This window comes from Neomonachus schauinslandi, chromosome 1 (assembly GCF_002201575.2).
Source record: "Neomonachus schauinslandi chromosome 1, ASM220157v2, whole genome shotgun sequence".
In the NCBI taxonomy this organism is placed as follows: domain Eukaryota; kingdom Metazoa; phylum Chordata; class Mammalia; order Carnivora; family Phocidae; genus Neomonachus; species Neomonachus schauinslandi.
The window spans coordinates 142,973,241-143,045,329 of NC_058403.1; the positions used below are offsets into that span (position 1 = coordinate 142,973,241).

General features: G+C 43.7%; 1 pseudogene; it reads right to left on the reverse strand.

Annotated features, from left to right (window-relative positions):
• Window positions 1–38,087: 38,087 nt before the first annotated feature.
• Window positions 38,088–38,195, reverse strand: LOC123323274 (annotated as a pseudogene).
• Between the last annotated feature and the right edge of the window lie 33,894 nt (window positions 38,196–72,089).

Below are 72,089 nucleotides of genomic sequence, written 5' to 3' on the forward strand. Positions count from 1 at the left end.
ATGCTTCCTGTAGATGGCTCTTCATAGGGATCACTTTATACTTGACTTTGTAGACAGAGACCTAAGACGAGTGCTACATCGTAACTGACTAATAGAATGAATTGGGTGGATTTTGAAGAATATTCTGTCTCTTATTTATGCCACCTCCAGATACCTTGCTGTCTTTCTTTAAAGCATTTTTAATCTGCAAAGTACAAAACTCTTAAAACACACAAGGTGGAACTGAAAATACCATACTGGATATCACAGAAGTGTGGGCCAGCCTGTAAGGAGGAAGTTGGAATCTTGGTCTCAAAAGCTATTAAAAGCCATCCTTTTTCCAATCCCTTCACCTGCCCACCTGATTGCTTTTAAATGAAGATGCAAGATCTCAAGGAGAAGAGGGTGCAGAAAATAGAATGCCATTTTTTTTCTCCACTATCTCCCAGATAATGATGTGGGAGCATCCACAGGTATAGATAACCAGTGTAAATTAAAAGCTTAACTGGAAGCCTATAAAAGGCCATCTCCACTCCCTCTTGTCTACTCTCATTCATACACAATGCACAATACAACTTGAGAGGAGGCCAAAAAAAATTATCTCTAGAAAACTCAATTGCTATAACCAATTATTCAGTGAGATGTCCTTTGTTAAGCCTCAAGCCTTTGATTAGCAAGTTTAATTTAAAGAGATTTCTCCTCCCACTTAATGCTGAGCTATACTGAGTGCTTATCCTGGTGATATGAGCATTCATGGGCCAAAGAGGGTCTTGGATGTGTAATAGAATTGCCATTAAATCATATCTGCTTCAAAAAAAAAAAAAAAAGAATGGGAGATAATGAGAAAGGCTGTCCCATGGCTCGTCTAAGGCACCCCTGGAAGCACCCCCTTCCACCACAATCACCTTCATATCAGTGACACTGTCCCTTTCAGCTGGGACAGAGCAGTAACACATCGGAAAGTACATATTTCCCTCCTTCCGTGCCTTCAGAAAATAGTCAGCTGCAAAAAATTTCGGTCTGCAGTTTAGATGGAACAAATGACCTTGAAAATCCAAGGCAGACTTAGACATTTTAAAAATGATCTTAAGGGCAGTACTTCCATCCCAATTCTGTCTATATGGGATGACTAGCTTCAGCGGAAATCTAAACCACGAAACTCATAACACAGAGCCAAATGTTCTGAAGGATTTACTAGGTGAATTTAGAACTTGATAAAAAAAAAATAGAAAAACTCATAAAATTCCGGCTACAACATCAGCCCCCTATTCAGATTAGGAGTCATTAAAAGAAAAAATGCAAAATACCTCAATCATCATGTCACTTGACATGGCTGTCTCTCCATATCTGTGTGTATATCCATGCCCAGAGCCCAGCTGAGGAGACAGGGAACCCTGAGGTCCTTCCTGCATCTTATTCGTGGACACTTGATTAGAAGGTAAGCACTCAGAGTCTCTTTCATGGAAGGTTGAACCCAGAAGCCAACGTTCTAGTTGTTGTGCAAGACTCATAAATTCATGTAAACAAAGGTGTGACTTCATTTTGGAATGGCTGCAGTAATATGGGGTATGTGTGTGCACATTCTCTCACTAGTAATAGAGAAATAGGGAGACGAAGAGAGGGAGGGAAGGAGATGGAGGGAGAAAGAGAGAGGGAAGGAGAGAGGGATATCTCAAAGCTTTCTTGTTAAACAGCTGTACCTCCTGCAAAATATCTTTGGAGTCCCCTGAAATAAACCCCTTCTCACTTAAGTGCTCTTAAGATTTCTGTTGCTTGCCACCAAGAGATGCCTGTTGATGCCATGCATCTTCCATTTGTCTTTTATTGTGATTTGCATTTTCCTGGGTTGAGCCATACCTTTGGGCATTTATTATGTATTTCAACAAAAACCCAACTCTTACAAATGACCGAAGTTCCAAATGGTTTTGTGACTATGGAATTTTATCACACAAATTACAAGGCTAGAAATCACATCCCAGTTTTCAAGAGTTAGTAAGAAAACAGAGCTGAGGTCAAATCTTTCTATAGTAAAAAAAGCAGAAGAAGAATTCCATGAACTGGGAGAATGAAATTTATGTCAAAGGCCCCTAGTCTTTAGTACTTATCCCTCACACATTTCTCGGTCTTCTGGAGTCTCTGATGATTTTGTTTGACTTTGGCGAGCAGTTGGGGACCTAAGTAGATTTTACTGGGTGTCAGAGATAGGAAATCAGCTGGCATCTTTAATGCCAAAATAAGAAAATTGTCAAGAACACACTTCCTGTATCCTCTTTCCTCTGGAAATGAAAACAGTACACAATCAAGTATATCAATTGTAGAGGATAAGGAACACTTAAGAACAATGAATAGAATAAGCAAATATGGCAGAGATTATTATTATGTTTGGGTCAAAAAACTAATCCTTTTGCTAAGAACCTTTATTAGAACTTAGAAATTGGTGAAAGATTTATTACATAGGGTTCTTCTCTATAATGATATTTGCAGCAATCAGATATTTTCTTGTGTGATAGTTAACTGCTGCAGTATGGAGAGGCTTTTTCAAGTACTTATCATAGGCATACACTCAAACCAAAGCCGGCCATGTCCCCTGCTAAATGTCCAGCTGGTACACTCAACTTGTACTTACTTTGGCCATAAGAAGCGAGCAGTTAAAACTGTAACAGGATGTTAAATAGGACTGTTCCTAGCCTGCCAAGGCAAAATGCAGGATGCCCAGTTAAACTGAATTTCAGACAAATAACAAATGTTGCACAGGACATATTTATACTGAAAAAAATATATTTGCTAAATAATGGGAACCTTAACTTCTTCTCTTGTCTCAAAGATTCAAGTGAAACTCAAAAGTTGAAACCATCGGGTTACAAACACCCTGAAATTCTACAAAGAGCTGCTAAGCATACCTTTGCCTTTGGTCTGATTCTGCCTCAGCCTGTTTTATCAAAGGTCATTATAACCATTACTAGTATTTATAATGATATTTACTATATTATTTATAATATAATATTTATAATACCATTGTTTATAATAATAATTATTACTTTTTAAAGATTTTATTTATTTATTTGAGAGAGAGAGCATTAGCAGGGGGAGGGGCAGAGGGAAAGGGAGAATCAGACTCCCCACTGAGCAGGGAGACTGACGTGGGGCTCCATCCCAGGATGCTGAGATCACGACCTGAGCTGAAACCGAGTCAGACGCTCAACCAACTGAGCCACCCAGGCGCCCCGAGGGTCTTTAATTCTTTATCCATTCTATATACTCCTGCCCAACTAATCTAAGACTGCACATTCACCTCTATTCTCACCTATGACCTATAGATGCCTTCAGGATGGGGCCACATCCCATTCATTTCTGTTTCCTCAGAACCCTCTTGAGAATACATGGAAGGTGTTCAGTAAATGTTCACGGAGGTAAAATGTTTGTCCATGGCCTTCTATTCTTTCCAGACTTCTCTTCCTGGCTTTTAAGGATTTTCATAATCAAGCCTCAGCTGGATAACTTTATTCTTCATTTCCTCTCAAGAGCCTCCATGTTTATTATGCTTTTGTTCTTGCTGTCTCCCCATGTGCTCTACTAATCCTTCCTCTCTGCTTGTGCTAACATAGGAATCTATTCTGCAGTGCCTTCCCTCTGCTCCCTGAAATTTTACACAAACTTCCCTGAAGATCCAATTCAAGGACCCCATTTTTTAAGAAGATGTCTTTGGTTATTTCATCTAGGGCCATCTCTGTTTCATGTAACTTCCATTTTGGAAAGTAGAGCATGACACAGTGTTTCACCTTCAATGTTTCCCAATCCTTTGGTCTGTTAGTTTGGTCATCCCAGTTCTGAGGTCCTTGAAGTCAAGGACTGTGTCCTAAATGGCTCTTGCCTGCCCTCCCTTGCCCTCAGCACAATGCTTGCTCAGTGGACATACCTCACAGAAAGGTATAAGACATTATTTCCATGTCTTCTAGGACCTTCTATCAAATCACCAGAGTGTAATCATGGCTTAAAACTTTCAAAAACAGCTAAGGAATATGGGGCTTTGATTTTGGCCCTTCCACAAATTTTCATCACTTCAATAAATTTTGAAAAATCACATCTCATTTTGACGAACATTTCTCTGACAACTGGATGTTGAGCATATTCATGTTTATCAGACATTTACATTTCTTCTTCTTTCACTGACCAGATCAGATATCATATATTTAGCTGCATGTTCTGGTTTGGGTTCATTTTGAAGTCCAAGGTTGAGCTATAGTTTGGGAAGTGAATAGCCTACGGGTGGTCATTGAAGTAAAGGTTTTGGATAGGACAGATCAAGTAATGTGGTAGGTATGACATCCCAACCAGGCTGGCCAAAATATATATATATATATATGGATTTATATAGTTAATTTTTCAGAATTATCCATTTAGCAATCGTAAAGCGAATCAGAAGTGAGCCATTTAAAACCTAATCTTAAGCCCTCTGTTCACATTTGATGTTACAGGATTTTGTTGGGATAAACTAAATCATGTTTCCAAGAATCAAACATATTGGTAAGTGAGAAATTTCCAGAAGTCAGTATCAATAAAGCTGTGTCTGCCACTCCCATTTGACACCGTGAAATAGAGACATATCTGGCTGCATTGGGTTCTGGGTAGAGCTGATAATGGTCCAAAATAATGAAATTTTAGCATCTGCTCTGACTGGGTGTAAATTGCTTAGCGCAATCTCTCTGGCTCCTGAGCCAAAGTCAGCATTACCCACTACAGATTAGAGAGCCAGAAATGTTGGCATAGAGTTCACCATTAAGCAAAACAAGGCATGTTGTTGTAAGTCAAACAGCCATCATATTAGCTGTGTAAGGAAATAATTTTTAGAGACACCAAAGGGTCAGGATATACCATTAGCCACTTCACAGTGACAGAATATATGAAGGGCAAGAAGTACAAGCTAGTGTGCTTGACTGAGGGGGTCCTAACACTGTAACCAAATACTGCTGAATACAGAGACCTCTGCAAGGGGAGTGATAATGCTTTATCTGCCTCTGGTTTGAGGATCATGAAAGCTATGTTTGTTCCTCCACATATCAAGAGAGAAGGTCAGAAGATGATGATAAAACTCCACCGTTGTGAGATCTCATTCCAGCTCTGACATCGTGGAGCCAGAATTAACAGAGGGGCAGGGAGGTCCTCCGATGATGCTTTTCTCACTCCTAAACACGGATGGTCGAAGTCATAATACCTGCTATAATGATGATGATTACAACAGTTAACAAAGAATGAGCCCCTTCTCCATGCCAGGAACTGTGCCTCAATACTTAACACAACCCCATAAGGGAGGGTGGAGCATTTAAGAAGTTACTCATGACTTGGCACGATCTTCCGGGAGATCATTCTTATCTCCAGAACATCCTCAGGATGCAGTTAGAAACAGCACCCTTGTGAGTTTAGAGAAGAGGCACTCGACTCGAGCCTCTCGAATAGCTAATAATATGGTAAGATAGGCAAGAAACAGGGTGGACCCAACCTTTGGTTTTATTATTTTTTCTTCATTATATCTTCTTTTCTAACTCAGGCTGGGCATCTGTGTGGTAGATTAACGCTAGGAGTGAACTCCATGGAACGCAGAGCACTTCCAAACTCAGGACTCTTGCAAGACTTAAGGAGGAAAGACTGGCAGATAAACTGACTTGTTCCTTTGGATGCCTAGTGAGAAAATCGGGCCCACTACCTAGGAACCCCTCCAAGATCTTGGAAGGACATAAAGACTCCTTGTTTGTGTGGTTGTGCTCTTCTCAAGTAGAGCTATTTTTATAACTAACTTCTATTTGGAATGATAAATGGGAAGAGAGATCCTTGAACTTCTATGCCAAACAATTGTCAAGTTTTGTTTTACTGTAGTGACTCAGAAAATTAGTTATTTGGTCCTGACCTCAGAAGCCTTCATTCTGTTTTGGAAAGTAAATAAGCTAAAACAAAGCTTTTCTCTTCACCACTGAAGAGATACTCAGTATTCTGCCCTAGGACGTGATCAACCCATGTTATGCGGTGATTGAGCTCTTCTCTACTGCTCTTCATCAACTTTCAGTCTGGGGTCTTTGAACCATTAGTTAGAAGTTAGGAATTAAGCAGTTAATTCATTGGCAAGTTGCACTCCCTTTTTTTCCCTTTGTGATCTGGCTTTGAAGTTTAGGCATGTAAGATGTTAAAGTAATAGTGATCATAAAATAATAGCAGTGAAAAAACTTCTAACCAAGGAAAGCCAATTATGGGGCCAACTTCTCAGAAAATGGACATCAGAAAGAGATCTCACTCCTCCAGAAAGCTTTAATGGACCCTGGGTGCCAGATACTGTGATGCCAAGGTCTTAAGATGGAGGAACAGGAGGTCAGTTGGAGACAGTGTCACATGGAGAGAACTTGGGCCCTGGAAGCAGGTGAAGTTGCCACTGGCCTATGCTGGGGAATTGGGGAGAGCTGGCTTTACACCAGCTACTGACTGGGGTCCTCTCTGAATTTCCTGGTTATGCACTTGATTTTTTTAACTTTATATTTTTAGGTAATTGTGGATTCACACAGAAGAAATAATAAAAATATATCTGTGTACACTTAACCCAGTTCCCCCGATGGTAACATTTTGCTTAACTACAGTACAATCTCACAACCAGGAAACTGACATTGATTCCATCTACCAACCTTCTGCAGATTCTACCAGCTTTACACCCACACATGGCGTGCATGTATATGTGGGTGTATTTAGTTCTGTGCAATTTTTCACATATTTAGATTCGTATGGCCAAAAGCACAGTCAAGATACAGAAGTTCCATCACAAGGACTCCCCCCCCCCCCCCCCCGCCCCGCCGTGCCACGCTACCCTTCTACAGCCACACCCAACTCCCTCTCTCCCGACCTCCGGCAACTTATTTCCATCTCTATGATTTTTTTTTTTTTTTTCCGTTTCAAGAACATTGTGTAAATGGAATCATATAGCGCAAACTTTTGAGACTGGCTTCTTTCCCTCAGCATAATTCACTTGCAAGCCATGTAAGTTTTTGTGATTATCAGTAGCCCGTTCTTTATTATTGCTGAGTAGGAGTCCATGGTATGGATGAACTTCGATTTGTCTAACCGTTCACCCACTGAAGCATGTTTGGATTGTTTGCAGTTTGGGGCTAGAGCAAATAAAGCTGCTATGAACATGCACATTTAGGTTTTTATGTAAGTTTTCACTGCTCTGGGAAAGGGTGCACTTCCGGGTTGTATAATAGGTATATGCATAGTTTTGTAAGAAATTACCAAGTTCTGTTCTGGAGTGGCAGGGGCCGTCTTGCATTTCCACAGCAAAGCATGAGCAATCCAGTTTTCTACACTCTTGCTAGCATTTGCTGCCATTGCTGTGGTTTTTCTTTTACTCAACCTGATAGGTGTGTAGTTATACTTCATTGTGGATTTAATTTGCATCTCCCTAATAGCTAATAATATTTAATATACTATCACATGCTCATTTGCCATATGTACAGTCACTTTGATGAAATGTCTGTTCACGTCTGTTGTTCATTTTCTAATTGGATTGTTTGTTTAATTTTTGCTGTTGACTATTAAGAGTTCTTGTATATATTCTAGGTGCAAGTCCTTTGTCGGATTCGTGGCTTGCAAATATTGCCTCCCAGTGTGCAGTTTGCGTTTTTATCCTCTTAATGTAGTTTAACTGAGCAAAAGGTTTTAATTCGGATGACATCCAATTTATCAATTATTCCTTTTATGGATTGGGCTTTATGTACCAACTCCCTCCTGGAAGCCAAAAGAGGTCTTCACTAGCCCTACATCCTGAAAATTTTCTCCTACACTTTTTTATTGAAATTTTATAGTTTTACATTTAAGTCTATGATCACTTTGAATGAATTTTTGTACAAGACATGAGGTTTAGGTTGGGGTTCTTCTTTTTTTTTCCATAGATGTCCAATTGCACCGACATGATTTGTTGAAGAGGTTGTCTTTTCCCCATTGCATTGCTTTTGCAAGTTTGTCAAATATCAGTCAGACATACTTGTATGGGTCTATACCTAGGTATTCTGTTCCATTGATCCACGTGTCTATCCCTTCACCGAGACCACACTGTCGTGATTATGATAGCAATATAATAAGCCTTAACATCAGATAGAGTGATGACTCCCACTTTCTTCTGTTTGTTTGTGTTTTTTTTAATATTTTAGCTATTCTAAAGTCCTGAACATTTCCATGTAAATTTTTTAATAAGCTTGTCTATGTCTATTAAAAAACATGCTGGGATTTTTATAAGATTTGTATTAAACCTCTAGATCAATTCAGGGAGCATTGACATCTCTGCTATGTTGAGTCTCGCAATGCATGAACACCACCTTGATTTTAATTATTCATTGCAGGCTTCTTGGCCTCAGCTCCCGGGTTAAAAAGTCGCCAGGGCCCCCATCTGCTGCAACTGCACCTGAGCTTACTACAGATTTTGGACCCAGAGCTGCCCTCACTGGCATCCTTCTTGGGTGCAATCTTCTGTGATTACAGTTTTGGCTACTACCTGTAGCGTTATGGAAAAAGCCAGAACTCATGTTTTGACTTCTCCAGCAATCAGGTATTAGCTGAGTCACCTCAAGCCTTAATTTCCTCCTCTGTGGGACAGAGTGTCTTCCTTGGAGCATCCCAATAGCTAGGCTGTTATTATTACCTAACACACAATCCTACCTCCTACCTAAGTTGATGTGCAGTTAGATTTTAGCTTCTAAAATGCCAAGCGGCCATCATGCTGATTAGTAATATTTCACTTATTTTAATCCATCATTTCCATTTTTGGTAATCACTCTGGACCGTGATGCCATCCACATCTTTATCCCAGTCATTGAATAATAAGAGCAAATAAGGCAAAGAGACATGGACATAGTTTGACATGCTACTAGAGAAGTCTGTTCTCATTTAGGTTCCTTGGTTGCAGTTAACAGAAGCACATTCTGGAGAAATAGGCAGAGGATATGCATTAAAAGGAAGTCGAAGAATCACACTGGGGGGCAACAGAACCAGGCAATGCCAAAATCGGGAACATGTCAGTCTTGCTGAGGAGGCTGGCTCTGGAATGAATAAGCTCTGATCATCATCTGTTTGTCTATTTCACTCTATTCAAATTTGAAGCGCTGGGGGAAAGGTCCTATTGGCCGAGCTCAGATATGGTGACTGGCTCCTGGCTGTAACAGGCAGGAGGAGGAAGAATCTGGCTGACAAGTCTTTCGGCATCTGTTATAGAAGAATTCCACCTGCGTTTCCCCTCCACCCAAACTGGCCACAGTGGAAGAGAGGCAATGCCCCCAGATAGAATCACAGTACTGTCAGGAAGGAATGTGAGTACTTGGATACAACAAAGTGTCGAAAGTTTACTCTACCTTTTTTTTTTTAAAGATTTGTTTTTAAGATTTAATTTATTCATTTGTCAGAGAGAGCGTGCGAGAGAGAGAGAGCGAGCACAAGCGGGGGGGGGCAGCAGGCAGAGGGAGAAGCAGGCTCCCCGCTGAGCAGGGACCCCGGGATCATGACCTGAGCCGAAGGCAGATGCTTAACTGACTGAGCCACCCAGGCGCCCCTGCTCTCCCTTTTTTTCATTTGATAGTGATTCACTAGTTAGCACTCCCTGGCAATGGCCAGTCAGCCAGAAAGAAATCCACCCAATTAGTTGTCCAGGCACATAGATCCATGTACTTCACCAAGGATGTTAACAAATTGATAGAAGAGTCTTGCTGAAATGCAGGTGCGTGAAGCTCACAGCATTCTGTGAATCTACTGGAACCTACAAGATTGCGACTTTCACAGAGCCGCCCTGGTTGTATAGTGCCCTCAAGTCCCCAGTTTAACTCAGTATAATCACATTTTCTCATTGACAAAAGGAGGCAAAGGTTCTATTCTCACTCTTCGGTAGGTTTTTTTAAAAAGTACCTTATTTGTTATCTATGGGCTAGTTAGAACCCCAACTGTGTCCTTATAAGCACAGAGGCTAAGTGGCAGTCCCTTAGTTCTGGTTAGCTTTTTGTTTGTTTGTTTGTTTTTAACAGGATTGGAAGTACAGACTAGGGAGAAGAAATCTGAAAGGAAAGTTGAGTAGCTCTGCAAAAGAGAAGAAAGAGAAACGCAGGACCTCCTGCCATCTGGAGAAATCTGGGAGGGGGCGGGGAGGGAGAGCAGACCAGGAGAGGGCAAAGACCTCCTGTTGTACAACGAGACCCCTCACAATGGCTCCTCGGGAAACCTTCCCCAAAGAGGCAGTTTCATACTAGAGTAGACGTGCTACAGGACAAGGGCAGATTCAAGGAAGTTGAACCCGAGTGGTAGAGAAAGCCAAAAGGACACATGTGGTCATCCCACCTGTATCCCACCCTAGCAGGTAGCAGAAATCTAGGATTTAAAGCCCCACGGGCCCCGGAATTTGGGAGCTGAAGGCAAATTCATATAGATCTCAAGGGCCAACTAAGCCTCCAGCTGGCTTTTGGATTATACATATTTGCATTCATAAGCAAGAAACAACAGAATATTGAAATCTCTAGTCCTTGGGTGATTTTCCTCATGCAGAAAAAGGAAAAAAAGAAGGCTCTTTGTTCTGTTATTCCAACTTTGATCTTTTATTCCTTCTCAAAAGGCATAAATGACTGTTTATATATGTTTCTGGGAGTCATATCACTCTTGAGGTTTTTTTGTTTTAGTTGTTGTTGTCCCCTGCTGTGGATTTTAACACAGAATCCTTTCCTTTCTAACTGTAAGTACCAACAGCAAGCACCCTACAAAGTGTCATGTGCTAGGTCCCTTTGTTTGCGGGGTCTTTTGTCCTATGCTTTGCAGGGTACACAGTTAATTACAAATGTAAATGTGTGTGTCTGCTGTGTAGGAAACCCTGGGGTGACACGGGCTGCTACCTGCCATTCCCTAGAATGGGCCTAACCACCACCTCTGCAAGAAGAATCTATGCTGGGCGCCTGGGTGGCTCAGTTGGTTAAGCGACTGCCTTCGGCTCAGGTCATGATCCTGGAGTCCCGGGATCGAGTCCCACATCAGGCTCCCTGCTCAGCAGGGAGTCTGCTTCTCCTCTGACCCTCCTCCCTCTCATGCTCTCTGTCTCTCTCTCATTCTCTCTTTCTCGAATAAATAAAATCTTAAAAAAAAAAAAAAAAGAAGAATCTATGCTTCCCGCGTGGCCCTGCCATTCTGGCTACGGCCAAGGGTGCAAATCTAAGGCCAGAAGAGCCAGACCCTAGCCTCTGGGCGGCCTCGCGTGACAAGACCAGCTAGGCCAGTCGGATTCTCTTTCTTGGACATTTGAAACAGGAAATGGGTAAGAGAATGCTGAGGTGTGTATCAAGGAAGGTCATGAGATCGCTTTAGAGGCCGTGAGAAGTGAGCTGGAAGCAGGAGAAAGCACATCAATAGCGAAAGAAGGAAGCAGATTAAGACAATTGATTGCTGGGGCGCCTGGGTGGCTCAGATGGTTAAGCGTCTGCCTTCGGCTCAGGTCATGATCCCAGGGTCCTAGGATCAAGCCCCGCATCGGGGGGGGGGGGGTCCCAGCTCAGCAGGGAGTCTGCTTCTCCCTCTCCCTCTGCCTGCCGCTCTATTTGTGCTCTCTCTGTCAAATAAATAAAATCTTAAAAAAAAAAAAAAAAAAGACAACTGATTGCTTCGTAAGAACCCCCCTGGTCTTACCCCAGGTATGACCAAATACAGCCGCTCCCTTTGCTTACCTTCTCTCACTCCTCTTCTCTTCCAACCGCCTCCCTTCTGTGCCTAAACCCACCGAGGCAGAATGGTTAGAGCTTTGCCATCAGAGCTGATGGAAATGCACCTATCCAATTTCCTTGTTTCTCCCAATCTAGCTCACAGTTTACGGAAGCCACATTGACCATCCTGTCACATGTAGGCATAATGACCAAGGCCTTCCTCTGCCGTCTCAAAACGGCCAGACAGAAATAATATCTGAGAACTCGAGCTTTCCCACCATAGCGCTCTTCTCTCTTACAGAATCCAATTGTAGCCCTAGATAAAAGAGAGATTGGCTTCTGCAAACTTCCCAGGATGCCGACTCCACCGCTAGCTACATAAGAAACAAGGTCCGCATGGTGCGGGAGATGTGGCAATGTTATTTCTGCTGTCCATTCAGACTGTCGATTCGGTTGGTGGGCTTGTGAGGAAGGGAACGAGAAATGTATTTGGAAGTAATATCTTTACAGGCTACAGTATATGGGGATGCGGGGGCAGGGGGTGGGGGCGTCTACAGCTGAACGTATATTTCAGCACATGGAGAATGGATGTGGCTCAGCCAGAGGAATTTACAGCTGCAACAGGCGTCCCTAATACCATAAAGCTGTATGGGAGCTACTTTTAGGTTTCGAGGATCAAACAGCTAGATTCAAAACATAGATAATAGAATAACAACCGCTGCTTAACAGGGAGCAGGAGATAAAAATAATTTGCTACACTCTACCAGCCTCCACCACCACCTCTAACACCACAATCCTGCAAAGTTAATTTATTAAAGCATGTGCAGTTGCCACAGATGAGGGAAACCACCATCAGTGATGGGGGAAATGGCAGACAGGAGATCTTAGCCAGCAGTTAAATAAGGGTAGGATTTCAGAAGCCAAAGAAAGTACAGGAGGAGGTATACGCAGAAGGAAAACATCCCCAGGGAATGCAGGTCTCCTTAACCCAGGTTGGTCAAAAGAAATCGACATAAAGGAATCCATGTTTAATTTGTAAAATTCTTTTAAAAGGGTTATCACTTCAATGAAGAAATTGAATGAATTTCCTGAAACTGACCTGTTTTCCAGCTTTGAAATCAGTCACGAATAACACAGATCAAAAGGCACGTGTGACATATTCCCTCCCTCATCCTGTCTCTTAAACAAAGATCTCCCTCCGGCAACCCTTAAAGAGAGTTCAAGGGCTATAGAATTACAAGAATGAAATTTCAAAGCTAATAGAATGTAAGCCAGCTAACGGTATCTCCAACTATCCTTCCTTGGCAACCCAGAGGGAGTGCTGGGTGTGGGAGACGCATCTGTTGAGGTGCTCATAGACATGCTCCTGTGGCATTTGAATGAGGAAATCAGAAGGAATCGGACTTCCCATTTACATTCTGGCACCACCAGCCCCCTTCCGTGCATTTCCTCATCACCCTTAACTCACAAAGGAGCACAATAGCCAGAACAAGAGTGAAGAAGGGAGGTGATCAAAACACTTGATCTTAACAGTCCCAGAAGTTTTTGATCCAAAGTAGTGAGTGAATACTGTCTGGCCCCAGCCAAAAAGTAATTATATATATTAAATATATAAATATATATATTTAAATGATTATATATAATCATTTAAAATACTCCCTCCTTTTCTCCTGAAGTCTTCGTCCCCAAACTGGCAAATTGTAATGTGCTAAAGGAATATTTTCACTAATGTTTCCAAATATGTTATTCAGAGTGGGATTTTATGTGAGATAGCCCCAGGGAACTTTCTGGAACAAAAGGCTGCCCCCAAATTGGATGCATAAACTGCTTTAAGGTTTTAAGATTGGGCAAAGGATATTGTGCCTTCACTACCGCCACCCTCCACCCCCCACAAGCCAGAAATGGAAAAGAAAAGAATTTGGTTTTCCAGGCACTGCAAAGTGACTCAGTATTTGAATAGGCTTGCAAGAATGCAGCAAGCTGGAGAGGCAGTGTCCCCAACACAAAGCCACCCAGACCCCTGAGCTTCCAGCTGGCATGCTGCCTAGCCGAGAAAAGAGGATGTTATTGAATCTGTAGACATCTCTTCGAGGGAGGAGGCGGAGAATGTTGCAAAAGGATAATGGAAGGATGAGGGACTGAGAACGCAGAAATGGAAGGACAGGTAAACTCCAAGTGGAAGAGTATTCTTCAAGCATAGAAAAGCAACTTAAAAATATTACTGAGGAATTAATGCAAAGAAACGTCCTTAGCAGAGGGAGGGGTTCGGGAGGGTACATGTATCATAACAAATACACTCCATGGCCAAGATCCCCTGACCATTAAAACCACGGATTATTACACAGAAGAATCTAATCATGCAGAAGGATGGTAATCGCCAAGTGGTAAGCCACTTCAGTGGGTATTCACACTGTAGTCCCAGGGCCAGACTTATAACAGCAGCAAAAATGTTACATGCATGCACGCACGTGCACACACACACATGCACATACATGTACATCCAGAGGCGGAGCATCTAAAGACCCGAGCACAGGAAGCAATGGGAAAACTCATCCACGAGGACTTTTTAATTGCTTTGCATTTGTTTTCCATCTTCCTCCCCATTTCTTCTGATGGGGATTTTGACTGTGTTTTGAAATCATGATCCACTCTTGCAGCACTGTAATTACACAAATATGGCATTATAAATGAAGGTTAGTGGCAGAAATAGCAAAGCGGAGAGGCGTGCAATTTGTCTTTGTGAATGCAAGTGTGTGTGTACGTGTTTATAAATACCTCCCATTGACATGGAAATCATTTGCTGGTCCAAGTAAGAGGAAGAAGGTAGGAAATAGAACAAGGGCCTCAGTCTTCTTTTCAGCTGAAGAAGGTGAAGGCAAGAAAAAGCAGGTGCTTCTAGTTGCAGTAAATGGAAATAATGGATTCAGAGCCAGCTTAAGCTGAGCTCACATCCCTGAACTGGCCTGTAGTTGAGCGGGCACTCGGGCCTCTGCTTGTAAACAAACAACAGTCTGGGGCAGTACGGCTTGTACTTGGACCTCTGGTACCTCAGGGAGAAGCTCTTAAACACCATGCAGACTGGGAGGACTACCTCCCTCCTCATACCCTCACCCATTCTTGCCTCCAGGGTACCTCCCAGCATCTTCAACCAGTAGCAATGGGAATTGGGAGAGAAAGTGTCACACAGAGTATGTGATAGTTCTATTCTCTGTCAACAAATCCTTTGAAACCCATGCCTTCCAAAGGGGGAGCCTAATTCCCCTCCCTGCGGACATGGGCTGCACCAAGTGTCTCACTGCTGATGACCAGCATGTGATGGGAGCGTTGCTAGGTGACTCCTAAGCCCAGGTCACAGAAATGCTGTTTCCCCTTTGAATCACTGCTTCTGGGGAAAGCTAGCAGCTTGCCAGGAGAACAGGCAAGCAGCCTGTGGAGACAGCCACCCAGTGAGGACCTGAGGTCTCCTGCCAATAACCATCACCAACTCACCCAGCCACATGGTCAAGCCACCTTGGAAATGGATCCTGCAGCCCCACTCAAGCCTTCAGATGAATGCAGCTCCAACCAAGATCTTGACTATCACCTTACGAGAGATCCTGAGCCAGAACCACCCAGATAAGCCACTAATCTAGAGGAAATGTAAGGAGAAGTACTTATTCTCTTAAGCTATTTTATCTTGGAGTAATGAGTTACACAGTAGTAAATGAATCCAGAGTCCTGGTGGCATTGACCCCTGCTTGCCCACAGCTGTAGCCTGCTCTTCACCAGCAACTCTGCCACGCTTCCTTAGATCACCTCCAAAGCAGACTACCGGTGCTCAAAATTCATGTCTCAGGGTTTGCTTTTGGGGCCTAAGACATCCCGTATGAGGTAAATATGATTACCATCCTCATATTAGGGATGAGAAAGAGCACGTAGGTGGGAGTTACGCAGGACGCAGTAACAGAATGAGGCTTTCGGAAGCCTAATGCATCGCCTCCTGCCTCATCACCGCTGCATCCCTCCCTACCCTGATCCTTTGTGAATTTAAGCCATCTCTCTTCTCTCGCCAAGAACAATAATTAATTTGCTCATTCCCCGTGGACCTAGACACTCATCATAATCACAAAATTTAAAAACCAGTCTGAGCAAATTCAATAACAAAAGCAGGAACTTTGAGTCACTGAAGTAGCAGTGTATTTGTTTTTCCTAATGACACCTGCACGCTGTGGGGAAGAATAACTATCAAATTAATGGATTGTTCCTCTGTTGACGTAAAGGCAAAGGCTGGATGTACGTGCCTCTGCCAATGCGTGGTATGTCTGGGTTCCAGGTTCTGGACTGAAACTGCTGACCAACCCCACTCAGAATTTATTGAAGTTATAAACGAATGACCGTGCTGCATGGCCAAGAAATGATGGAGACGGAGCCTGGATGTGCTGTGCTTTCTGTGCTGATCAAATAAAATGTGCAGCCAACTTCATCTGTCAGATATTTAATCATAATCATTGTTGTGCTATGTGCTAATTAGGCATAAAGGGGACATAAATGACTCTTGATCGCACCATTTTATATATCAAACAACAATGTTTGCGTTGTTCTTCTCCCTTTGATGGTTTTCCAGTATCCATCTGTACTTGGTGTCATTGCGGTTGGTTTCCCCGGAGTCAGAGATGTAGAGGAGAATACACGTGGGCTTTGGAACCGGACAAATCACTCAGGATGTAGGATCTTGATCAAGTTACTTTACATCTCTTGGCCTCTGTAAAAATGGAAATGAACCCCTGCAGTGGGATCACCATGAGAATTGAATGAGAAACTGAGATGCAATCACTAGCACAGGGTTAGTATGCAGTAGGTGCTTAATAAAGGTCTCCTACTATCTCTTTTATCACACAGTCTCCTACATCAACATTACTTTCATGATTACATACATGATTACATACATGACTGCAGGAGGTTCTCGTGCATCTCCCCACAAATTACCACTTCCTGCCCTGCACCCCGCTCCCAAGGGCACCTGCCCTCAGCCTCTGAGGCACATGGTCCCATGCTAAGATCCCAAACTTATCCATATTTTAACAAATAATCCCCACCCACTGTAAGAAAATCACTCCAGTAATCAGGATGAATGGCTTTGAGCTCACAACTGGAAATAAGCAGGTTTACATTTGACTTAGGAGTAGGACTGTCAACACTCCAGCAAGCATGAGTTCTAGTTATGGGCAAATGGTGATAGCAATTTCTCTTTCCATTTGATTTGGATATGGTTAGTAAGAGACTGGAAGACACTAAAGGAAATACAATGCTGTAGCCTCCATTTGGTTCATCCAGTGGGAGGCTGGTGGCGTTTGGGAATCAATTCGCGAACATATATAGATAGAATATTTGTACGACACACTTCACATCCTCCTGGCTACATGCTCCTCTGGGCTTGGCAGGCACTGTGGAGGCAAAGGGTTTGCCTCTCTGATGTAGAAGATGAGATTTGTGAAAGTGATGCCCACTGATCAACACAACAGCTCCAAACAGCACGAGCAACAGTACTAACCACCACTTATTAAGGGCCTAACATTTGTTTGCATCCAAGTTAACAAATACCTTTTATGCCTCACCTCATCTGATCATCTGGGAGACTGGGTGGGTATTATTAACTCCATTTTATGGATAAGCACACTGAGACCCAGAGAGGTTAGATGTCATGCCCAAGAGGCCCAGGAAGAATAGGCAAAAGAATCAGATCTGGAATCTTAACCTCACATTCTTGTGTCTTATCAGACTCCCTCTACAAATAAACAATTAGCTTTTTTGTTTAAGGGATCAAGGGAAGCTAATTTATTAATTCTCCAGTTAGCTTTTCTTGCCCTATCTTGGTGTTTAGACCCACAAAGCCACACACCCACATCCATACATACAGAGTAGAAATAGTTTAAAAACAGTTGTTTAATGATCTTCGAGAAGAATTTTTTGTCATGAATAGACTGCTTCCCAGGGCCCAGGGTAACTGCAAGGAGCTGTATTAAGACTACTGTCCAGTGGTCCAGGGATAAAAGGCTCATTTTTTTTGTGCAGTTGTGGCAACAAACTGTTTCAGTCGATGGTGCCTGTAACTTCTGCAGAGGAAGCATTCAGATCTTACCACAAAAGAGCAGACCTTCACTGGGTCAGCTATGAAGTAAACTTACAGTCAGTCTGTTTTCTTTTTCAACTTCCCCACCACAACATAGAGTCTTTTGGCCACAAATGTCAGTTTTACCTATAAAGCTCTTGACCTCATCAGAGAAGAACCATTTTCAAGTACGAGAAATATAAGAATCGCTTTCAAAATAAGCAAGCGAGGCTTGGAGTATAGCAAATCCAAACTGAGCCAGGCCCTAGGCCAGGAGCAGGGCCCCTGGCCAGAGGGGCCAACAGAGCAGAGTGGTAGTTCTCAACCTAGGCTGGTCATTAGTGTCCCCTGGAGGCATTTTAAAATTCCAGTCCCAAGGTCTTTATTTATTGAGAATTAATTATTCTCAATTAATTCAGAAACTCCGGGAGTAGAAGCAGGCAGTAATATTTTTTAAAGCTCTGCTAGTGATTCCATTGTTCAGCTACAGCTGAGCAACTATTCTAGTAGAACCCAGAGTGTTTCAAACTTCTTTGAGAATCACTTGAGGTTCTTATTAAAAATAGAGATTCATGGGTCCTGACCTCTATCCCCCTGAATCAGAACTTCCAGGAGAAGGATTTGGGGATATGTATTTTGAACAAGATCCCAAAGATGCTTAGGATAAGGGAAGTTACACTAAACCTGTTACTACACTCAAAGAACCAACAGGGTGAAAAGGCAAGCTACAAAATGAGAGAAAATATTTGCAAATCATAGATCTGACAAGAGGTTCACATCCAGGGGCACCTGGGTGGCTCAGTCGTTAAGCGTCTGCCTTCGGCTCAGGTCATGATCCCAGGGTCCTGGGATCCCACATCGGGCTCCCTGCTCAGCAGGAGGCCTGCTCCTCCCTCTCCCACTCCCCCTGCTTGTGTTCCCTCTCTCACTGTGTCTCTCTCTGTCAAATAAATAAATAAAATCTTAAAAAAAAAAAAAGAGGTTAACATCCAGAAGATATAAAGAACTCCTACAACTCAAAAATAAAAAGACAAGTTGATTTTTTAAATGCCCAAAGGACTTGACTGGAGACAAAAGCAAAAAGTTTGAGATTAGGGTTGCAGATCGGATTCCTTTGCCTATCCTTATGGGCCTCCGGGGCAGGGCATCGAAGCTCCCTGGGTTCCTGTTTGCTCATCTGCTACATCCCAGTGTCCCCAGGCCTCAGCAAGACCTCACAGAGAAGCTCCCAGTAGGGCGACATCTTGGCAATACTCTCTCTGCCTGGGAAGGCAGCGCCCTGGAGGTACTAGAGGACTAAGTCAGCAATGAGCTCTCTGTAACCACAGTGGGAAAGAAAGCCCAACACTTTGAATCACAGAGTAGCCTGCCAGAAACTCGTTATTTAAACTTGTGAGCTTTCAGGGTGGGCTTGGAATTCGTTGTATGCAAGCAATTGTATGTAGGCAATGTCATGGGGAAACTTGATCAAAAAAAAAAAAAGGGTCTTCCCAGAGCCCCACAGTCGTCGCAAGGGTCTGAGCCACTAGCAGAGGGGGAAAATAACCAACTCTTCCTTTGCCACCTCACTCCATCACTCAGACCCAGAGGCCTCGCTTTTCTCAAGTCCCATCCAAAGATTGGGGAGGTTCTGAGAAAGACAAGAAATTTTGAGGGGTTTCTGATCGGAGAAAAGGTAATTCCAGAACATGAAGAGGAGATTGTGTGAGCTGAAAATCAAAGCTGAGAGAGGTTAACAAAGGATGGGGGGGCGGGGGGATCCAAATTGGTGGCCAGAAGTGGCTGAGCCGTGGAAATGGACAGGAGCAAGAAACTACTGTTCAAATCATCCCCATATAGTACATGTGTTCCATTTCTGGGAGCCACTTCCCTATCCCTCATTTGAGAGACAGGTTGAAAAGAAAGGCTGGGGTGGCTCTGTGCTTTGGAATTAAAGCAGCATCTGCAGAATTATTAGTTGGACCAAGATGTGCAGAAGCTATCAATCTTGCTGCTTTGGGGAATAATGGATTGCCAAAGGGGTCCAGACAGGCTGCTTTCTATCCCCTGAGGTCTGGCCCTGAGTTCAGCACAATTAGCTAAGTGCTTCTGCGCCGGAGAAGCCTGGGAGCACAAGCAGCTCCCGCCTAAGCACAAGGTGCTCGAGGAAAGAGAGGTTTCAGGAACTCTGAGTTACACCTGTCACCCAACCGGAACCAACAGCGTTCACTAACATTGTATAAGCAGAAGCCAAGACTAGCGTAGAAATGGGCTGTGCTTTGGACTTTGGAAGTCCGGGGAAGTCTATAAACCCCTTCTCCAAATAACATTTTTAAGGACAGAAAATAAATATGCAGGATTACAGAAAAGCCGATTATATTGAAATACAGCCACCAAAATATTTTTATTAAAAAAAAACAAACAAATTGGTGATGTAGTCATAGAAGTGTATCTTTATTAAACATTAAATAAGCTCTAGTAGTGGGTGTAATCATTTAAGGTTATGGAAGTAATGAATATTTCAAGATATCCGCAACAATAGCTATAGGAGATGAAAATATCTGTAATATCTAGTGGAACTGTTAATTCTACCATGAGTTTCCGACATACATTTATCACTGTGCTAAGTTTCGCTTAGATGTTAGTGAAAATAAATAAGTAATGCTTTTTCCACCCAAATTTATAGATCCCTGAATTCTCTCCATGTGCCTTAGAACTTCCGCTGCAAATGGGAATTTAAAATGACAATGACCCTCTGCAGCCAATGTGCGTGCTAAAAGAAAGCATGCACTTATCTTTTAAATTTAATAGCACTAGGTGCAAATCCCATAGACCATGGCCTTACGGGGCCTGAAATCTGGAAGAAAATGACAGGGAAAGCATCACACAGTGACAGTAACCCCTGTCATCTCCAAATCAATCCAAACTAAGGACTGTTCACCCCACCTCCCTCCTGTCTTCATTTCCTGAGCCTGTCTCTATCTGTGTCCCATTTTGGGGGTTTGGAATAGATGGTTAGGAATCCATGGAGTTCACCAGTTGAACTGTGGACAATCCAGGACTTTGAAATGGCTTTTCTCAATGACGTGGTCAGATTTGTCTTTCAGGACAGTCACTCAGCCCCCAAGACTGAGAATATGACTCCAGTCTACCTGCTTTGCTCCGTCCCCATGGCCACCACCCTTGGGCAAGTCACCCCCAAGCCCCCCGGCCTGGGTTGTTGCAGTGGCTTTTTAATGGGTGTCCTTGCATTCTTTCTTGCTCCCCTACTGTTATTCTCAAGAAAGCAGGCAGAGCGATCTTCTCAAAAGAAGTCTCCATTCCCACCTCTTCCTTAGGATGGTTCAATGGTTTTCCATATCACTTAAAATAAATTTCAATCTCTTCCCCATCCTGCAGGGGTCAGCAACCTATGGCCTGCTGGCCAAATCCAGCCTGCACCTGCTTTTGTATGGCCTGTAAGCTCAACAATTTATGGAAATTTGTTTCTGTTCTTATTATATAAATACCTACATACAAGTACCTCAGTTTGGCCTCTTGGCCCACAAAGCCTACACTATTTACTATTTGGCCCTTTCCAGAAACAGTTTTCTAACCTCTGCCAGCCAGGAAACCAGGAACCAGCCTCAGTCATTCAAATGGGAGGAAATTAAGTCAGAGAATCGGCTGTCCAAAGTTGCAAGAGCTCAGGAGACAAAAGGACACAGTCAGGCCATTCAGAGATTAACAACAGCAGGAAGCTGCTACCACCCTGCTAGTGGAGACCAAGGAAGGAAGTGGTGTAGCTAATCAGAGGCACAGACCTGGAGGAATCCAACAGAGCTGCTGCTGGGGATACCGCTGAGCAAGAGATGCTGGATTCTTACTTCCTCTCGCATCCAAGTTCACACCAGCACCTCCTATCAGCTAACGCCACCTGGAAAGTTGTTGGCAAGGGGGCCCTGGAAATGCAGTTCCCCGAAATACAAAGCAAAGCAAGAGAAGAGAAGGATGGGAAGTAGATATTAGGGCTAGCAGGCAAATGACCAGCTCCCCTGTAAAGAAATGAGGGTAACATCTACCTTCAAATTAGCTATAAGAGCTTAAGATGACTTAGTGAAAGGTGTCTGTATCATGCCTGGAAAAAGTAGCTAATGCTATCATCATCTTTATTACTACCCTGCACTCGGGTTTTCAGTATTGGGTCGTCCAAGCTGAGCATGAAGGGATGGACAGAAGATGGGACCATAATTGACCTGACTTACCCAGAAGCCGTGAAGAATGGGATGAAATTAGACCACATCTATGGCTCCCCAACACACCATGGAGATGGCCCCAAGGACTTGCTCCAAACCCCCCTTCTCCCAGGCAATGAAACCATTTCATACCACCCACTGCAGGCCAGAAGGATGGTGGGATCAGGAGTTTGTTGTTGCAAAATGCACTCAGAGATGCTTTGTGCTAGTGGGATTTTTCTTTTCCTAGAAGCATGGCTATTGTTAGTAGAAATGCATTTCTGTCCATTCACGCACACTTCTTCTTTCCCTCGAACTGTCTGTCGTGCCAGCCTCTAAAACCACAAGCGTAACAGCTTCGTTTTACAAGCTTTCTCTGTTAAATGCCAGCCAATGAAATCAATGATGGGTGTAATAAGATGAAGAATGTAGCCAGTAGGGAAAGTTTTTGCACCTTAAATGTCAATAAGCCGGGACAAAAAGGTGCACAGACTGAATATGCATCACCAACTCAGGTAGGCCATCCAAGCAGAAACTCTAAGAACTGGCTATTGGGAAATTGACCATCTCTGGCCACTCATGGTTCCACTCGACAGTTGAGCACAGAAACTCCAAGCCTAAGACTTTGAAAGTTCCAATTTTGGGTTTACAGAGAAATACATGCTCTCTACTTCGGCCACCTCTGGAGGGTCACATCACTCACATCTTTCTTCTCTTCACTTACGTGTCAAAGGGCAGGCGTGGTGAGGGTCATGGTAACAAATAAATGTGTGATTTGTTCTTGCAGTCCATCTACCTCTGATTCTGCTCCTCCTAGACCCATTTCTGGGTTAAACTTTTAAGTATCACAATCAGCCCTATTTCAATAAAATCAAAGATTTTAAGAGGAAGTGGCATGAATTCTTTCTACGCAGTTCACGTATTGATTCCCAGAGCAGCCCTTGCCTGGAATCTCCGAGGGCACGTTGGGCTTGGGATGGGCTGCTGGGGAGCCGAAGGCAGAAGTAAGAATGTTTTTTTATCCTACAGTAGAGTTTCCCAAACTTCAATTATTCTCACAAAGTCTTAAAAATTGTTGTCATATCAAAATGCCACCTCTACACTTCTTTACTTAACATCTTGCTTTTAATTACTTCATTTTTATTTAAGTCTATTTTTGAAGGAAACTTAATTTTCATAAACATAAAAGTAGTGCCACTTGCCATAAATAGAAGGTAACCATGAAAACAAAATGATGTTATTATGTGACCCACTGAAGGTCTAGAACGTGAGGCCCACTCTCTGTTACAAAGAAGAGAATCAGCAAGTGACGGGAACGGTGTTAAAGATACACTGGCACCGGGCGCCTGGGTGGCTCAGTTGGTTAAGCGACTGCCTTCGGCTCAGGTCATGATCCTGGAGTCCCTGGATCGAGTCCCGCATCGGGATCCCTGCTCAGCAGGGAGTCTGCTTCTGCCTCTGACCCTCCCCCCTCTCATGTGCTCTCTCTCATTCTCTCTCTCTCAAATAAATAAATAAAATCTTAAAAAAAAAAAAAAAAGATACACTGGCACCAAAATAAAGACTTTTCCTTGACGTGATCAGCAGGATAGAAAGATAGCTGAAAAGGAAGTCATTCTTTTTCCGGGTGATTGTCATTTGTTACCATGTCCACACACGGCCTAAATCATCCGCATAATGTGGTACACAGGAACAGCTCCATAATTTGCAGGATCCAGTGCGAAATGAAAATGTGGGGCCTTGTTCAAAAATTATTAATAATATTAAGACAACGACAGCTGAGAATTAGAGCAAGCACAGGGCCCTTCACAATTAACAGGCCACACTCTCATAAAGCCTTGACGTATGTGTCATACCTTGTGTATTACAGAGAATGCAAACATTCAAGAGAATGAGTCGATGTGGACACCCTGTAAGAATCCTGATGTCTGAAAATCCCAAAGGGCAGTCCTGAGGGTCATCAAGGGTGCCTGAGGCAGGGAAAAAAGCCAAGGTAAAGCACCCATAAGTCTACATCGTGCTGATGAGAACAACCACTAGCAAGTCAGGTCAGAAAAAAAAATGAGGAATGCGGCTGGAGCCATCCCCCAGAATCGTCTGTGGCTTGCTTTTAGAAAACCAGCTCCCTCTTTCAGTCAAGGTTAGATCTGAGAAATATAAAAAAGACAGCAATAGCATGACCTGGTATTTCTGACAGTGTCCCTGCAAGAAACATCCAGTCTGCTTACAGATACAGCTGATAGGAGGTTTATGAAGGGACAAGGCACAGAGAGGTGTAGGCAGGGACACCAAAAGGGACAATCACACACCAGGACTGACAACAGCAGGAACCTATTACTGCCCCTCGACCTGAAGGGGCAAAGGGAAGCAGTGTTACTGGAACTTCAAGAGAACTGAACCCAGGAGAGAAGGTGGGCCAAGACCTTAGGGGGAGAAACATAGTTCCCACCAAACGACAGCCCAGTAGGGAGGAGGCGGGAAGAATAAATGCACCAACTTCTCCTCTCAGGACCTCCCATTGGCTGAACCCAACCCAGAACCAGAAGGCAAAAGGTCTTGGAAGACGCAGCGGCAGAAGTCAGCCTCCTAGAGCACAGAGCAGGAAAGACAAGAGGTGAATGATCTAAAGGACAAATGGAAATTAGAACGCACATCTGGTGACATGTGTTTGTGCAGAGTTGTGTGTATATGTGTGCGTGCATGTGCACACGTGTGTTTAAAAAGAGTAGCTGAGGGGCACCTGGGTGGCTCAGTCGTTAAGCGTCTGCCTTCGGCTCAGGTCATGATCTCAGGGGCCTGGGATCGAGCCCCACATCGGGCTCCCTGCTCCGCAGGAAGCCTGCTTCTCCCTCCCCCACTGTCCCTGCTTGTGTTCCCTCTTTCGCTGTGTCTCTCTCTGTCAAATAAATAAATAAAATCTTAAAAAAAAAAAAAAAGAGTAGCTGATGAGGGAAAGATAGCACCCAGCTTTGGGGCTAGGGCAAACTGGTGAAAGGTGATTCCATTCACCAAACTAGCGAATTCATAGGGAGGGACACTTTGGGGAAGGAGTTAATGCCTTCTGTTTTGGTCATCCAAGTGGGGGGGCATGAGCAACATCTAAAGGTAAAAGAAACCAGGACTGCCTCTATAGACTTGGGGGTCATGGATTCATAGGAGGCACGTAAAGTCAGTGAGAAGAAAATAAGGCCAAGTAGAAAGATTCAGCAACACCAACAAAGGGGATCAGGGGCGAAATGCACTAAAGAAAACAAAAGAGCGGCCAGATGGGTAAGAGAGTTTAGCTTTAGGGGATGGGGGTGAGGGCAGTGTAGACCATTTGGTCAGGAATGCATCCAGAGGGAATGAGCCTCTGGTCACCATACAAAAAGCCCTTGCGTGGCATCCTGCATGGTGTGGCTGTTTGGAAGAAATGACCCCTTAGCCATGTTCCACCTGTGCCGTGCCGAGTCCAGAGCTGCAGGAGCTGTGGCAATTCTCCACTCCTCCCCAACAAAGGTCCCAGGCTGCCCCAAAGATGGAAGGCCGTGCCCTCAACCACCACAATCCCTGACTCAGAGAAACCCCTCTGGCTTCCATCCCTTCCCACCACCATTCTCTCAGTCTGCCGAAACCAGCACAGAAAGATTAGCCAGGCTGGTGTGTGCTGGGGGAGGAGGAAGTACAAGAAAGAATAAGAGGAGCCAAGTCTCCCTCGGAATCTGTGAGGCAAACCAGGGCCAACGCTCAAGCCACCTTGGGCTGCTGGTCAGGTAGCGAAGCCAAGCCCCCTCATCAGCCCTGAGGAGATGCCACAGGTCTTCTCCACACAGCAGCTCTGTGTTCCTCCCTGCTCTTCTCTCCAGAGCACATTCATCTTCACTTGACTTGATATTGAGGATACAATCATACATGGAGTCCCCACACTCACAGCCCAGATGGCTCCAGCCCAGGGGTCACAGCAGGGCCTCTGTCCTACTCCCCGTCATGCCCTGATTCTCTTTTTCAGGGGAATCCAAGGCTGGGCTGACAATCCTTAAGTGCCTCCTAGAAAAAGCCTCTGACTTTCACCAAAACTGGTGGGTAAAGATTCCTTCCTTCCACTGTTCAACCCTGTTGCCCTAAGAGAAGCTGGTTCCACCAAGAGCCCCCTCAGGCGACTGGCCAACTGAGGCCGGTTCCTCAACCCTGTTTCTCATTTGTCTTCCTGCCGGCTCTGCCAGTGGCAGCCACCAGGACATATCCTTTCAGTTGACATCTGTGAGGCTCTGGAACCAAAGCTTCTCATCCATGGAGGTAGCTGAGCTCCACGGCTCCTGAGGTTCTTCTGACTCTCTGCCATGTCCTTCTCTGATTGTCTTGGCTGCGTGTGAAGGTTCAAGATGAGATGATCCAGGCAGAAACAACTTGCAACCCCTTCCCTTGAGAAGAAAGCAGTCTTGGGAGAGAGATGGGGAAGTGCACAATAATCCTGTGAGGAGGTATACAGGGAAGCATAAAAAGAATACAGAGGAGGAAGTCATCAAATCCATCCGGGGACCAGGAGGATTCAGTAGGAGGAGCTATATTTTACAGAGCACCAACCATCACGCGCCAGGCTTTGTGTCAACTACTTACACAGATATTAGCTCCTACGACTCCACGAGGTAGCCAGTCTTCTTGGCTTTATTGTGTAGCCAAGGACACCAAGGCTGACAAAGCTAAGGAACTCGCCAAAGGCCACTCGACATGGAGTGAATGAGTTCGGCTGTGCACAGATCTCTCCCACGCCACAACCTGTGTTTATAACCACCACAGTATATAGTAACTGGACCAACATCACATAATTATTGGGCACAGGACACTGCCTCAGGCATTTAATACACATAGAGAAATCTACCCCATCAGGAAGGTGTTATTTCAATTCCCCTTTCACAAACCTGCCCAAGCTTACACAAGAGCCGGAATTCAAATCTAGACCATCATGACCACAAACCTTTTCCACCCAGGTTAGAAGAAAGAGTATGTGAATAACCTCCTAAGGGCTGTTATTAAAGAAATAAGCTTTCTTAGTTTAGGTTCACCCCAGCAGCATACCCTGTGACAAGAATTTTGGTGCAAGCAGTTTATTTCTGAGGTGATCCCAGGGAGCAGAGGAGGGGATACAAGGAAAGAGGCAAAACAAGGATCACGACTGGGGTCGCTGTTGCTTTGTGGGCAGCAGGGGCTCAGTCCCATGGGCCTTCCTGGGAGTACAGATTCCTCCCAAAATGAAGCTCCTATAGGAAGGAATGGTTGAACATTCCCCATAGCACCCCCCCGCCCCCACTCACCCACAGTGTCTGGGCTTGCTGAGATCCCGCAGTCATCCCTGACCTCAGGAGAGCCCTGGGGCAGAAAACAAAGACACAAGACACAAGACGTCTGTGTGAAGCCAGACACTGTGGGCAGGAAGTGAAACAGAAAGCCATCTCGGAACCGCCCAGCCCGGCCGCAGGGAAATCAGAGGTGCTGTGACGAAGATGGGAGGCCGGGTGCCAGGTGTGCCTGCCTCTCTGGGAAGGGGAGAGGGGAGAGGACCCTTCAGACACAAAAGACCACAGAACCAAGACAGGAGCCCGAGAGCCTGCCCCGTGCACATCTTCCACACACTGGTGACACTTCTCGTCACTCCTCCACTGAGACCTGGCGGCCTCTACCATGCTGGGCTTCCAATTCTCCCGTAACAATTACAGAAGTGAACTCTCAGTCGATGACATAAACTGAAGTGGAACAGTCCGTGATGCTAGAGGCCAAAGGCAGCTTCCCCTTTTTTCTATCAAAGCATTAAAAAGCAGTCCTCTGCCCATTCGAGGGTATCGCTGGGCTCTCAGCTACGGGCATTTTCTAAGGCCTGTGATACAGAATTGTGGTTGAACGCTTGGGCTGCCTGTGCGTCCTCAGGCAAGTTATTAACCTCTCTGAGCCTCAGTTTGTCTCATCCTTAAAGCAGGGCAAGGACCCTTACTAACAGGGCGGGGATTAGATGCTATTCTGCACTTAAGGCATTTAGCACAGTATGTGACATATAGTGAGCATTTAATCAAGGATGGATGTGCATATTTTAACTTTTTTGAGCGGATTCAATTCGATATCAAAGGGGATAGGTGAAGACAGTGATCTATATCATTTAAAGAAAGAGAGTGATATATAATACAGACCATGCTAGGCTGGCCAGGTGCAAGATTTCAGTTCCCAGCTGAATAATCTTAGGTCCGGTAAACTCTCTGAATCTGGGTCTTTCTATCACTTAATGGAGATGACCATTTCTGCCTGCCATGAAACACTGCTGAGGCCCAGTGGAGATCACAGATGTCAAAATGCCGTGAAAACTTTAATGTGATATTACACGCCTTATCGTCGTGATTATAATAATGATAAAAATCAAAGCGTCTCCCCCGCCAACAACACATGCACAAACACTGTGGGGTGGCCTGCTCCTCAGTTTTTAGAACAAGAGCAAGGCATTTCCACCTTAAGGTCAATGCCATTGAAGGGAGGGTGTGATTAATATCCGAGAACCTCTGCGACAGCTGTTCCGGGTGAGCCATTCATACCATCCATGTCAAGGACGGGGCTGCTAATTTATTTATGTATGAGGATGACAACCAGAGAAAGCAATTAGGACTCAGGCATCTGTGATCCCTGATCGTTGGAACTGTGGCAGTGGTACCCCACAGAACCCTTAACAACAGTTGCTAACTGCTAACTACCTTCCTTCCACGTTGGCTCCGTTCACTGTCTCTTTAGATGCCAAACAAGTCATTTTTGTGCTCCAATCCCTCATCTGTTCCCTTCTGCATGCCAGCTCAAATTACAGGACACGGAGCAGGAGCACTAAAGGGAAAGCAGACTTGGAGACAAAGGGGTGGGGGGTTCTAAGGTATTTTCAGAGTTCTGTACAGCCATCAATTAGGGAATCCCTGCAACACCCCGGGAAAATAGGTCAATATTATTATCCCTGCTTCATGGATGGGAACCAGGCTTAAGAAGAATGGCTTGCCCAAGGCTAAGCCACCGATCAGCCACCGTTTCAGCTAAAACAGAATTAGATGGAAGAATCCCTGACTCTGAATCCTTGGCCAAGCAAGTGCTTACTTAGCATGCAGAAGGTGATCAGTAACCAAGGTAGACTCATTGACTGATCCACTAATCCCCTCCTGGGCAGAGTGGTGGACGCTAGGTCCAATTCACACCCTAGAGCCACAAGAGCTTTTAAACTCAGATCCTGAATGATCCAAGAAAATGCTCCCACCCCACCCCTGCCGGTTGTAAGAAAGATGAAGAGGTTGGTCTTCATAGTGGACATTGTTTGGGCCACCCAACATCTGAATACACTTCTTGCCAGGAGGCAAAGAGAGGTTTTCAGGACCTCCCCCTTGTAACTCTATAGAAGCCAACTTAGGTCCAGTATATAGTACAGGGAGGGCATCGTTGGGGGTTGGGGTCCTTGGTTCCATGGGGATGCCTGGTGGCCATAAGCCTAGTGGCACCATCTTCATGAGACTGTCCCATGGCAAATCCTTGGCTATGCTTCACCCCCCTGGTATCCCCAAAGCCTGTACTCCAGTTTTTCAATCTAGTCCAATCAACTCTTTCTGCCTTAAGTTAACTGGACTCTTCGGTTGTTTGCAACCCTGACTAAACAGCTTCTGACCTAGAAATGTAAGTACTTGACAAGGGGGATTAAAATTACCAGCCTGGTCCCCACACATTGCTGGCTGGAGAGTGAATATCCAAAACACCCACAGGGGGCAATTTGACAAAGCGACCATGTACCCTTTGACCCAGCTCTCCATGTTGGGGTGTGTATACGACCCACATACTTGCACAGGTAACAACTTATGTACACAGTCATTTTGCACGTGGGTACTATGTGCCGGATATTATAGTGGCGTTTATAATAGCAAAATATTGGAAAGGATCCAAAAGTCCATTAATGGGGGACTGATTAGATAAATTATGGTGTATATACAATGATGGAAATTATCCAGCTCTTTTTTTTTTAAATGAGGTATTTTCCATGTGTTGATATGGAAAAAAATCCCGCAAATATGCCAGTAAGTTAAAAGGAAAAAAAAAAAGGTTCAGAACAATGTGTAGAATATAAAATTCTATAAAAATAAGAAAAAAATAAGAATCTGTTTTTGTTCTTGTTTAAATATACAAAAAGCATCTCTAGAAGGCTAGAAAAGAAACTAAACATAGTAGTTTCTTATTGGATGGAGTGAAAATATTTTAACTGGATGCCTTTTGATAATTTTAGGTTTATGAATCATGTCAATAGACACCTATTCAAAAAATTACATTTAAAAAAAATGCAACTGGGCGGGGGGGCGGGGGGACGCCTTGGTGGCTCAGTCATTAAGCGTCTGCCTTCGGCTCAGGTCATGATCCCAGAGTCCCGGGATCGAGCCCCATGTCAGGTTCCCTGCTCAGCAGGAAGCCTGCTTCTCCCTCTACCACTCCCCCTGCTTGTGTTCCCTCTCTCGCTGTGTCTCTCTCTGTCAAATAAATAAATAAAATCTTTTAAAAAAAAATAAATAAATAATGCAACTGGGGCACCTGGGTGGCTCAGTCGGTTGAGCGTCTCACTCTTGATTTCAGCTCAGGTCATGATCTCAGGGTTGTGAGACGGAGCCCCACATCGGGCCACACTCAGCAGGGAGTCTGCTTAGGATTCCCTCTCTCCCTCTGCCCCTCTTCCTGCTCGTGCTCTGTAAATAAATAAATAAATAAATAAATAAATAAATAAATAAATATCTTTAAAAAAATAAAGTGCCACCTAAAAAAAGAGAGCAATAAACCAAGAAACAGACTCTCAACCAATTAACTGGGGGTGGGAGGGATGATGGGTGAAATAGGTGATGGGGATAAACGAGTGCATTTGCTGTGATGAGCACCGGGTGATGTATGGAGGAGATGAATCACTAAATTGCACATCAGAAATTAATGCTACACTGTATGTTAACTCACTGGAATTTAAATAAAAACTTAAGAAAGGAAAGAAACAGATCATCTTTCAAGCATGGGACACATTGATAGTTGCATAACCTGTTTTTTCACTGTATTTATATTTTTACTATATTTATCTTTAAGGTTTACCTCTAATTATGGCAAATGATACTGATTTTCTACCTAAGGTCATAAAATAATTTTCTTTAAAAAAAATAGAAAACAGAAAGTGTCGCCTCAGAGCCTGAAAATCAGCACAAATGAGATTCGTTTGATCACCCTGCCTTCACGCCAATGCACCCATCTTCACCCTGAGCATGTGGGTATGTGTTTAGGCTGACAGGGGCTGCTGGCTGGTCAGATTCCAGCCCATGCAGAAAGCCACATCAGAGACTGGAGGATTGCTTGCATTCTGTAGGAATCAAATCTAGTCCAGACCATTGAGGGGCAAAGACAGAATTGGTTGCTAAAAACCCAGCAAGACGGTTTCTAGTACAAGAGAAAAAGAAGGTTCATAGCATCTTTGATTTGCAGAATACAAAGAAATTACATTTCAGAGAAGTGCATGCTCTTAAGACGACTTTCTCCAAGTCATACAATTCTGTCCTTTGTTGTCAAGACACCCTCCTCAGAAACAGGAAAACAACCCATTCATCATGAGCTATTGGGAAATAGGGGGTCCTGGCCAATTATTTGCATCAGTGGAGTTCGTTTGGTGTGATTATTCCGCAAACACTACCCAATGAAGAGATTTGAGTTTTCTTACCTGCGAATCCACTGATCAAACTCAAACCAAGGTCCCCAAGATAAAATGCACTTATTTATTAGTTAAGCCATCTACTTGAAAATCAATAATATTTCAAATTTAATGAGTTGTAAGACAAGTGAATTAGAGTTTGGAGTAACCAATATTGATTAGACTACCTGGTCAACTTGAACCCATAACTTGCCTCTGTAACTAAGTATTCCGTGTAGTGTGCCATGCGCTCTGCGCTAGTGGGTTTCATGAGGAAATCAGAGGTCTGCCCATTGCTGGAATGAAAGCCTTTTCCCTGCCCTGGCTGCCAGTCTGCACCCTGCCTAGTGTGCACAGCTCTGACCTTTTCCTCAGCAGCAGCAGGCTTCAGTGGTAAGTGCCTTCCCCAAGCACTAATCACCCCTTGCTCCAGTCACAGAGTTTGAGCGAATTTGAACATCAAAATGAAGACCTGCAACTAAAAAAAAAAAAAATCATTGTGGCAGAAATTGCCTTCAGTAAAAAAGCTTCTGTGGAATGATATGCAACTAACTGTTAGAAGCTGTCTTTAAAGTTCCTCTTGCAGTTTGCATTTCATAGAAGCGCGAGGATGGCCAAAGCAGATTTCTCACCGTACTGACGGAAGAAGGGACAGAAGGGCAGAACTGAAAACATCGACTGTCGCCACTCAACATCAAACATCCTGTCTTTCAACCCTAAATCAGCTTGCCTACATCAATCTTTTCTGCCCCTTCTTAAGGGAACCTTATTTTTTAATTCTGAGTAGTGTTTGCCTTTCAGCTAATTAATTTAATTAATGTCAAATGTAATCTCTGACCTTGTAGTGGTCCTAGATCTTTGGACAAGAGTGCTCCCTGGCCTTATTGCTCAGGAAGAAAAACCCAGAGAGTGCATGAGAAATGTAGCCACTTTGCAAAAACCATAGCTATTTTCAATAGGAAAAACAGAAAAGCAAACAACCTCATCTAGGCCCTGCCATTGAGAGTATGGACTATGGATGGAGTGGTGTAGGTACCTCCTAGGAGCTTATTAGAAATGCAGCCTCTCAGGACCCACCCCCCAGACCTGCAGAATCAATCTGCATTTTCTCCAGAATGGAGCAGTGGATTGCAGTGTGGCTCTGCTCTTACTCATCATACGACCTTGGCCAAGTTACATAGCCTTTGTTTATTTCAGTATGTCCGCCACATACTAAGCACTCAATAAAAGTTGGTTATTGTCAAAGGAAATTTTGAAGGAAACATTTCTGGGAATAAGTGAAAAGATCCCAGGCTTTGGACAAAAGGAGATCCTTTGGGGAAAGAACAACATATGCCTGATGTAAATTGACAAAGATTTTGCTGGCTCTAGAGTAGCATGGGAGAAGAAGCAGTGATATCTAAAAGGAGGGATCACTGAACACAAGTATGTGTTCACATCTACCCTGCTCCTTGAGCTAAAAGGTGCAAGATTCGAAAAGAAAAAAGAAAAAAAAAAAACAGTTTTGGAATTCATAGTCCTCGATTGAAATCCTACCTCTACTATCTCTGGCTACATAAATTTGAGCACGTTACTGGGCCGTGGTCTCTTAATATGCATATGTATGATGAGGCTATTGAAAGTCCCTTTAAAAGTAGTTATGAAGTCTGCATGCAATAAGGTGCCTGTGTGTGTGTGTGCGTGCACATGCACGCACGTACACGCATGCATGCATGGTTTTTCTTAGCTGATGGAAGGCAGACTAGCTGTAAGGCCATAGGACTCTCTGAAGACATGGGTTTGGGTTAGGTTTATAGTGGTTCACAGACTGGCTGCATATTTTGAAAATGTGGGGGTGCCATTTCAAAAAGGCTTATATCCAGGCCCCACACCAAACCACTTAAATCAGAAGCTTTAGGGATAATGCCTAACGCTTACTACTTTCAAATGCGCAGCCCGAAGTTGAATCCTACTGTGTTAGAAAGAAAAAGAACTGAGAAAGAGATAGCAAAGTCATTCTGCACCAAAATATATATATATATAGATATAAACAATAATCTGGGGTGACAAAAGCAGATAAACAAATGAGAGAAAAGTGGGTCTGGAGGTGAATAAAGAAAAAGGAGCGCCTCAGGCTATGTCTGGAACTCCAGCAGCAGAGGTGGTTAAGGTTCTTACTAAAGAATAGAGAGATCCAATATTCTTGATACTGGCTATCTCACAACAAATCTACAGTGAAAGCAATCACATAGTTAATATGTGAGATACTTGGGAGAAGACAGAGAGAAAGACACTCACGGAAAAAGAGCCATTGACTCCCATTGGGGTTGACACTAGGGCTGATATAGGACAAGAATAAAAGCAAAAATAAATAAATAAAACAAATAGATGACCAGTAGACATGCAAAGCCACTGAAAGTTCCAGAAATCTTGCGGGGAGCATGGACCTCCTACACCAGGAGGAAATAAGGATGTGAGTCCATTTTTTCTAGAGCCTAAGGGGAAAGGTGAATTCAGTTGACTTCAGGTCACACATTGCCCAGCTTACCCTGGGCAGATTCTCAGGATGGGGTAGTAATTCTAATGAGGTGTGACAGGCTGACATCTCGACTCCCTCCACACACTGGGTAGTCCCCTATATTGAAGCCATTGGTACAGAAACCCCACTAACTGATGTAGAAGTATCAGTGAAGCTACTGTGGTGGTCTCATACTCAGCAGCTTGGCAAATAGATCGTTTGAGGGAGGTTTTCCAGCATTGGTATTAACAATTAAGTCTTGACGACCATTTTTAAAACATGTAAGGAGGAAACACGGCCTCTGTTTAATACGCTTCTATTGGGACCCCTAATTTTCAGAATCCTACCATTTGTGACTCAAGAGTCAAGGGAATTGAGAGGAAGTCAGGCTGAGGGGGGTGCCCTGTGGTGTGGGCTCACACATTTACACTCACACCCTTCCGTTCAGCCTCTTTGAGGATTCCATGGTGCTGCTGGTAAGAGAAAACAACTCAGGAGAACTCAAACTAAATAAAGTAACTGTGCATCACATAACATTTAGGCATGTATGGATTTTTTTTTTAATAGATGACCTCTTAGAGGCATGATTGCTGTTTAACACACAGAGTGAAATCATTTCCAAGGACCCAACATCATCCAATATACAGCTTTCCGGCCCTACAGGAAAACCTTTTGAGCTATCAAGGCTTCAAATGAAGGAAAACTTCTTAAGAACCTTCATTTAAGGATAATAAAAGTCCATCTGTCCCTTTAAATAACCTTGATTCTCTTGGAATGATTACTTTTTTTAAAAGATTTTGTTTAATTACTTGAGAGAGAGAGAGCATGAGTAGGAGAAAAGGGAGAGGAACAAGCGGACTCCCAGCTGAGCAGGGAGCCCCATGCGGGTATTGATCCCAGGACCGTGGGATCATGACCTGAGCTGAAGGCGGACACGTAACCCACTGACCCACCAGGCACCCCAGCATGACTACTTTCTATAAATGTTCAAGACTCTGATTTGTCCTCTTTTTCCATGAAATAAGGGAAATTACTTAAGAGCAGAGACCGTATTTACCTGGCTGATTCATAGCGTTCTAGTCTTAGCTCAAGTGTCTTACTCTCTTGAGAAGCTTCTCCTGACCCCCAGGCCAGGGGAAGTTGCCCTGTCTCTGAGTTGTCTTGTCCTGTCCATTAGCAGTCTCTTTATGTCACCACCCCATAACTTCTCCTATGTTGAGATTATCTGTATGTGTCTGTCTCTCTGACAAGACTGAATACCTCTCATCGTACCCCCAGCACCTAACACGGTGCCTGGTGCAAGATAGAAAATCAGTATTGGTTCAACTGTTGACATTGGCAGAAAATGAATAAAAGCAGATTCACTACAGCCCAGAATCCGTGTTACTATAAACAGGGATATCTGTTACTTTCTTCCTTTCCTGAGTAATAACTGAAGACATTAGTCTATTCTCCCAGCTTCATGGTGAGGCAATCTGTCTAAAGAAGATTGTTCACTTGAAATACAAAGACAGCTAAAAACTCTCCAAACCAGCCTATGCTGTAAGCAATGTAGTGTGAAGAATGTGTCTTCCCTGTTTGGCACTGTAAGCCCAGGTCTGGGCACAGGGTCTGCCCAGGGTAGCCACCAGGGATGGACATGACGATATGCCACCCAGAATTCCCTTCAAGGAAGGACCTGCTGCCCTTCTACACTGAGTGTCATCAACACACAGCCTTCCCCTGCCAGCTCCTTTAGAGACTGCTTCAGCTCTACATGACCTCAGCTGAGGTCGTGCCCTGCCCAGGACAGCCCTCATCCGGTGAACGAGCAAGGCAGCAGTATAAAGACACAGCCATTCTGGCCAAATGTGGCCACAGAACAACCCCAACAGGCCACATCTTCTCTAGGACCTCCCAGCAGCTTCCTGTTTGTCCTGTATCATGGTGTGGCTTTTCCCTGTGTCCGCTCCCACTTCCCCCCACCTTATCCTCCCAGATATTGGTCCCTAACAAACACTTTCCTCCTCAAACTCCATCTCACTGTCTGCTCCAGGAGAACCCAACTGTGAAACTACCAATAAATGCTTATCGAGTAAATGAATGAGTAAAACAAAGAAAGTATAAATAAATTAATGTACAAATGAGTAAAAGATGCAATTAGAAAATATTTCAGCTGCACTAAATAACTCCCACTGTCAACTGAAGACAGAATTGGGGGAATTGGGGAATGCCCCAAACAGTCCCATATATACATAGTGGAGTTTAGCTCCCACTTCCTAAGCATGTCTTGTGTTAATGCCATTCTATCTCACATCATCCTTTCAGCTGCCCTGTTGGGTAGAAATTCATTGGCCCCATTTTACAAATAAGGGAAGGAGACTCTCTCAGAGGTGGAAGATCTTGCTCAATAGCACACAACTAAGGAGTTGTAAAGTTGGGATGCAAATCTCTTCTGCCTGGTTCCAAATAAAACTACTCCATGGTTCGGGCGCCTGGGTGGCTCAGTTGGTTGGGCGACTGCCTTCGGCTCAGGTCATGATCCTGGAGTCCAGGGGTCGAGTCCCACATCGGGCTCCCTGCTCGGCGGGGAGTCTGCTTCTCCCTCTGACCCTCCCCCCTCTCATGTGCTCTCTCTCTCAAATAAATAAATAAAATCTTTAAAAAAAAAAACAAAAAAAAAACTACTCCATGGTTCATATCATCCTCTATAATCAATAGCAAATGTTTTAGCTGGTAACCCCTTCTCAATATGGCCAGACAGACTGGCTGAAAGCAAACATTTGGCCTGAACATCTCCTTCTTCCCATCTGGCTGCTCCAAAAAGAAACTGTTACCCTCGTTCCAAGTGCACCAGCTCATCCCTGATGAATAGACACTACCTGGACAATTCCAGTCTTCTTTTTGGCCTTAGTGGTATGTGCTATGCTGTTTCTCCATGTGACGAATAATAACAATAATAAAAGTTAATAGTAGTAGTAGTGAAAAAAAAAACTCTTTACTAACTTAATAATCACAAGAAAATTTCTTGCAACATTTATCTAAAAGGAGAATGGAATATCGTATTTTAAGTACCCAATGATATAGCTTGTTGAAAGCACAGTTAAAGAGGAAATTAAAAATGCACTTGAAGCAACACAGCAAGGGTCATGACAGCTCCCTGCTTTCCCATTGAAGCAAAATTGAAATATCATTGGAAACTAGACAAATTAGTATCTCCCCCAAATTTTGGAGGAATTCCCTCTACTTACAATGGGGAGATGAGTCCCTGTTCCTTATCCCTTTCTGCATCCAGGCTCTTTGCCTTGTGATTTCATAGCACCCTCCCACATGGAGTCAAGGTTTGTCATGTGACTCGCTTTGGCCAATGGGACGTCAACAAGTGTGATACAAGCAGAACCTTAAAAAGTGTTTTTAAGATTAGGCTTTCTCTCCCTCTTGCTCCTCTACCATTGCCATGAGAACATGCCCGGGCTAGCCCACTAGAAGATGAGAGAGGTGTGGAGCAAAGAAGCCTCAGCTAATGTGTCCCATCCAAGTCCAGCCTAGATCAGAGCCCAAGCTAATCCTCTGTTGTGTGAGAAATAAATGCTCATTGTCAGATGTTACTAAGTTTCCAGTAGTTTGCTACAAAGCAAAATTTAAATAACATAATGGGCTTAGGTCAAAAACTACTGGAAGCCCTCAGTTACTTTGATCTTTGAAACAAAATGGCAAAGACACCATCCTTATATCCCTGTAATAAATCCCTCTTGCTCATGGTGCATGATCCTTTTAATGCATTGTTGAATTCTGTTTGCTAATACTCTGTTGAGAAATCTTGCCTCTATATTCATGGGGGATATTGGCCTATAATTTTCTTTCTTTTCTTTTCTTTTTTTTTTTTTGGTAGTGTCTTTGTCTGGTTTTGGTATCAGGGTAATGCTGACCTCATAAAATTGGAAGTGTTCCTTCCTCTTCTATTTTTTGAAATAGTTTGTGAAGGATTGGTATTTATTGCCACAATGATGCTGCAAAACAAGTAAACTGATAAGAACAGATACTACACTTGATCTTAGCCAAAAGGCCGAGAAGCAATGTGAAGGATTGGTATTAATTCTTCTTGAAATGTTTGGTAGAATTCACCAGTGAAGTCATCTGGTCTTGGACTTTTGTTTGTTAGGAGGTTTCTGATTACTGGTTCAGTCTCCTTACTAGTATTCAGATTTTCTATTTCTTCATAATTCTGTCTTGATAGGTTATATGTTTCTAGTAATTTCTTCATTTCTTCAAGGTTGTGCAATTTGTGACATACAAATGTTTGTAGTAGTTTCTTATGATCCTTTGTATTTCTGTTGCATAACTTGTTAGCAAAATGGCAAAGATAGACAGGAAAAAGGTGAGCAGAGGTGTTTATAAACCTCCTCTATGTATCCTCATGCCAGAGAACAGGGTCAGTGCTGATCAGAAAATGGCTTTCTGAAGTAACCATAGATTTCTGCTCCATTGTGTGTTAGTCTCTCTCTCTCTGTCTCGCTCTCTCTTCTCTCTTTTGTGGGTTTGTACTTTTTATTTATTTGTTTGTTTTATTGAAGTACAATTAACATGTAGTGTTATATTAGTTTCAGGTGCAGTATCTCTTTCTATTGGTACTGTCCGATAGAAATACAATGCATACCAGATAAATCATTTAAAATCTCTAGAAGCAGCACTTTTAAAAAGGTAAAATGAAACAGGTGAAATTAATTACGATAGAATATTTTAATATGTCCAAAATATTATCATTTCAACATGTTGCCAATGTTTTTAAATATAAATGAGATATTCTACATTCTCTTTTTTGTGCCATGTCTTTGAAATCTCACACTCACAGTACATTTCAATTTGGACTAGACATATTTCAGGGGTTCAATATCTACAGTAGCTAGTGGCTTCCATATGGGACAATACAACTCTATATTCAGCAGAGATGGTAAATGCACTGGCCCAGAGTGGAAGCAGACAGGATATGGAGTGTTCATCTTGGAATTTTTAGGCAGCCATTGGAAAAGAGAGAAAGCAGAAAAACTAGGAGTAGTAGTTGTTCACAGTCAACTTCTGATGTAAGAACTACACATTGCTTCAAATTACTCAGAAATATTTTTCTTTATCATATTCAGAACAGAAAAAAAAGCAGATAACCCAGAGAAACTCTCTCAGGTAAATGTTTGCAAGACACGTGAATTTTGGTTAGGAGCTGTGCATATCCATTCACTCTTCAACTGGAGACAGCTTGCCATAAGGGTAATTGTGCCATCATATAGGTAGAAGATAATGGGATGAGAAAGAACCCAGGTGCCCATTTGTTTGAAAATTCCAGAAATACACATACACACACTGTTAAAAAGTTCTGCATCACTCAAAAAGAAACAATGCAAAGCAAGAGCACATAATTGAGAGAGTTATTACAGGTAACCCAATATAGGAAGTTATAGAACCTATGAAACAAGAGATGAAAGAAGATGTAGAAGAAAAGGAGGTTGAATTTTAGTCCTTAGATAAAAATGGAGCTAATTGAAAAAAAGGAAAGTGTTCAAAAAAATATAAAAAATCAATGAAAGATTAGAAAGATGAAGGAGAAATTAATAAATAGGATGGAGATAAGAGACCCAACTTATAAACAATTGGTGATACCAAAAGAGATTCACAATTTAACCAGAAACAAAAATCAAACCCTAACAATAAAAGACAACAAAGCAAACCTATAAAGTTTTGGGGCAAAATGTATGACCCTGTGATTCTCTACCAAATAGGTTGTCAATAGAAATATTTTCTTAGACAGTAAACCATACCCATTATTTATTGCCACAATGATGCTGCAAAACAAGCAACCACAAAACCTTGGTAAGATATAACAATAAACATTTATTTTGGTTTGCAAGATCATGAGTTGGCTGGGGAATTCTGCTGATCTGAGCTAGACTACCTCACATGCTGGTGGCCTCGGCTGGACACCAGGGTCCACTTGACTGATCTCCATGTGTCTCATCCTCCACCGTACTAGCTTGGTCTCACAGTAGTAGCAGGGGTTCAAAAGAGGCAACACACACATGTGCTTTCCAGCCTCTGTTTGCATAAAGTTTGCTCTCGTGCCATGGGTCAGAGCAAGTCACGGGACTGAGCCAGAGTCAGAATGGGAGGGGACTACAAAATTCCTGGACCACTTGGGTTTATTACTCATCTCAGTGAGGGTGAACACAGCCGGAAAACCTTGAAGTGTCTCAGCAAGAGGGTATTAGAAAAAAAACTTGTGATAAGATTTGGTCTTGGGTTAAGTGATTTTGGGATGTGGGCCTTTGCTGCGGATTGATGCTCTCGGGAAGCAGAGGTAATCCTACGACTGGGTAGCTTAATAGATCTTATCTAGAAAGAGGAAAGACCAGACAAGGCTAAAACTAAAGAAATTGGTTAAGAAGCAGCAGTCACTCATATTAGCCAGGACAGGGAGATGTCTGATCATCTTTGTGGTGTGGACAATGGTCATGTTTTGTGTTCAGACATGACCGTGAAGTGTTTAGATCCATTACAGTCAGAGAGTGGCCTGGTCAGATACTTATTTTGTGCAAAGTCATTTATGGTCCAATAGGAGAACACTAAGCCCCACTGCAATGCCAGCCTACTCCAGAAGGTCAGCAGCTCCTTTTCTTCCTTTTATATCACACACACTACCAGGGATTGTGGAAATATTACTTAGTGCTTTCCTCAGTCATCCCAAGAGGTGATTCAAAATAACTCCAAAAAAGCACCAAGAGTGAGCACTGAACTCAGTTAAACACAGAGCTATGTTCAAATAAATGTTATAAATATGGCGACAGAGAGAGTGACGTCACCAAGATGGTGCTATAGGTCTTTCCTGACATCGCTCCCCCTCACAAGAACAACTAACATTTATGCAAGAACAAGGCACTGCCGAAAGAATCCTAGAACACAGGGGTAAGGCTTAAGCACCCTCCTCCACCACCCAGACCAAGACAGAGGGCTTTAGAAGGGTAAAAGGAACACGTACACATTGATAGCATTGCCCCTCCCCCAGGCCAGTGCAGCCGCAGGCCGAGAGGTTTCCCTGAGCTTCTTGTCCCTCCAGTGGGAAAAGAGAACCCAGAGGGGACAACCAGCCTCCCCAGCATTGTGGGTCACTGTGCGGGAGCCACTACTCTGATCTCACCCCACAAGGATTGCAGGGGAACCTGCAGGCCCCAACCATGGGGAGTCTGTGATGGAAAAGTGGGGGAGGGGCCCGCAATAACCAGCACACAGATCTTGGCCGACCAAGTGCATACCTGCAGTGCCCAAGCGGTAGTCCCAACCAATGACTTTGCTCATCTGCAGATCCAAATTGGGGGTGACTCTGACCAGGGAACTCAGTGGGGTGCCGCTCTGCCTCATCTGGATCCTCAGACAAGAAGTTTTGCCAGCCAGCCCCAGAGCCAGTTTGCCCACGCCCAAGCAAGGTGCTGAGTCACAGCTCCAGCCACGGTGGAGAGTGCCTTCCTGCCCCATCAGACCAGAGGGACTGGTGACAACTCCTGGAAGCTGTGTGGCCCAGCAGCACTCAAGTCAAGAGGGGGACAAGGAGAGGTGATGACCCCCAGAACCAAGCCAACCCAGGGCATGGAGGCTTCCATTGCTATGAGGACTCAGGATTTACTCCCAACTTTTCCGGCATACAGCTCACTATAGTAATTATATTGTACATTATATGCCTGGTACTTATTTATCTTACAACTGGAAGTTTGGACCTTCTGACCCCCTTTCTCCCATTCCCCCTGCCCCCACCTCTGCTAACCACAAGTCTGATCTCTTTTTCTAGGAGTTGTTTTGTTTTTAAGATTCCACATATAAGTGAGATCAGACAGTATTTGTCTTTCTCGGACTTATTTTGCTAGCATAATGCTTTCAAAGTCTATTCATGTCATCACAAATGGTAAGACTTCCTCATTTTGCATGGCTGAATAATATTCCATTGTGTATCTATACCACCACTTCCATATCCATTCATTCATTGGTGGATACTCACATTGTTATTTCCATGTCTGAGTTATTGTCAATAATGCTGCTATGAAAATGGGGGTACAGATATTTTCTTGAATTGGTGTTTTCATTTCTTTTGGAAATATTCCCAGAAGTGGAACTGTTGGATTATATGGTAGGTCTGTTTTTAATGCCTTGAAGATCCTCCATCCTGTTTTCCATAGTGGTTGGACCCATTTAGAATCCCACCGACAGTGCCTAGGGTCCCTCTTCCCTCTATTAATGCCAGAATTTTTTATCTCCTGTCTTTTTAAAAATGGCCATTCTAACATGTGTGAGGTATCTCATTGTGGTTTGAGTTTATATTTTCCTTGGATGTTTGGAGAATTATAGGTGCCAATTTTTTTTTTAATTTCATGAAAACTACTCAGAGTGCCAAAAAACAGAACAAACACCTTCCAAATGGGGGAAATAAAAGAATAAAGAAAAAAAATGTAGCATAAAATAAAAAAAAGGAAAATAACTAAAAAGCATTTTTTTAGTCATAAAACAAAATGGGTGAAGTAAGACCAAACATATTGACTACCTCCCCCTCCTTTTCACACTCCTGCCCCAGCATTAGCTGGTGCCCTGGGATGCTCTCTGTCCCCTGCAACCTTGCAAGCAGCCTGCTAATTGGTCTCTCTCCCTCTGACCAGATCATGGAGGGGGCCATCCACACAATGTTGATTACGGGTCTGCAATAACGTAAGAACAGGACTTGAGTGAAGCATTTGAAATTTAAGCAAGTTGGCAGGGCTATTTTGCGTCTGTTAAAACTACTACTTAAAAACTGATGCCTGTATTTTGTACAGTTTTTATTGCATTTTTCTAGTAATTCGCTTTTATTGTATTTCCTAAAAATATCGGTCTGTAATACATTAGGAAAAGAAAATGGGCGTCGGTCCCTCGCCACAGATGATTCAAGAAGCCCCCATGTAGATCATGACAGGAGTTCTCCAGACCACAAGTCAGAATCTGCCTGCAACGTTCAATAGTCCCCTCTCGCCCCTAACAATGATTCTTACCTCTTTTTCCTGCCTCCACACCACTCCTAGGAGCATAAGCCTACCAATCACGCCTCTTATTGCACAGGGATTCTCAAAGGAGCTGGGGTAAAGTGGGGGCAGGAGTCCTATCTACCAAAGGGAGAGAGGAGAGAGAGAAACATCTCAGACCTGGGAGGGAGGGGCAGGGAATGTACCCTTGGAAAGAAAAGTTCTGAAGATTCAAACACACCTGGAGTCCACGTGCCCCTTTCCCCTCTCCTTGAGACTCCCTGGCCCAAAGGATGATGATGTCAGAGCTCCTTAGCTCTGCTCCCACTCTGCTTTACCTTCTTCCCCCATTACCTCGGGCCTCTGCTGGCCCTGCCCACCGCACCCCTGAGCTCAGGCCCCCCGACACTGCTCTCTGAACACCCCGCACCTACCCACTGACACCTCTATCCCTCTTCACAGACCGCCCTCCCTCTCCCCCGCACCACCTGACTGTCCCAGCCTGCTCCTCCTCCGGGAAGCCCCACCTCCAATGTCTCACTCCCTTGTTCCCTCCATTCTCCCCAAGGCGACCTTCGAGGCAAAAACTCTCAACACACACCTTCAACATCAACCCTGATACTTCAATTTTAGAATTTTTTTCTAAGAGCAAAATCGGGGATTCCTGCACAGATTTACTGGTAAAATTCTTAAGTTCAGAATAATAAGAGATTATTTGAATAACTAAGGTGTATCTATACAATAGAATATATATATAGCTGTCAAAAATGATGAAAGATCCAAAATACCATGAAAGTGTGTTTACAGTACACTGTTAGGTAAAGAAGCAGACCACAAAACAGAATCTGTGTGCACTTAAAGAGGATTATCTTGTTATTAAAATATAGTGATAGATACAAGCGCGGTATGAAACCAGCGACAGATACAGGGGCAGACAGAGGCAGAGACACAAGGACAGCTACAAAAGTACAGATGTAGATACGGACCAAATGTTGTTTCTGTGCTATGGGATTTTAGGCAGGTTTTTTTTTTTTTTTCCCTATCTATTTTTTTTTAGCAGGAACATTATTTTTTCAATAAGAAAAAAAAATGTTTAAAAAGGATTTAATTGTGGCCCAGGTGCGTTGCCATGGAGCTGTGCACAGTGTTCTAGAAGAGCGCTCCCCTCTTGCCTTTGACGGTTTAGGTGGCCGGCTCCACCCCCACCGTGTCTGCAGAGCTAAACTAAACGTGTCCAATTGCCAAAAGACAAACGCTGGACAAATAGGCTTCTATACCGTTTCCCGGGATATGGAAAATTAAATTGATCCTAAAGACCAGGTTGGGGCTGGGCCCATGAAACTGAGGCTTTAGGACCTGTCTGGATGAAGTGTGAGTTGAACTTGGTCAGGGGAAAGGTGCACCAGCCACGTTGGAAGCGTTCATTATGCTTGATGGACCCTTCGCTAAGCAGTCCTCCCCGGTTCCGCCAGTGCAGGCTAGGGCTGTGATGATTTATCCAGTCGGTATTGATTCTTTCCAGGCAATTCAGAGAGAGAGTTTTTCTTGAAACTGTCTGGGAAATGGAGCAAGTCCCCGAGATGGGCATATTAGCAGCGATGATTTTTCACTTAGTTGCTATGTGTCCGTGTCTCTATATAATAGTAATGGTCTCTGAAATGTGTACCCTGGCTTTCCCCTGAAGAGGACACAGTTCTTTCACACATGTTGAGCCCAATTTTCCCATTTCTCAAGATCCTCTCCAAGAGCATGAGTACTTCGGAAGACACATTAGTTCTGTAAAGCATCTAGACTTTTATTTACTGACAGAGGGCTCTTGCTGAAGGAGGGGAGGCAGCTTCACACCAGCTGACTGTTTTGGCTTCCCCAAGACTCTCATTCTTCTGCATAAATCATGTGTGAAAGAGCTGATGGCAGGTGTACCAACTCATAGTTGGAGAAATGGAGGAGTCATGAACCACACCACTAGCCTAGCACAGCAAACCTATGTATCGAGCTGAACGGTGGCTTCCAGAAGATGCACCTAGAACATGTCCTCATTTGGAAGAAGGGTCTTTGCAGATGTCATTAAGGTAAAAATTTCAAGATGAGCTCATCCTAGATCACGGTGGGCCCTAAATCCAATGACAGGTCGTTAGATGGCAAGAGAAAGTGAAATTGACACAGAAATGTGGGAGGAAGAAGCCCTTGGAAAGGCAAAGGCAGAGACCCAAGTGATGTGGCCACAAGCCAGTGAAGGCCAGGAGACACCAGAAGCTGGAGGAGGCCAGGAAGGATTCTCCCCTAGCATCCCTGGAACGAGCGGGGCCCCACCAACAACTCCATTCCGGCCTCCAACGCTTTAAGAGAATACATTTCTGTTATTTTAAGCCACCAAGTAGCTGGTAATTTGTTATAGCTGCCCTGGGAAACTCATACACTCATTAAATCATGATTCTAGAGTACAGCAGACAGATCCAAACACATCATAGGAGTTCATGGGGACTATATGTGTGTTCACAAGCATGTATGTTTCCACTTAATTTTTCAACCCTGACTTTTTTTTTTATACATATGCCTCCAAACTTGTGGCCTGGACAAGACAGAGCTGAAAAATGTGAACCTAAAAATGGGCGCCTGTCTTAAGCAGGGTCTGAGTTTTGAAACGTAAGGAGATAGGATGCTTTTTCTCTCTCCCAGCCCACCTCGCCCCTCACTCACCTGAGGGACCCCCCCCCAATATTCACCTGCATCACCAGTCTTGGAGGGCAGCATGCATAGACGTTGAGGACATGGGCTATGCAGTTGACCAGACTTGCCAGTCCCTGAACTGTGTGACTTTGACCAGGTTGCTTAACCTCTCTGAGCTTCGGTTTCTTTTTTTGTAAATTTGGATGACGTGCATGAGAAGCTCGGCCTAGGGCCAGGCATATGGTACTCAGCATTGGAAGTGCCCCATCAGCATTAAAGTAGATCTATGAAGGCAGGATAGACAAAGAGATAGATACAGAGACTGAAAGCAGTACACAGCAGGAAGAAGTGCAACACAACACAACTCTGACCACTGTTGTGGTCATTCTTTGAGGCTTGGAGGTAAGTCAGGGATTTCGGGAAGTGAAAAACAGGAGGAGTTGGAGGAACGGCTAAAGTAGATAGTGAAAGCAGGAAGAACCGCCACCAAATGGAGAACCCCAAGGAAAGGCATCTAAGGACTTTGGTATTGATAGGAAGGCGAGGCAGAGAGTCAGGACAAGCTATTGCCCTTGGTGTCCCTGGGGATGTCACACTGGGGTGAGAAGATACCAGACGTCAGGAGGAAAGAGGGAGAGCCACCAGGCAGTTGTCTTACGCCCTGCGGCATATGGCTGCCTGGGGAGGCCAGGAGGGCTCTACAGCATGAAGCTAGAGGTGTTCCCGGGATGTTCCAGGGCTGAGGGAGAAAGCTCAGGGGACAATTTGGCAGTGACCAGACTCAAGGGAATTCTAGAAAACAGGCTCTCACTAAACAAAAAACAAACCAAAACAGAAAACCTACCAAGCCCATAAGAAAAAAAGGTCACCATGAGAGAAAGCAAGCTTCAAGGATCTGTCACAGCACAAAGCCCCCCAGTCAAGTGAGAACTAGCCCGATCTTCTATATCCTTTCCCCCACTCTCTCCAACATCACTGGGAAGTGAAATGTCACTTCTGGGTGGCAGGGAAGGAGCACAGGGTGAGAAGAGCAGGCTGGGACCCCTCACCTTCCCCACCTGGCAGCTTCTCTGCTGAAACAGCCCAATCCAGGGGAAGAGCAAAGATTTACCGCCAAGCCAAGTCGAGTTGGGATTTGTTTATTTCACAAGGAGGGCCATTCTCGTCTCTGAATCAAAAGTTTATGTAGGATTTGAAGTGGCTTTATGACTATTATCTAAAAGATAATGTTGCGGGCGCCTGGGTGGCTCAGTTGGTTGGGCGACTGCCTTCGGCTCAGGTCATGATCCTGGAGTCCCGGGATCGAGTCCCGCATCGGGCTCCCTGCTCAGCAGGGAGTCTGCTTCTCCCTCTGACCCTCCCCCCTCTCATGTGCTCTCTCTCTCTCATTCTCTCTCTCAAATGAATAAATAGAGTCTTTAAAAAAATAAAATAAAAAATAAAAAATAAAAGATAATGTTGCAGCTTTACTACACGGCTAGTCACAGTTGTGCAATATACTTTTACCTTTTCTTAAAAATATGAAACATTTCATAAAAGCTCAGAAAACAAAGTAAAAGGCCACAAACACCCATCATTCAGATTTAACAGATGTTAATATTTGTATAATCTGTTTCATCCCTCTTTTTTTTTTTGAAAGATTTTATTTATGTATTTGAGAGAGAGAGCATGAGGAGGGGTGAAGGGGGGAGGGGCAGAGGGAGAGGGAGAAGCAGACTCCCCACTGAGCATGGAGCTGGATGTGGGCTCCCTTCCGCCACGCAACACCCCTGCCATGGGCCTGGGCCAGATCCCTGGAACATGACCTGAGCCAAAGGCAGATGTTTAACTGACTGAGCCACCCAGGAGCCATTCTCTCTCTCTCTCTCTCTTTTAAGCAGATAGTTATTCCTAGTATAGCCAAGGCCCCTTTCCTATCCTTCCCTTGCCTTTAGTCCCTGAGACAGTAATCTCTATCCCCCAGGGTAGAAAAAACAATTCCCATGCATGTTTTCATAACTTAATAGTGCATGTGTGTCTTTTATAAGTTGCTACAGAGTGAGTGGGTAGGAAGACATAAGAGAAGAGGGGGACTGGTTGGAAGACCAGCATGGTATCCTGAAGGGTAATGTTCATGGCCACAGGCAGGGACAGGCCGTGTCACCCAGGATAACGTGGAGTGGGGAAGAGGGCCCAGCCCAGAATGAGGAGACCTGAAGGAGCCTCCAGAGGAGCTGTCTGCCCTCACAGGAAGGTGCCAGGAAAGAGTATCATCAAACCAGAGGAGAAGAGCCCTCCACTGACTCCCAGCTCCAAGTGCTGGCTCCACGCACCCATGGGATTTGTTGCCCCATATTAGTCTCACCTGGGTGGGATTTTACCATCCCAAGACATTTGGCAATGTCTAGACACAGTTTTGATCGCCACAACTTGGGGGGTGCCGCTGTCCACTACGGGGGGGAGCCCAGGGCTACTTCTACTCATCCTACAATGCACAGGACAGCCTCCACAACAATAAATTATTTGGTCCCAAACGGCCCTAGGACTGTAGCTGAAGAGCCCTCCCTTATGCTAATGTTTACCAAATTAAAGATTTGAGCTGGCAAACTTTATTTTTGAGGGCTGCTGAGAATCATTTCATCAATGTGTTGAGTGGGATAGAAATTGTGAAAAAGAAGAAAAGTTCCACCAAGAGTTTAAAGCCACGGTATTTACAGAAATCCCTGGGATTCGCTCTATGTAATCGGAAGGGTTGGCTGGCGACATTTGTATTTCCTCATCCCCAGTTACTGCAAAAGGAGTTGCTGGTGTGGGTTTTAGAGTCAGCCCGCTTTGGGTTTAAGACCTACCTCAGTCTTTTACCAGCCGTGGGTAGCAGCCAGGTTCCATCAGGGAAGGAGACCCACTATAGCATTAGGGATGAAGGCATCGGGAGAGGCCTTGGACCTTCCACAGTTGTGCGAGTGGCTGGAGATGTGAGGGTCCAAGAGGGTGAATGGGAGGATGGGTGCCAAGTCATTGACTGACCCCCCTCCCCCGAAGCACTGGCCTGGGGGGACCGGTCAGAGCCGGGAGTGAGAAGCCCAGCAGTTCCAGCTGTAGGCCTGGGTCATCAGGGAGTGCCAGGGGCAGGCATGGCAAGAGAAGGCTTTGTCCTGTCTCCAGCACGCTACTGGGGCTGCTGGTGGTCAGCAGGACCGGCAGCGAGGAAGAAGTGGACATGGACCATGCAACGAAGAGGGTTCTGGGAATCTGATTCCAGCTTGGCCAAGTGGACATCATACAAAACCACTCTAGGTGTGACCTTGGGGGAGTTACTTGACTTCCGTGAGTCTCCGTTTCCTCTTCTGCACACTGGTGAGAATACTATCATAATATTAATACATCCCTCATATGGTAACTATACAGGTAAGGAGAACAGTCCCTGATGCATAGTAAGTGCTGGACAACCTTACCTATCGTCATTGTTGTTGTTGACTTAAGATATATTTGGAAGCTGGGGTTCCTTCAGAGCGTTCAGCTTGCAAAGTTTCATGGGCTGACCTTGACCTCCCCAGAGAAACTCTAGTACAGCTCAGTAAGCAGCTCCCTCCACAGGCAGAGCTAGTAAAAGAGGGAAAATGGAGACCAAAAAAAGCTTGACCTTGAATGTAGTATTTTGGAAGTGACAACAAAAAGGACTAGGCTGGGAGACCCAGGCTTGCCTCCTAGAGGCTAGTTGGTTGACCTTGGACAAAGTCATAGCCCCCGCTGTTTCAGTTCTCCCTGTTTCCGTAAGAGGGGGAAATGCATCTCGTTCCTCCCTCTCTCCTGGGACAGATGGGAGCAAAGCCAAGAGAGGACTCTGTGAGACATGACAGCTTTTTGAGAGAACATTCTAGCGATGCTGGGTAATCTTCAACTTTAGAATAGTGCTTCAGCTCCAGGGCGCCTGGGTGGCTCAGTCCGTTAAGCATCTGCCTTCAGCTCAGGTCATGATCTCAGGATCCTGGGATCGAGTCCCACGTCCGGCTCCCTGCTCAGCAGGGAGTCTGCTTCTGCCTCTCCCACTCTCTCTGTGCTCTCTCTCTCTCTGTCTCTTTCTCAAGTAAATAAATAAAATCTTAAAAAAAAAAAAAAAAAAAAGAATAGTGCTTCAGCTCCACAATGAGAAACGCTTCCTTTAAAGAGCTACCAGGTACAGATTATCACAGAGCTGGGGGTTCTAAGGTCCTTTCTCTCTTCTGGTATCAGATGTTGATCAGCAAATAGGTTCATGAAGAGGGACCACTTGCCTGCTACTATTTGTGACTTCCCATGCAGGAACAGCAACCAGAAGCGACAAGAAAGCCTCCCAGGAGAACTGCTGAGTTCGCCAAGGAGTGAAATGTGCCATGTAGTTTACATGTTAAACCATTCTTACTACTGTCACCATATCCACTTACAGACCCATGGTGCACTTGGATGCTAAGACCTTCTCCGGTAGCCTTCAGGCAGCAAACCCCTAAGAGCCCCTCCCTCCCCTTCCTCCCCGCGCTGCCAACAGCATCAGCCACAGACAACATGCTCTGCCACATGGAAAGTCACAGAAACTGAACAGTGGAGTGGCCATTCCAAGCCCTTCACTGTTCAGATGTGGACACTGGGGTCCGGGGACGAGAAAACTCGATCAAGGTCACAAGGTACATTAAAAGGCAAAAACGACAGTGAGTCCTAGGATTTCTCATCCAATGTTCCTCTCTCTACACCAACAGAAAATGACACTTGTCGTTGAGCTTTGTCTCCCATCCCTACCCCTTTTGGCTGACAACATGAGCCAATGTGAGAAACTCAGAGCTCAGCTAAAGACTGAGTCTTCCAAATACACCTGGGTGATCCCAGAGAAAAGCTGCGTTTCAGTGATTTATTATTTAGTGACAGTTTCCTGTTGCCCGGCAAAATCCATCATAATTGCATTCCCTTCCTTCTCCACTTTCCTGTGAGTCAAGGTGAGTGTACAGACCTCCTATAGCTCTTTCCTCATGAAATATGCCCTTGGTCTGGAAGATTCCAATTATATCCTTTGGTGAAGTGTGATCTTTTGGAGAAAGATTAAAATAAACTGGAAGAAACGAGGACCATCTGTGACCTCAAACTTTCTTTTTCCCAGGTGCTCTCTATCCGCAAGGGTGAGGTCTGGGGCACCTACCTGGGGTACACGTCCCAGTGACCCTACCAGTCACTACTAGTGACCCCTTTTTCTAACATCTGATAGGCATTCAGTTGGGCCTGGCCCTTCCCCGCTGAAACCCGCAGACCTGTCACCATGCCTCAAGGCCAACAAAAAGAGTATCTTTTCCCGCTTTATTCACTGCTTTTCTTCTGGATTCTTTTGTCTTGTGCTTCTCATTCTGTCTCTCAACCCACCCCTGCTCCCCTACTGGTGGACCACTGGAACCTCATGCCTGGTACCAGCTCTCGGAGATTCAGCTCAAACACGTTTTATTCAAGTAGCCAAGAAATTGCAATAGTTTGCCATGTTAGGCATGGGGCTGGTTAGGCATGTTAGAGCATGGGTACTCAAGGGCAAGCGAAACAGATGCGGTCCCCATCCTCCTGAGCTACTTAACCTTGGTCAAGGAAGTTAACCTCTCTGTGTCTCCTCATCTACAAAATAGGGGTAGGTAACCAGAGTACCGTCCTCACTCTAGTGCTGTGCAGATCAACTGAGTTAATCTGACCTTAAAAGAGGACCCAGCAAGAGAAAGCATCCAATGCTTTCTTGAGCTTGAAAGCATCCAATGAGCTGTTCTTGTTATCATTATGAGAGTTGTCTAGGACAACAGACATTCACCAAATAATCACAAAAGCAGATGTCAAATTCCAAGCAGTTCTATGAAGGAGAGCTACGCTGTGCTAGAAGGGTGTCTGATGGGGGGGGGGGGGTGCCACCTGCTCAGGGAGATCAGGGAAGACCTCTCCAAGAAGTGACCCTTTATCTAAGATCTGAAGGAAGAACAAAAAGAGGTAGACAAAGAGGAAGGGCTTCTAGACAGAGGAAGTAAACTATGCAAGGTCCTGAGGCTGGAAAGTACATGATGAGTTCAGAGGAGGCCAAGAAGGCACGTGTGGCTAGTACAGAAAGAACATAATGCAAATTGAGACTAGAGAGTCAGGTAAGATCAGAGCACACATTTCAGAGCATTTTAAGAAGTCTTCATTAGCCCTACAACACTAAGAAACAGTGCATGATTAAGGTGACCTGATCAGATTTGCATGTTGGATTAAAAAGGTGTTGTTCCTAATCTTTTCTGGTATTGATCTTGGAAGCCCTCCCCAGCTTCTATTTCTATTTGCCCAAGGCCATTATGTATGGTTGTGCAGGTTGGGCACTGCACAATTCAGAGATGGGAGGGAGGCACTACTCACATAGACTTAGAATTGCACAGTGTCCACTGTGCACATTTACATGCAATGGCCTTCCATTTGTTCCTTTGGATTAAATTTCTCCCCTCCAAGTACTAACCAGGATTAAATTTCTCCTTAACACTCCAGGTAACACCCTAACTCTGAAAACTCCATGCTTTTGAGGACTCATAAGGCCTGCATTGCTGATACTTTTGTCTTTCTCTCTATCAAAGACATCTATGGCATGTGCTGCAGGGTTTTGCATATATGACGCTCATCCGCAATTCTGGTTTTTAAGATTTGGGAGGCTACAGCTTTGCCTAGCATAATGATGGGCCCACGTAATGAGCACCCCAAAATTGGTCAGTTAAATCACATCTTTTGAATAAATAAATGACTCAGTAAACTCCCTTAGAAAGTAACCTCCCCCTTTGAAGAGGCTGTGAGTACCTCTCATTGAGCCCCCCTCCCATCCCATAAGATCTTGTAGCCATCAGGGCCCCAGTAGGAAACACTCTCCAGGGCGTGGTTCAAGAAATTTAATGAAGGGGCTGCATACAGAGGTATTTGCAGGCTTAAGGAGCCCATGGGCCATGCTGGGGCACAACACCACCCACTCATTCTCTGGGTTCCAACACTGCATGAGAAACGTGGATGTCAACTGAAGTTTCTTGCTGTCCTCCTCCACTCTTCTCCTCCCTACCAAGTGCTAGCATTCAGAACTCTTTTCATGAGGGGAAGATTCTCTGATGTCCTATCCCATATCCTTTCATACTCTAGTGTTAATTCTCACATCTGAGTCCTCCAGGCTCAAACTAAACTTACTTCAAGCTGTGTCTTCTTGGAGACTCGGAATAAAAGTCCCTTTTATCTCAAGTGCCTAGTTCTCACAAATCAAGATCAACTTGGCTTTCAGACTATTGTTACAGCCATGGACTCTCAGAACTCTGAAAAGTCAAAGATAACAATGATGTCTTTGTTCTACACTGTATCCACCCTCCTCCTAAAGCAAAAATGCTCTTGATTTGGGGTTGCGGGGAGAAAAAGAAGGATAACTAGAAACATCTGGGGATTCCTTGAAGTGAAAACATATCCATTTTAAAAATACCATCCTGCTACATTTGTTAAGCCTGAAAGGTGCCGCTCAATGGAGAGCAAGGGGAGCTCAGCAACTCCGCACTGACCTCCCCTTCCTCCCAGTGAGTATGTTTGGTTTCATAAGAAGTACAATGCAAATGCTTGTGTAAGCTTTCTTAGTTATAATTCCACTCTAGTTATGCTTACTAAAGAGGGATGGCCAACTGTCACCTTGGCTGAATCAGAATGTCCTTGGAACTTCTCAGCAAAAAGTTTTATAAGTAGTCTCTTGAATTACATTTAGAGTTGGCCAATGCCTCCAAAATGTTTAGATTGTATTTATTTTGTGGATAGTAACTTCTTCTTGGTGTGCTGGGAGTGTGTGATGGAAATGGCCTCGAAGTTAGCCAGAGAAATTATGGGCAAGGAAGACAATTTACCTGAGTATCCTTAGCCCTTCTACACGGGATGTGATAGACACCTTCTGGATTCCAGTCTTTTATGAAAGGAAATGAGTCCTATCCACTGCATGTAGGAAACAGGTAATTTCAACCGGTCGCCAAGGGGGTAGAGTCTCACAGTTCTGGTCGGAGGTAGTGGGCCTTCGGGACAAACTTAATGAAGAATCTTGGACCACGGTCCAATGGGCCACGGTCCCAGTGGGCACACAACCTCAATGGGCACTCGGTTGTAGCCCACGGAGATTATTCCAGCAACGCATAGCTCACAAAAGCTCCACACTTGCCCATTTCCCCCAAGGTTGTTATATCAGAATGAGAGACTTATTTCTCATTGACTAATTAGCTCTTAAGACCCACTCCTTAGGAGTAAATGACTAATTATTATTGACTCAACTGCTTTATCTTACTCAGTGAGACAAAGTTTAATAACTCCAGGAATTAAGACCATGTTAAGCTCTCTCTTTAATGTCTGCAGGGCTTTTGTGTGTGGAAAGGAACACGCACTATTTGTATTATGTTTAATGCTCAATTCATTACACTCATACATCTAATAAAAGACACTTTGAAAGCCTTTTTTCTTAAGCATTTAGTCATTGATTACAAGTCTGATTAATTCAATTCCCTTATACAATTTAAACTGCAATTACAAATTTAGTATGGCTGATTCTTCTGAAAGCTTTCAATGCCTTAAAAAACCAGACAAAACAAATGAAAATACAACAATTTCAAAGCTATTTAAAAGTCTTTCACCAAAAAAACGGCTCTAAGTATGCTAAAATCACGGATTTAACCTTTTTTTTTTTTTCTTTTCTTTTTTCCCCCCAAGAGCTTATCCTTTTCAGGAGTTCCAAGTTCCATGGCTTTCTGGGGTTTCAGTAATCCTACCCTATACCATTTAAAGATTTCTTAGCATTTTAGTAATTTTACTAGACCAAGAAAGGAGTGAACTCCATCTCAGAAAAGCTTAGAAGGCAGATGCTAGATTGATGATCTGTTGACTTTTGGCCAGACCATAAGATTTAATTTAGTAGGACTCTGATGACGAGGCTAAATACATTTTTGTCATAAGGTTTTGCTAATGGAATTATGGGACACTTATAGCCAGGTCTTTCATTTCTGAGGTTAGGTGCTCTTTCTCAGAATGAGAGTTTCTTGAAGTTTTGACTTACTGACATACCATTCCTATCATCCTGTCCTTCTGAAATATTGACCTAGTTTGTTGGCAATATTAAAAACATATACATATGCAACCACGTTGGAAAATTAGTTGGTGTTTCTCATAGAGTTAAACCCACACCTACAGTGTGACTCAGAAATTCCACTCCTACATATTTACCCAAGATAAATAAAAACGTATGATCACAAAAAGACTTGTAACAATAATGTCTACAGCTATTTTATTCCTACTAGCCCCAAACTGGAACCAGTGTCCATCAGTAAGAAAATGGAATAATAAATTGTGGTATAATAATGAAATTATTATAATGAGTACTTACAAATCCAGCTAATTTCACCTGGCTATTATTATTATTATCATCATTATCATTATCACTGATAATATGTTATGTCCCTTTAATCACCTTTTTAACTTCTCTGGTGTTTTTAGAAACATTCTTGTTTCTTGGTAACCATAGTATGTTCCAGAGTTATCCTTACTTTCTCTTACTCCAAGACAGTGGTTTTCAGCCAGGAGCAAGTTTGCCCCACCAAGGGACATTTGGCAATGTCTGGAAGCATGTTCGATTGTCACAACTGAGCCATGAGCATCAGTATTGTTCCTCTGTGGGGTGGGGTGGAGCGGGGGGGGGGGGGGTGGGGAGGGCAAGGATGGTGCTATTGGTTTCTAGAGGGGAGAGGTCAGGGATATTGCTAAACATCCTACAATGCACAAGACAGCCCCCACAAGTTGACACTTTGCCTCAAACATCAGTAGTGTGGACGTTGAGAAACCCTGATCTAATATCGGAATCAAATAAATTCCAAAGAATTCTTGATCTTTTTCCAGGCGTAAGAGTTTGAGAGATCAAAATCTGAGTCTTGAGGCATCATAACAGAGCTGCTGATGGTTGAACGTGATCCTGCCACTGTTACTAGACCGATAAATTTTATTTTTTGAAGGTTGAGTTCAAATGTGTAATTCACAAGTTATCTCGCCATATTGTTACACACCACCATTCTTATATTATGTAGTTTTCCCAGCTACTGTGACTTTCTCCTACATTGGCAAAAGCATTCTTGTGATGAGGTTGCATGACCCATTCAAGGTGGCTTTCGTGGAACAGTTCTTGTGGCTTACACAATGACACTATTTGTTCCCCCTTCCTCATCCTTCAGGGAAAGATCATTACAAAGAGAATTTCAAGAACTTTCAGAAAATTCTTTCTATTGCTAATCTTTCCACAGATAAATACCACTGGTACTAACTTCTTGGTCATAAAGTAGCCAGTTTCAAAAATAATTGTAGCTTTGATCTTTACAGTAAACAGAGGAACGTGAGGTGTCAACCCAGAAGAATAAAAAAAAAAAATCTCTCTCAGACTAGATCTGTGAAGTCAGTTTTGGGTATTTCTTCAAGAAAATATCATGTATTAACAAATTCCCACCATTCAGATTCTGATAAAGGAAATATGGCATTTCCCTGCTTTCTGAAAGAGACTGGAAGAAAAGGGAAGCTCAAGAACTTTCATTTGTGCTGCAAATCTGCACCCTAAATAAATTTGCCTGTCATTCTCGAAGTGCACAAACACATACATTCTCACATGCACACATTCTTCCCCATGTCTCAAACACACATGCACACACACACACTCCACTTACTTTCCCGGTCTTTAAAGTTTTTGAGTCAAACATCCTATAGAACAAATCTTCTATAGAACATGTTTAAAGGGGAGGCAAAGAACCCAGCTGGATTGTAATTCACTCTTGAAAGCTTATTTCAAGCCAATTTACTTGGTAACCAAGTTACTGCTACAGTCTTCTGAAAACATCAGGGAAACAGAATAAGCCCCCAATGAGCATCAGTATTGTTCCTCTGCAATTGTAGTTTGGAATTGGAAATCTGAAGTCTGTGTTCCTTCACTTCCCTCAGATATTCATTTTTTCCATCAGAAAACTGAAGCAAATCTTCATCAGCTGCATCTTCAACATACGACACGGAGAAACAATGGCTGCAGATGAAAATGATCAGACACCTTGCCGTGAAGAAACATCAAATATTCACCTACAACTTCAGGACCAAGGTGACTTCTAAAAATTAGAGCCACTGAATTGTAAAAAATATTAAGGCCAGGAAACAAATCTAAGCTATTCTTTGTCGGTTATATATCATGCCAGTGTGTACTCATAACGGCTGTTTGCACAGGAGGAAAACCTCGATTCAATGTGTGTGTTAGGTAGAAGATAATTAGGATGAGAGGATCAGACAAGACACATTATAGGTCGTCAGCTCCAACCAGAAAAAAAAGTGAAACCATTTTTAAGTAATTATGTGCCATGGATGATGATGTCAAACAGTTTGATAGATGAAAATAGATTAGATAGGTAGATAGATAGATAGATAGATAGATAGATAGATAGATAGATGAGAAAGAAAGAAAGAGAGAGAGAGAAAGAAAGAAAGAAGAAAGAAAGAAGGAAAGAAAGAAAGAAAGAGAAAGAAAGAGAGAGAGAAAGAAGAAAGAAAAAAAAGAAAGAGAAAGGAGAGAAAGAAAGAAAGAGAAAGGAGAGAAAGAAAGAAAGAAGAAAGAAAGAAAGAGAAAGAAAGAAAGAGAGAGAGAGAAAGAAGAAAGAAAGAAAAGAAAGAGAAAGGAGAGAAAGAAAGAAAAAGAAAGAAAGAAGGAAAGAAAGAAAGAAGAAGAAAATCTCAGTGAATCCTTACACCAACTATGTAAGGTAAGTGTTAATATCCAAACTTTAAAGATGGGCCTGGGAGGGGGGGCAAAATGAGTGAAGGGGAGTGGTGGTATGGGCTTCCAGTTATAGAATGAATAAGTCACCAAAATATAAGGCACAGCATAGAGAATCTAGTCAATGCTATTGTAATCATGCTGTATGGTGACAGATGGGAGCTACACTTGTGGTGAGCACAGCATAACATATAAAAAAGTTGAATCACTATGATGTACACCTGACACTAATGTAACAGTGTGTTTAACCCCTTTAGTTTTAGATTTTAGTCACTGACAGCGTGTATCTGTGCCAAGATTTGCCACATTGTACTCCATAAGCCATTAATCTTAAATCAAAACGGGACTCCAGGATTCAAACCATTTGGAAAAACACCTGCTTAACAACACAGGGAATTTCTGTAATGCATGTAGGCACAAATAAAGAACATTTTTTAAAAGATGGAAAAACCAAGACTAAGAGTCTCTGAATGACTTGGCTCAGAGTTGAACTCAAACCTACATCCAACTGATTCTAAAGCCATGATCCCTATTACTATGTTGGCGAGCCCACGGTAGAATTCTCCTTATGAGAAATCAGGATGTGGGGAAGTGTGTATTCTGGAAAAGATGTGTGCACACTGAAACGGACTTATATGTGCAAAATAGGCAAAGGAACCTGTGCTAATAAGGGAATGTTTCCAAATGGAAACAAGATTGGTAAACACTGCCTTACTTTATTTACATAATTGAATTTTGGATATTAGGTTTAATCAGAATGAATAGAGAGCATAAAATAATAGGTTTCACATGGAATTGATGATAGGCTTTAAGTTGTAGAGATAATATAATTGGATATAAATTGGACTAGTTCATAATTTTAATTTAATAGGTTCCATAAAAGCTCTAGAAAACCAAGTATGATAGCGACAGTTGTGGGAAAAGACACTTTTGAGTTTTAGACTTTAGTCACTGACAGCATGTATCTGCGCCAAGATTTTCCACATTTTACTCCACAGGCCATTACTCTTAAATCAAAATGGGACTCCAGGATTCAAATCATTTGGAGAAACACTGACTTAACAACATGGGGAATTTCTTTATTGCATGTATATAAACATAAACCTCCAAGAAGACAAAGTACGCTGGGATGCCCAAACTTCCTTGTCCATGGGATGCCGTGGGAGCACGTAGCAAGCCAAGTTGTCCATAAGGAAGAATTTGGGAAATGCTTGTCTATGAAATCGTTCGCTGAGAAAAAAATTTGACAGGAGTTAAGAATATACAAGTTGAGAAGAACAGTGCCTCACTCTACAACCTTCACAAGATATGTCTTATTTTATTCTTTCACCTTTGGGCCTGAGCAAAATGGGCTAGTTCTCAAGAACCATTAACCTGAGATTCTCATTTTCTTCACTGTCCACACTCAACTATTTTAAACTTCACTAGAATTAAAGCATCCAAACCCAGGACAATTGACTTCATAATTACATATGGTTTAATGTTTCCTTTTCCCCTCAAATTAAAAGTAGGATCCCATTCCTTCAACCTGATTTCATTTTAACAACTTCTTATCGGTCTTTGGGGAAACATGAGGAAATCATGGGGAAAGGATTTTAAAGCTCAGTTGGCATAAGTGTAAATTTAAATCTTCTCATCTTGATAGATTTGGGCCATGTTCTATGCATTTGATTTTAGTTCATAGACTGAGTCTCCAGTAAATGATCTGGGGTAACTTCTAAAGTGGACAGATTAATTAAAGTTCTCAGGAAATGCATGAAGAGATATGAAAAGATAGAATCGTGCTTTCAGATTTCCTTGCCCTCATCATAACCTTGAAGGGATTCTTTGTCCTCCATGAAGGGTTTTTATAATTCTCAGAGGGCAGTTGGGAATTGTTTCCTGTGTTACGCAAGCAAGATAATGAGCCGAATGTCAGAACGAAAGTGTCCATACAGCTGGGAAGGGGACTGTGGGAAAAGCAGAGAAATGCTGGAAATTCTGCCAGGTCATCAGGTATGCTAACTCTGATTATGGAAAAGAAGACAGAAGATGAGAGAATTAACACTGATTGAGCATCTACTATGTACTAGGTACACTGTGTCGTAATTACAATTTTAACCTGTATCCTAAGCCTACAATGTAAATGTCATTGACCTCATTTTAGATTCAGAGAGACAAGGTGATTACCTGAGTTAGAAAACTAGAAGTGGCAGAGTTGGGAAGCTTACTTTATTTCATTCTAGAGTCCGTGTGTTTCTGGTATAAAACACGTCCTTTTCTGGAGGCCCATAAGAAAGGACACGATTTGAGAAGTAAAGCTACTCATATTCTAAAAGGACGGAACATGTCAAAAGCCATCCACTTCACCTCAACCTGGGTGTCCACCGGAAGCAGAATCCAAGACCTCAATACTCAGTGAAGTTATTCAGTGGTCATGTCATGTACCGAGGCATTGTGGATTTGGCAATGAAATTGAATACCCTCAAGAGCTCACGGTATAATGGGAAGACATAGGCAAGTCTCCTTTTCCCAGAGAATATCAGTAGAATCTAATTTGCAGTAATTTAGAGCCAGATGGATTTGATTTTTTTTTTTTCCTTTTGAACTAACATATTTGATTGACAGAGTAAGAAACACAAATGTAAAGTATAAAGCCTGATAAAATTTTACATATTGTTTACTCCTGTGTCACCACCACTTAAATTGAGATATAGGTCATTTCCAATTCTCTGGAAGGTCCCTTCATGCTGCTCCCAATCATTCCCCAAAGTAACCACCGGTCTTATTTCTATCCTCATCGATTAATTTTGCTTACTCTTGAATCTCATATGATGGAATCACACGATAAATGTTCTTTTGAATCTGGCTTACTCGACATTAGATTTGTGAGAGTCATCCATGTTACTGCATATAAGCCACAGTATATTCTTTCTTCTTGCTGTGTAGTGTGTAAATGTACCACAATTTATTTATCTATTCTATTGCCGATGGTCATTTGAGTTGTTTCTGTTTGGGGCTATTATGAAGAAAGATGATGTGAACAGTCTCATACATGTCTTTTAGTGGAATTTCTAGGCCATCGGATGGGCATATGTTTAGCTTTTTTTTTTTTAAAGATTTTATTTATTTATTTGAGAGAGCGAATGAGATAGAGAGCATGAGAGGGGGGAGGGTCAGAGAGAGAAGCAGACTCCCTGCTGAGCAGGGAGCCCGACGTGAGACTCGATCCGGGGACTCCAGGATCATGACCTGAGCCGAAGGCAGTCGCTTAACCAACTGAGCCACCCAGGCGCCCATGTTTAGCTTTGATATATCTCCAAGTAATAGGAAAGTACTTAGGAATCTTCTTCAAAAAATTCTAGAAAACAAGACAAGCGGTTTTTGCATAAGGTGGGGAAGAAAGCTTTATTCTTTTCATTCCATGCTCTTTTTACTGTCTGAATATTTGTTAACCATGAGGCACATATTACTTTAATTATTAAAAAAAAAAAAGTCATTGACATATTGTAAGGATTTTCCTAAACCATAAAATGTCATCTAATTAAAAGAAAAAGAAGAAAACACAAACTCTTCTCCTGGTTCACAATTTGTGCTTTCATTAGAGCATGATTTCATCTCTTTGGAACCTCCCTGCTGTCCCCTCACCCCATATTCTCTGACTATATTTTTAATGTATCCTGTGGGTTTGCTACATGACAATTGCAGCTAAAAATATGCTTGCTTCTGCCCACTCCCAGTTTATTATTTCTGTGAGCTCTCACTCCATACAATAACTTTATTATCAAGAATTTGCCTTTGTAGTCCTTGTTCTCTCGAGAGACGTTTATTGATCACCTACTATGACCTCATGACCCTGCCAACCTGAAAGACGGATATTCGAGCAAAGTATTACCACACAGTCAGGAGAGCACAGAAGATGAAGTTGTCTAAGATATGCTTTGAGGACACAGAAGAAAGTGAAATGAGTCTGCAGAAGGAGTTCGGAAAGGGCTCCTGGAAAAAGTGACCTTTGACGGAGGCCTTGAAGGCTGAAATGGCGTTTTCCAGGGACCAAAGAGGAAGCGGGTTACTCTAAGCTGGCACAAAGCAGGAGGCCTGGAGGAGACCCAGAACTGTATTCACCAGGATTTTCAGAGGCTGTGCCCAAAAGGAAAAAAGGCAGTCTACACGGGAAACCAGAAAACACAGGCCAGTGTCTGTGGGAGGCGGGGAGCCAGAAGGGCAGCCTAGAGTTTGCAAGCAGAAGCAGCAATGAAGCAACCAGCTGGAGAGCCAGAGGAGGGAGAAGGAAGGAGAGGGACTGTGGAGCATTTTACTGTCTAAATAGACCCCCGCGCCACCCTCAAAGAGAGAAATCCGCTCTAGGGCCCAGGGAGGCACACTTCAGTGATTAAACTAGACAAAGTTACTGAAGGATGTGATTCCTGTACTAGCGAGAGAGTGTGGATGCTCTAGGGAGGACGAGGCTTGGTGATGGTGGGGCACATGAGGGTCTCTGGGGCAGTTGGTGGTGGTGTTTCTTGACCGAGACAGTAGTAACAAGGATGTTTGCCAGATAAATAGTGCACTAAGTTGTTTGTTTGGGGAGTTTTACTCTTTTTTTAAAAAAGATTTTATTTATTATTTATTTGACAGAGAGAGACACAGCGAGAGAGGGAACACAAGGAGGGGGAGTCGAAGAGGGAGAAGCAGGCTTCCCACCGAGCAGGGAGCCCGGTGCGGGGCTCAATCCCCCGATCCTGGGATCATGACCTGATCCAAAGGCAGATGCTTAACGACTGAGCCACCCAGGCGCCCCAGGTAGTTTTACTCTTGATGTTTATTTTACAATGTAAAAGATTACCAATATCTGAATTAAAGCCGTGCCCATATTTTTGAGGTGTCTGGAAGGACTGTGGGAGCTTGGAGTTTGGAGGTGAGTCTCCCAGGGGCTCAGCATATCCCAGTCACGGGTGAAAGGACATGGTGTACTCAGGGCACACTGCAGAGGTCACTGTGGCAGGGAGGGCGTAGACATCCAGACCTGTGACAAAGGAAGGTAGGCAAGTGGGGAACCTCAGGGGAAGGGGGGGGCCCTCCCATACATGGTCCTCATTTCCATAGCTTCTACCCGGTGGTCAGCATCTGGGGCCTCCGAAGCTGGGGGTGGTGACGGGAGCCCTGCTCAGAGGTAGGGTAATGAGAGCCATGCCATCTGCGTGAAGGAGAACCCCGAGCCTCCCCTCCTCCCCCTACACGTGGAGCACCTCAAGGTTACCTCCTCAAACAAAAGACTGATCCGCTGTCACAAAGAAGCAGGAGAACACAACAACCATATCTGCGCATCGGTGGTGGCCAGGACAGGATATTCGTTCCAGTCTTCTGGCTCAGCACCCTGAAGGCACTTGTCCCCAGGGAACAAAGGACAGGTCTCTAACAGCTGGGGAAGGAAGCACACACAGTGGCCTGTGGTGAGACCAAGAACTCGTCACACAGGAAAACCCCAAGGGCAGCTGCAGGACTCGGCACAGCCTTACAGCTCTACTGAGGTCACTATTTGCCCTCCTCCTTCCTCACCCCTGCGCTGTCAGGTCACAGTGCCGTCAGAAGGGTGCTTGGGCTGCCGGATTGAAACTAACTGGACCAAACGAGACGAGAGCCTGGCCACGCATGACCTCTGTGGCCTTGAGTAAGTGCTTCAATCTCTCTGGTCCTCACTTGTAAAATGAAGACAAGAACACGTCACTCAGAAGGCTCCTGTATGGGCTATCCACGGGAGTAACTATGAGGCGCCTGGCTCAGCGCCTGACACTTGGCAGACTCTCAGAAAATGAGGTGTTTGCTGTTAAAATTCGGTAGAATTCATGAGCTTTTTTTTAAAAAAATTTTTTAAAGATTTTATTTATTTTACACAGAGAGAGAGTACAAGTAGGTGGAGCAGCAGAAGGAGAGGGAGAAGCAGACTCCCCACTGAGCAGGGAGCCCGACGTGGGGCTCAATCCCAGGACCCTGGGATCATGACCTGAGCCAAAGGCAGACGCTTAACAGACTGAGCCACCCAGGCGTCCCAAGCATTTTTTTTTTTTTCTTAAACCCAGAATGAGGTAACCTCAAGAATGACTAAAATCAAAAAGACCTACAATGCCTAACAGGGGTGAGAACAAGGAGCGACCAGAATTCTCCTAAACCCTAGTGAAAGAGTGAATTTGTCCAACAATCATGGGAAGCTGTTCAGCAGAATCTAGTAAAGCTGAAAAATGCACCCCCTCTAACTCAGTGATTGCCCTCCCAGGTAGAATATATACCCAACAGAAGACACACTTGCACATCCTGAAATATAGGAATGGTGAGAGCAGCATTTTTCATAATAACCAGAAACTGGAAATTACCCAAATGTCCATCTGTAGTAGAATAAATAGATAAATTGTGGTGTACTCACACAATGGAATGTTACACGGCAATGAGAATAAATAGGTCCCTACTTTATTCAACAACATGAATGAACAACATTAACCAAGTGTTGAATGAATGAAGCCAGACACAGAGGAACATCTAGTATCCGTCTATATTTCAAAAACAGGCAAAACTCACCCATGGAGTTGGTAGTCAGGAAAGTCTGGTTACTCCTGGGGCAGAGGCAATGGGTGGGTAATTGGGAAGGGATGAGAGGACATCTGGAGTTCCGCAATATTCCCTTTCTTGATCGGGGTGGTTTCTGGATGTGCTCAGTTTGTGGTAATTCAGTAAGCTATGCAGTTGTTATATGTACATTTTTCTAGGGTTACTATACTTCATTTTTTACTGAAGACTCAAAAGAAGATTTAAAAAGTTTTAAAAAATCAAGCAATTAAATCCTGATGCACCCGGAGATATAAACTCCATCTCACATAATCAACGGTACCTCTTTTCCTAAAGTCTCCAGGAAGATTCTATCGCTTCTGAACGGTAATAACTAACCTTTACCGAGCATGAATGTGTGTCAGGCATGCCTCTAAGTGAGTTACATGTATTAATTTATTTAATCTTTTTAAGACTTTATGAGTAGAATGGCCATAACTCTCCCTGTGCTGGGTGTAGTCCCAATTTACTCCCATTATCCCAGCAAAGATTATTAATAGCTCGCTCACTCTTTACTCTCAAAAGCGTCTGGGGTGAAAAAACAAATTATATATTCACCCTGATGTGGGTACCATTAATAGCCTCTCTTCCCCTCCCCCCCCCTTTTTTAATGACACACAAAGAAGTTAGGTCATTTGCCCAAGGTCACAGAGCTTGTCAGAATTTGAACCCAACCTCTCTGGCTCCTCACCACTAGGGGCATACTGCCTTGCTTGTCCAAACTTCATTATTCTTGAAATTGAGGTAATTCTTCACGTCTAACTTTTCTTCTTTGTCTGCAATTTTAACCCATTTCCTGTTGCCCGGCACTTGTGGAGAACAGAAGAGCTGCTCATCTCCCACAGTGACTCCCACAGTGGGGCCAGCTCCCAATACAACGGCCTCCCCACACGTTCAAACAGTGAGCAGAACTCATCTTCTCCCTTCTCTTTTTAAAATGGCATAAATATGCTCCATTTCCCAGTAATCGCTCCCTCATTCAATATATTTTCCAACACTTCAGGAGTGCCTGTGGATCTTCTTCCCATTTTTCCATCTACTCATTCAGCAAATTATTTGGTGAAGTCCCACTAGGTGCCGGGCACTGCGGGCCTAGCTGGCAATAAAGGGTAGTTAACCAGATAAGCACAGCTCATGTTCTCAGGAGCTTGTAGTCCTGTAGGAACAATGACCCTCAAGAAATGAGGACAGAAACAACTATTCATTTGCCTCATGGTAGGGGCTGTGAAGGGTATAACAGGGGACTTGACCTGAGGCATCAGCCGAGGCTTCTCAGAGAGTGACATTTGAGTCAAGCCTTGTAGAATGATGATGGGTGTTGGACCAGTAGAGCTGTCAGGGAAGGGTGTTCCAGGGAAGGGTATAAGCAGACACTCTTGAGGATGGAAGGAGTCTGGACAGTTGGAGGGGCCAAGGAACAGTCTGTGTGGCCAAAGCCTAGTGAACAGGGAGAGAGTGGTGCCAGGGAAGGCTGGTAAGAAAAGGCAGGGACCGCTGGGTCTTATGGCTCACAGTTGCCCAAGTGAGGCATCCACGTGCACTGGGAAGCATCTGGACTCATTTAGCAAGAGAACGGCCTGATCCTGCCTCCCTGCAATGTTTCAATTCCTGGCTTTCAGATCACTGAATACTCTAAGCTAAGTGAAGAAGGAGGCCACCTCCATTCATCCATGTATCCCAAGAGTGTAGAACATTTTTAGAATGTTTTAAGAACAGTTTTACAAATGAACAGCCTACCCCAAATGCCCTTGGTTACTAGAAACTTCTTCATCATTTCCAGTAATGCATTGCCAGCTAGTCTACAGAGACTAAATTTGTCCAAAGCCCTGGACCACAGCCATCACTGCATAATTTCACTATTCACCTTGTGGTCTACTGTGTTCAACAGGCACTATTTACATAAACAGCAAGAATAGTATCCCCTGCAGCTGTGCGATGCAATGGCCCTGCATAGGTTCAGCCCATGCCTACGAAGACATATTTACTTGCTTTCGTATTTGTGTCTTTATTTATGAATCTGGGCTCCAACCTTATTCTAAAAATGATTTTAAAAGGCTTATAAGGATAGAGAAAATAGAACAAGATAACATAAAAGGAAGAGAACATAAATTCGAAGAAAGCAGAAAATAAAAGGAAAAACAAGAGCAGGGCCACAGAAATGATCCAGGAATGAGGTTATTACAAGACTGTCTTCTTAGACTTTCGTACACTTGGCTCTAAGTTTTCTAGTGGTCAGTATTGTTGGGCCTCAAGGGGACTAACTAATTAAATCCTTCTTCAGAAATTTTGGGACCAATTAAGAAATAGAGCTAGGGAAAAAAATTAAAATGTTATTTATGTTCTGATGCTGGTAAAGCTGGATTGGGAACTGGACTTGGGTCAAAGATCCAAAATATTCTTCCCTATGAAGCATATTACTTGCCCCCAGCCACAGGTTAAACAGTAGACAACTGCCAACTACCCCCTTCCAAGGAGCAGAGCCTCTCCGTCGTTCCACCTGTCACCTGAGGGAGGCAAATACCGAGAATAAGAACACTCTTGTCCAATGGTAGGTGATTCTAAGGGGGCACTGAGAAGCTATATACAACCAGCAGTAGCCATTGCCTGATGCCACCAATCAGTTAAATTATTCCTCACCCTGGAAAAGAGGTTATAAAAGGCAGAGAGAAGGGTGGAAACAAATCTACAATCATATGCTTTCAATACTGATCAAGCAGTCAGCTCTTTGCTGGTTTGACCGAAGCAAGCATATATTTTGTGTTGCCTCTCGAATTTTATGCTGACTACCCAAAGATCTTGTTGAAGAACAGATTCTGATGCATGGGTCTGGGGTGGGGGTTGAGATTGTCTATTTCAACAAGCTTCTAGGTGATGCTGATTCTGCTGGCCCACATCTAGAGTATCTAGAATAGCAGTCCTCGATCTGGGACCCACACAGATTCTTGAATTTAGAGGGGGCCTGTGAATTCGGATGATAAAAAATAAACATCTTCATTTTTGCTAATTTCCTTTTTCCTTTTTTATAGGCTCCATGCTGGGCATGAATTCACAACCCTGAGATCAAGACCTGAGATGAGATCATGAGTTGGATGCTTAACCAACTGAGCCCAGGTGCCCCAATTTTTATTAATTTTATTAATTTCTAACTGAATTTTACCACTTCCTTCTAGTATGAACATAGACAACAAACTATCAGAGCATGAGCAGTGCCTGTGACTTTGCCACCAATAGAAATCTGAGGCATCTTCAATATCACTTTATTGTTATTGCAAATGTCTCCAAGTTCACTTTATGATCTCTCCAAATACTACTGATGACTGTTGGGGAATTACAGTAGTTATTAGAACTACTACTAGCTCTTGTTATTTCACATGTTAATAAAGAGGTGTGTATATTACTATCTCACAAATTAACACATTAGGATATTTTTAATATTTAGATAGCTGTATTTCATTATAATTGGTTTCCTTTGTAATCCTACGCATTTTATTTTGTAATGCAGTTAAAAGTAGCACTCTGGGAAAGAGCTCATAGACATCACCAGAATGCAGGAGGTACATAAATGGTTAAGAATTCTTGATGAGGGGCACCTAGGTGGCTCAGTCAGTTAAGCCTCTGACTCTTGACTTCAGCTCAGATCATGATCTCAGGGTCGTGAGGTTGAGCCCTGCATCAGGCTCTGTGCTGGGAATCGAGTCTGCCTGAGTTGCTCTCTCTCTCTCAAAAAAAAAAAAAAAAAAAAAAGGAATCCTTCATGAGGAAGGAAAGTTCTGCCAGAAGTGATCATTGATCCCATGGTGATGACAGGATGTTCTGTGGCTGAATTCTGGATCTGAACCCTCCTTCCTACGAGGTGTGAGACCCTGGGTAACGTGCTGAATCTTCCTATGCCTTGACAGCAGGTTAAAGAATTAAATGAGTTACTATTTTTATGGTACAAAGAACAGTGCCTGGCTCAGAGTGAATACCTTATAGTAAGTGTTGGCTAATAAAGAACATGAGAACTGTATTCAGAAATTCAACTGAACAAGCATGTATTCAGCACCCACTAAGGAGACAGATGGATACTGCAAAACCCCTGCTCTCACAGCATCCACAGGTCCAGTAGGAGAGATGGAGAGCAAGCCAAGTGAAACATGAGCTCTGTCTCAAGACACAGGTAGGCACTGTGGGGGAAGGGAACTCCCGGCTGGGTGGGAAGAAAGAAAGAAAGCTTTGCAAGATGCTCATCAAAAACCTCCCCAAAGTGTTCCAAGGTAGGCAGTGCATCCCATTTTCTCCTGGCTACTGCTTCTGCTGATTTCTTACTTAAATCCCACCCCACCCCCCACCACCCACCAAGCTCAGAATGTGTTTTAGAAGCTCAGTAACCAGGTCCCTTCTAAGTATTTTCCTCTTTTGTCAGACTTATTCCCCCCTGGGCGCCACTACCCAGATGCCAGCCTTCCCCAGGGCCATAAAGACCGTGACAGTTTGTGCACAGCGCCAGGACTCTGCAGGGACAGACAGAGAGCATCTCTCTGCATGCCAGCACCACACACTGCCCACTCTGCCCATATACATGGACCCTCCAGCCTGCTGGGCACAGTGGGTAAATGATTCCTGCAGGAAAGCAGCCCTGAGCCAGATGGGAAGACCACTATTTCCTCTCGGCCACAGTGATGAGTATTTGGGGCTTCCTGGATATTTTGGTTAAACAATTAGCACTGATAACAATGATAGCTCCCATTTGCTGGGCTCCACTGTGTGCCAGGCACCACATGCAGTGTTTCCCATCTGTATTAGTTTGCCAGGGCTTCCATAGCAAAGCCCACTGACTGGGTGGCTTAACCCACAGAAATTTATTTTCTCACAATTCTGGAGGCTAGAAGTCCAAATTCAAGATGGCGGCAAGATGGCAGACTCTTCTGAGACCTCTCTCCTTGACTTGGGGATGGCCACTTTCTTTCTCTCTGCATCCTCCCATGGTCTTTCCTCTGTGCATGCATCTGTCTGTCCTAATCTCCTCTTCTTGTAAGGACACCAGTCATACCAGATTAGGGCCCACCCCAATGGCCTCATTTTAACTTAATTACGTCTTTAAAGATCTTGTCTCCAAATATGGTCGCATTCTGAGGTACTGGGGATTAGAACTTCAAAATATGAATTGGGAGACTCACAATTTAGCCCAAAACACTCTCTAACCCACAGGAAGCTATTGTACGTGACGACTGGTGACTTGCCTAAGGTCACACAGCCATGGGAGCTACACTTGGAACCAGGGCACTTTGAATCCACAGTCAACCCTCTGTGCACTCTACCAGCCTTCTCCTGGCACTGTCCCTGGACATACCCTGGGGGCTTGGAAATGCCCAGACTCAGAGTCCCAGGGAAGGGATCTTGGGGTTCTGCATTTTTACAAACTCTCTGGTGTGGCACATATAAGAACCTCTTTATGACACCATGTAGACTCCCATTCATGTCCCAGTCCCAGTAACAGCTCTCAAAGAGTGTGGGCACTCCTGTGCAGTCTCCATTCCCAGGGGCACGTGCATTCCCCTAGATGAGCTTCTCTAAAGTAAGACAGGATGCTGATGTTTGGTTCCCAGGCAGGTTGTAGAAGACCCTCCAGCCTTTCCCTTGCCCACCCTTTCCTTCCCCCTGGCTGCAACCTCCCCAGGGCCTGGCTGTGGCCTCTGAAGTCTGCTCCTCCGGGAGACCCTGATGGCTTTACCAGTGGCCTAAACACTTGAGGAGATCCACCAGAGATCTAGGTCAGTGAACAGCTCCTCTGGGGGAAACAGAGTTGGAGGCCGAGCTCGGCCAAACTGTTTCCCCCGACCACAGCCCTTAGCCTCCAGTCTCAGAAGCCCTGGGAACCCCAGGGCTCCCCTCCAAACTCAGTTTAAAAAACCAATGTTGGAAGCCCTGTGCTTTATCCTGGACTAGCCTGTTTTGTTGTCTCACAGTTCAATCGAAGTATGAATGAAATACCACAAACTACGTAAAGCGGACAGTTTGCTAAGTGTTGACATATGTAGACACTTGTGGAACTATCACCACAATTGAGGGAATGAATGTGTCTGTCTCACCCAAAGTTGCCTCCTGCCCCTGTGTAGCCCCTCCTTGTCCCCCTTGGCCCCCATCCGCCCCGTACTGCTCCAGCCTCCCCCCGTGTGCCAGGCCACCATTGTTGGCTACCTAAATTTGTATGACTTACAACTAAATAAATTAAAAATCAGGTCTGCTGTACAACCAGCCACATTTCAAATGTTCAGTAGCCTCAGTTGGCTACCTCCCAGGGCAATGCAGATAGAGAAGGTTTCTATCGGCACTGTGTTCTGTTGGACAACACTGCTCTAGATATTAGATCCCTTGTCCTTTTACAGTGCTAGGAAAAAGCAAAATTTCTCCCAGGCTCACATTTTTTAAGTTACTTGTGGTTACTGAGAGCTTTCTAAGTGCCAAACTACTAAGCATTTGGCATTGATTTCATGGAATAATCACAATGAGCCTATGAGATATGTATTAATGTCCTCATCTAAGAAATGAGAAGTAAGAAAGCTGAGGCTTAAGGAGGCTAAGCAATGGGAGAGATGGTCTGACTTCCAAGCCGTGCCCTTAACCTTGCATTATTTCTGAGGCAACGAGGTCCAGTGCTCAAGAGCATAGACCTGGGAGTCTTTCTACAGGGTTTCGGTCCTGGCTCCACCACCAGCTGTGTGATCCTGGGCAAGTCATCAACTAGCTATGCTTCCAGGTCCTCATCTGTAAAACGAGGATAATAAGAAAATCTGCCCCATCTGGTGGTTGTGAGGATTGAATGAGTTAAAATACACAAGACACTTAGGATGGTGCCTGGCACACAGTCGGGTCTAATACATGTTTCCTATTTTATACGCTGTTCCTCATTCCCATCCTAAACTCTTTTGTGCAACACACCAGTTTCACCACATGAATACCTTATAGTAAGTGTTGGCTAATAACGAACATGAGAACTGTATTCAGAAACTCAACTGAACAAGCATGTATTCAGCACCCACCAAGGAGACAGATGGATGAGAAGTGAAGACAAGATTATTTGAGGAAACAGAAGCACAGAATCATTTTCCCACTCCACTGGCTTTTTGCAAGAGTTAAATGGTGCTAGATTCATAATCTGTTCCTATTCTTCCCATCCCTGACTTTGAATGCTTCATGTCCCAGTCAGAGCAAGAAAGCAGGTGCTTTCTCAAGGAAACTCAGATAACATACTATCACTGCAAGGATCATCATGACAGATTATCACTGCAAGAATCATTAAGTCTTAGTGTTAAAATCAATTAAGGGAAACTTAGTTTGGGAAGAACAGAGTTACAGAGGAATGCAGACTTTGTCAGACAGAAGACTGCCTTTCCTAATAGATAAGACAGTAAGAACCCATTCTCAGGGCTTTTTTGTCCCTTAGGGAACAATTTCTCTGCCTTTGAATCTCCACTCTCAGCCCCTTGCCCACACTCAACATTTGGCTCCCAAGAGAAAGACTTTTATTTCTTTGATAAAAATGGAAGAGGAAGGTCCACGTGACTCTAGTCTCTGTTGGCACCAATGTCCCCAGTGCAAGTGTCCACTGGCTATACGACTAGACAAGGAGTCCTTCTGGGCCCCAATCAGTACTGCAACATATAAGACCATGTTCCGCAGCCAGAAAAAGCTCTAACAACACACACCCATAATCACATACATACAGATATGTATACACATGTGCACACACTCATACACACGGGCACTTCTTCAACTTAGTTTCGAATTAGCTAGTTTCCATTCCAAAGCGACAAAATTCTTATCCCACCTGAAAGCATTACGGACCCCTTCCTAATGATGTAAACCAACATTTTTTAAATGGATAAGGTTTAGATTAGTGAAACCACAGAATCTATCCCATGAGTAC